At 43.3% G+C, this 72,089-nt stretch overlaps 4 protein-coding genes across 5 annotated transcripts; 1 reads left to right on the top strand and 3 right to left on the bottom strand.

Annotated features, from left to right (window-relative positions):
- Window positions 1-1,520: 1,520 nt before the first annotated feature.
- LOC311124285 (uncharacterized protein) lies at window positions 1,521-7,164 on the bottom strand. The gene is made up of 2 exons (XM_084198453.1): window positions 6,898-7,164; window positions 1,521-2,876 (listed from the first exon to the last, which is right to left on the bottom strand). Exons 1-2 carry the CDS (start codon window positions 7,055-7,057, stop codon window positions 2,023-2,025), a joined length of 1,014 nt encoding a protein of 337 aa, XP_084054579.1. The 5' UTR covers window positions 7,058-7,164; the 3' UTR covers window positions 1,521-2,022.
- Window positions 7,165-11,748: 4,584 nt separating this feature from the next.
- On the bottom strand, window positions 11,749-28,794 carry LOC311124288 (uncharacterized protein; the record flags this gene model as incomplete). Its single annotated transcript, XM_084198456.1, has 2 exons — window positions 11,749-12,713; window positions 28,620-28,794. The coding sequence occupies 2 exons, from the start codon at window positions 28,792-28,794 to the stop codon at window positions 11,944-11,946; spliced, it is 945 nt and encodes a 314-aa protein (XP_084054582.1). The 3' UTR covers window positions 11,749-11,943.
- Window positions 28,795-38,726: 9,932 nt separating this feature from the next.
- On the bottom strand, window positions 38,727-43,502 carry LOC311124286 (uncharacterized protein). 2 transcript variants are annotated; one of them, XM_084198454.1, is made up of 2 exons: window positions 42,752-43,502; window positions 38,727-39,442 (listed from the first exon to the last, which is right to left on the bottom strand). In XM_084198454.1, the coding sequence occupies exons 1-2, from the start codon at window positions 43,134-43,136 to the stop codon at window positions 38,859-38,861; spliced, it is 969 nt and encodes a 322-aa protein (XP_084054580.1). In that variant the 5' UTR covers window positions 43,137-43,502; the 3' UTR covers window positions 38,727-38,858. The 2 variants fall into 2 exon arrangements, 1 of the variants encoding a protein (XP_084054580.1); XR_014612745.1 differs by lacking the exon at window positions 42,752-43,502 and adding an exon at window positions 39,683-39,835 and having other exon boundaries at window positions 38,733-39,442.
- Window positions 43,503-49,990: 6,488 nt separating this feature from the next.
- Window positions 49,991-62,064, top strand: LOC311124282 (uncharacterized protein). The gene is made up of 2 exons (XM_084198451.1): window positions 49,991-50,609; window positions 61,282-62,064. Exons 1-2 carry the CDS (start codon window positions 50,210-50,212, stop codon window positions 62,049-62,051), a joined length of 1,170 nt encoding a protein of 389 aa, XP_084054577.1. The 5' UTR covers window positions 49,991-50,209; the 3' UTR covers window positions 62,052-62,064.
- Window positions 62,065-72,089: the final 10,025 nt, after the last annotated feature.

Below are 72,089 nucleotides of genomic sequence, written 5' to 3'. Positions count from 1 at the left end.
TAGCCTGATTTGACATTTAGTGGCTGGCAGATCAGACGTGAACACTGATAACTGCTGTTGCCGTGATATAATTGATTAGAAAAAAAATCCCTTCCTTTTCCCGTTTGGCAGTGCGTCGCCCATATCGCCCTATTGAACAAGCCGTCCCTGATCTGGATGATCCAGAGGAGGAATGGGAGAAGGTCATGTGGTCTGATGAGACAAAAATAGAGCTTTTTGGTCTAAACTCCACTCGCCGTGTTTGGAGGAAGAAGAAGGATGAGTACAACCCCAAGAACACCATCCCAACCGTGAAGCATGGAGGTGGAAACATCATTCTTTGGGGATGCTTTTCTGCAAAGGGGACAGGACGACTGCACCGTATTGAGGGGAGGATGGATGGGGCCATGTATCACGAGATCTTGGCCAACAACCTCCTTCCCTCAGTAAGAGCATTGAAGATGGGTCGTGGCTGGGTCTTCCAGCATGACAACGAACCGAAACACACAGCCAGGGCAACTAAGGAGTGGCTCCGTAAGAAGCATCTCAAGGTCCTGGAGGGGCCTAGCCAGTCTCCAGACCTGAACCCAATAGAAAATCTTTGGAGGGAGCTGAAAGTCCGTATTGCCCAGCGACAGCCCCGAAACCTGAAGGATCTGGAGAAGGTCTGTATGGAGGAGTGGGCCAAAATCCCTGCTGCAGTGTGTGCAAACCTGGTCAAGACCTACAAGAAACGTATGATTTCTGTAATTGCAAACAAAGGTTTCTGTACCAAATATTAAGTTCTGCTTTTCTGATGTATCAAATACTTATGTCGTGCAATAAAATGCAAATTAATTACTTAAAAATCATACAATGTGATTTTCTGGATGTTTGTATTAGATTCCGTCTCTCACAGTTGAAGTGTACCTATGATAAAAATTACAGACCTCTACATACTTTGTAAGTAGGAAAACCTGCAAAATCGGCAGTGTATCAAATACTTGTTATATATATGTTGTATAAATACTTGGAAGTAATTGTCCGTAGAGCTCCGAGACAGGATCGTGTCGAGGCACAGATCTGTCTATAGAAGGAGCTCAGCTGTTTATTAGGATCAGGATCAGATTGTACCATGAATTAAAATTAAGCTCCCTTCAGGGTGTTTAAGAAATAATAATATTAGTTGAAATGGTGTTTCTTTGTTGATGAGGATGGCGACCTGAGGATGACCCCTCTGCTCTTAAGAGGTAAAAGAAAGAACAATACATCCACTTTATTTGTCATTTTTCATGTTCAAGATCAGTTAGAAACTAACTTGTAATAAACATATATCTGACATGATCTGCCTAAGAGAGGAGATGATCAGGAGAGGATCTCAACAGGTTTCTTGGTTTTGTTTATTCCTTTCACCAAGAGGATACAGTTAGAGTTGGATCACTCATTACAGTTTCAGTTGGCATTCAAATGTGTGGTATTATTACAGTATTGTACTGTGTACTATGCGCGTCTATGTAAATGTTGCTGAGAACATGGCATAACATGCAGTCCATTACGCTAACAGACAGTTTGATCAGGCAGCGGCTAGAAAGCAAGACGGAGAAAGGATTGACCTTCAGAACATAACACACAACACAAAACCAATGACGTACGCACATTCAGTATGCAGGACAACAGAGAACATGTCAACGAACAACTTATCAATGTTATCAGAACAACGTCATCGCATTTTCATACACCTTTTAGCTTGACGACTAATACACCAATTAACTCAATGAAACAACAACAACTAAATTAATGGAGGTTCCAAGGTTAGAATCAAGAAATGCACATTCTATTAATCTATTTAAGGGGTCAAGACAGGAACAGGGTTGGTCTTCCCCTGGTCTACTTAATAATTTACATTAATAAAATATCAAATTAAATCTAAGGGATTATACTTGTATCACTTGCACACATTTTAAGCTTTTTATCAGAGATAATTTTTAAAAAGTAGAACTATTTCTAAGTATGCTTTCATACATATTGATTTCATGTAGCATAAACAAAAACACTAATTCTCAGTCAAAAACACAAGTCAGAACACAGCCTCTCTATTCTCTCATGTGATTTCAGGTCCTCTGACTGGGAAAATGTCTTTCCACAATGAGAGCAGTGGTATGTCTTCTCCTCCTGTGTATTTGTATGTATTCTTTCATGCTCTTTCAGGTTCTGTAACCGGGTAAATCTTATTTCACACAGGGAGCATTGGTAGGGCTTCTCTCCTGTGTGCATTCTCTCATGCTCTTTTAGGTTCCCTAACTGGGTAAAACTCTTTCCACACAAGGCACATTGGTAAGGCTTCTCTCCTGTGTGTATTCTCTCATGCTGTTTCAGGTTCATTAACCTACTAAAGCTCTTTCCACAGTGGGAACAGTGGTAAGGCCTTTCTCCTGTGTGTATTCTATTATGTATTTTCAGGTACCATAACTTGGTAAATCTCTTTCCACACTGGGAGCATTGGTAGGGCTTTTCTTGGTTGTGTGTCCTCTCATGCGTTTTCAGGCTCCCTAACCACCTAAAACTCTCTCCACAGTGGGAACAGTGGTAAGGCATCTCTCCTGTGTGTATTCTCGCATGCGTTGTCAGGGTGACTAACGACCTAAATCTCTTTTCACAATGGGAACAATGGTAAGGCTTCTCCCCTCTGTGTATTCTATCATGCTGTTTCAGGTCCTCTAAACGGGTAAACCTCTTTCCACACTGAGAGCAGTGGAAAGGCTTTTCTCCTCTGTGTGTCCTCTCGTGCACTTTTAGGTTCTGTAACTTGGTAAAACTCTTTGCACAGTGGGAACAGTGGTGTTGTCCTGCTGGTTTGGACATTTCTGGGTCTGGTTCCTTTGAAGGACTCTTCCCGCTGTCAGAGTCTGGTCTCTCTCCTGGCAAAGAAACACTGAGTATTTAGTTAAACAGAAAGACCTGAATGAAACTTCCACATGATAAAACTGTCTTCCTATTAGGTTCAATCTAGACTAGATCCCTCAGTAACCTAAAGCCATTTTTCACAACATTTCTCCATTCAAAATAACCGTGGTGAGTGTAATAGAGTATCACACTAGGTTGGGTTTGCACTTTCAGAACTCCACTAGGAGAAGCAAACACCTGTGCCCCTTAAAAGACCCTCGCTTGAAAAATGAGAATAAAGTGGCAATATTACTGTTTGTCCCTCTTGAGACGCCATAGCAACAACAACAACCAACAACAAACTTCCTCAAAAGAGGCCAAATTAATGTCAGATAAATCAAGAAATCTGTAATTAATTTTGACATTAGTTTTACTATATTTTCTGCTAAAAATTGGAGTAAACTAATGGACACAACACTTAGGCTTCTACTTCCAGCTTTCTACATACTATATACATTTCACGGACACAATGTCTTTTACAATAGTTATCTTTTGTTTGTTACTAGTCCCATCCTTCAGCTCCCATCTACCTCTGAAGCCCATCCTAACTGTGCTGTTTCACAAATGTTCTGAACCTATATTTACAGTGCCTTGCGAAAGTATTCACCCCCCTTGGCATTTTTCCTATTTTGTTGCCTTACAACCTGGAATTAAATTTTTATTTTTGGGGGGTTTGTATCATTTGATTTACACAACATGCCTACCACTTGGCACATCTAGCCACTGGGATTTTTGCCCCTTCTTCAAGGCAAAACTGCTCCAGCTCCTTCAAGTTGGATGGGTTCCGCTGGTGTACAGCAATCTTTAAGTCATACCACAGATTCTCAATTGGATTGAGGTCTGGGCTTCGACTAGGCCATTCCAAGACATTTAAATGTTTCCCCTTAAACATTTACATTTTATTTTTTTCAAACCACTTGAGTGTTGCTTTAGCAGTATGCTTAGGGTCATTGTCCTGCTGGAAGATGAACCTCCGTCCCAGTCTCAAATCTCTGGAAGACTGAAACAGGTTTCCCTCAAGAATTTCCCTGTATTTAGCGCCATCCATCATTCCTTCAATTCTGACCAGTTTCCCAGTCCCTGCCGATGAAAAACATCCCCACAGCATGATGCTGCCACCACCATGCTTCACTGTGGGGATGGTGTTCTCGGGGTGATGAGAGGTGTTGGGTTTTCGCCAGACATAGCGTTTTCCTTGATGTCCCAAAAGCTCAATTTTTGTCTCATCTGACCAGAGTACCTTCTTCCATATGTTTGGGGAGTCTCCCACATGCCTTTTGGCGAACACCAAACGTGTTTGCTTATTATTTTTCTTTAAGCAATGTATTTTTTCTGGACACTCTTCCGTAAAGCCCAGCTCTGTGGAGTGTACGGCTTAAAGTGGTCCTATGGACAGATACTCCAATCTCCGCAGTGGAGCTTTGCAGCTCCTTCAGGGTTATCTTTGGTCTCTTTGTTGCTTCTGATTAATGCCCTCCTTGCCTGGTCCGTGAGTTTTGGTGGGCGGCCCTCTCTTGGCAGGTTTGTTGTGTTGCCATATTCTTTCCATTTTTTGATAATGGATTTAATGGTGCTCCGTGGGATGTTCAAAGATTCTGATATTTTTTTATAACCAAACCCTGATCTGTACTTCTCCACAACTTTGTCCCTGACCTGTTTGGAGAGCTCCTTGGTCTTCATGGTGCCGCTTGCTTGGTGGTGCCCCTTGCTTAGCGGTGTTGCAGACTCTGAGGCCTTTCAGAACAGATGTACATATACTGAGATTATGTGACAGATCATGTGACACTTAAATAAAGTCCACCTGTGTGCAATCTAACTAATTATGTGACTTCTGAAGGTAATTGGTTGCACCAGATCTTATTTAGGGGTTTCATAGCAAAGAGGGTGAAAACATATGCACGGGGCCTCCAATTATTTTTATGGACTGGATCTTTATATTTACCACCTGTGTCCGGTTTCAGTAATAATGAAATCAGACCTTGTTGAGTATCTGATAATCTACCATTTACACAGGAGTGGTTAAAACATGCTAATAACGGTCCTCTGAGTATATAAAAAAAGGTTTGGTATACCTCGACTGGTATGCCATCCAGCCCTGGAGTCTTCCCGGACTCTACCATTTATATAGGAGTGGTTAAAACATGCTAATAACGGTCCAGGAGTTTTCCCGGACTTAAAGGCTTTAATTGCATCAAGAAGTTCCTCCTCTGTAATTTGGCCTTCATACAGTGGGGGAAAAAAGTATTTAGTCAGCCACCAATTGTTCAAGTTCTCCCACTTAAAAAGATGAGAGAGGCCTGTAATTTTCATCATAGGTACACGTCAACTATGACAGACAAAATGAGATTTTTTTTTCTCCAGAAAATCACATTGTAGGATTTTTTATGAATTTATTTGCAAATTATGGTGGAAAATAAGTATTTGGTCAATAACAAAAGTTTCTCAATACTTTGTTATATACCCTTTGTTGGCAATGACAGAGGTCAAACGTTTTCTGTAAGTCTTCACAAGGTTTTCACACACTGTTGCTGGTATTTTGGCCCATTCCTCCATGCAGATCTCCTCTAGAGCAGTGATGTTTTGGGGCTGTCGCTGTGCAACACGGACTTTCAACTCCCTCCAAAGATTTTCTATGGGGTTGAGATCTGGAGACTGGCTAGGCCACTCTAGGACCTTGAAATGCTTCTTACGAAACCACTCCTTCGTTGCCCGGGCGGTGTGTTTGGGATCATTGTCATGCTGAAAGACCCAGCCACGTTTAATCTTCAATGCCCTTGCTGATGGAAGGAGGTTTTCACTCAAAATCTCACGATACATGGCCCCATTCATTCTTTCCTTTACACGGATCAGTCGTCCTGGTCCCTTTGCAGAAAAACAGCCCCAAAGCATGATGTTTCCACCCCCATGCTTCACAGTAGGTATGGTGTTCTTTGGATGCAACTCAGCATTCTTTGTCCTCCAAACACGACGAGTTGAGTTTTTACCAAAAAGTTATATTTTGGTTTCATCTGACCATATGACATTCTCAATCCTATAGAAAATGTGTTATTGTGGGAAGCTTGTGGAAGGCTACCCGAAACGTTTGACCCAAGTTAAACAATTTAAAGGCAATGCTACCAAATACTAATTGAGTGTATGTAAACTTCTGACCCACTGGGAATGTGATGAAAGAAATAAAAGCTTAAATAAATCATTCTCTCTGACATTATTCTGACATTTCACAATCTTAAAATAAAGTGGTGATCCTAAGATAGGGAATTTTTACTAGGATGAAATGTCAGGAATTGTGAAAAACTGAGTTTAAATATATTTGGCTAAGGTGTATGTAAACTTCCGACTTCAACTGTATAAGTTATTTCTCCAAGATTCAATGGCCCAGAGCCATGTTTACTGAACTAAAATATAAACAGAACATGCAACAATTTCTACAGTTTCACTGAGTTCGTAGCCTACGCCATACCATAACCCCACTGTTCACAACGTTGACATCAGCAAACCGCTCGCTCACACGACGCCACGTGGTCTACGGTTGTGAGGCCAGTTGGACATACTGTCAAATTCTCTAAAATGACGTTGGAGGCGGATCATGGTAGAGAAATTAACATTCAGTTCTCTGGAAACAGCTCCGGTGGACATTTCTCCACTCAGCATGCCAATTGCACGCTCCCTCAAAACTTGAGACAGCTGTGGCATTGTGTTGTGTGACAAAACTGCACATTTTGGAGTGGGCTTTTATTGTCCCCAGCACAAGGTGCACCTGTGTAATAATCATGCTGTTTAATCAGCTTCTTGATATGCCACACCTGTCAGGTGGATGGATGTAAACTAATTTGTGCACAACATTTTAGAGAAATAAGCTTTTTGTGTGGAACTTTTATTTCAGCTCATGAAACATGGGACCATACAATTTACATTCATATTTTTGTTCAGGGTATCAAAACTATACATTATTTCAACAAGTGCAGTTTGTGACCCTGTTTTTAAGACAGTACTCACTGGTGTTAATCAGATCTTCAGTCTCCTCCTCCTCTCCCAAAACGTCTTCCTCCTCCTCTTTTCTTAACATAGCCTCCTCTTCCTCTCCAAAAGGTTCTTTCTCTATAACATCATCTTCTTCATCTTTCAGTGTTATGGCCTCCTCTTCCTCCTTTTTCATTCTGAAAGCTTCTACCTCCTCTTCCTCCACTGTGACAGCCTCTATCCCCTCTTCCTCTTTCACTCTGAAAGGTTCTTCCTCTTCTTTCACTGTAACATTCTCCTCCTCTTCTTTCAATGTGATACTGATAGCCTCCTCTTCATCCACTGTGATGGACTCTATCCCCTCTTCCTCTTTCACTCTGAAAGGTTCTTCCTCTTCTTTCACTGTAACATACACCTCTTCTTCTTTCACGACAATGTTCAGCCCCAGAGCTTCTTTTTCCGTCCAACAGACCTCCTCTTCTTTAGCAGGGGGGTAGTTGCTTAGTGAGCTCATGGTTGGGGATGTTAGCTAGCTAGTTAGTTAGCATTAACGACTAGCCTGGTTCTAAGCTAATTTAGCAAGCCATCTAGCTACTAACCTGATTAACAACGTAAATATTAAATTAATTAAATGGGGCAACTAGCTATACGAAATTAGTATGTTTAAAACACAGGGACAAAAATACAACGAACCAGTCTAAAGAGCTTGAATGTTTCGTCTATATTGGCTAGCAAGCTACCGAGGCGACTGACTGGATGTTGTTGAAAACGTCCCGTCTCGTCCACTAGATTATACGTCACGCTGGCAGCAAAGCCTGAAAGACGCACATCTCCATCACCTGACTGGAGTGGGGAAGCGTGTCTTGATTGATTAGTGCACATTTGTAATGAGTATACATTTAAAACATATTTTCCATCTACTACACATCTGGATTTAAAAGGAAATGAAGGGAAATGATTACATAATATTCCGGTGTAACCTAAAACATTATCCCAGTTTGATATGCTGCTTGTGTATTCATTACCCATATTAGCAAAAAAGATCAAACGTAATGTTACGTAGGTCACAGAGAAACAATCACATGGCTAGCTAGTTGGCTACAGCAGGTTTATCCATTTCACAATAGCCTGTAATGACTAGTTAACAAAATACGTTTTTTTGGGTGGATTCTTGGGTTTTCTTGTTGTGTTCTCATTTGTTGTGAGAGCAAAAGAAGAGTATCTTGTCTTGTTGTCTTCCCTTGCTAGCAAGTTGGCTAAGCACTGCAAGCTAGCTAGCCTTTTAGCTCCCTCTTGTTGATGAATGTTTATATGTCATGTTGTGAGCTAAACACTTAGCTGTTTGGATTTATTCCCAATAAAGAGAACCATAATGAGTCACTTCATCCTTGTGTTGTTTCATATATTTTGGGGGAGGCTAGACCCCCAACACACTTAACTAACCTTTCTGGATGTGGTAACTAGTGACAACCTTGTTGTTGTCGAAGAAGCGTCATGTCCACCAGATTATACGTCACACTGGCAGAGTCGCCTGAAAGACCGGAGGAAAATATGTATTTAAAAAAAAAAAAGTTGTATATTATATTGAGGCGTACAAAGAGTTTTAAATTCATTTTGTATTAAATATATATATATATATATAAACTCAGCAAAAAAAGAAACGTCCCTTTTTCAGGACCCTGTCTTTCAAAAATAATTCGTAAAAATCCAAAATAACTTCACAGATCTTCATTGTAAAGTGTTTAAACACGGTTTCCCATGCTTGTTCAATGAACCATAAACAATTAATGAACATGCACCTGTGGAACGGTCGTTAAGACTTACAGATGGTAGGCAATTAAGGTCACAGTTATGAAAACTTAGGACACCAAAGAGGCCTTTCTACTGACTCTGAAAAACACCAAAAGAAAGATTCCTAGGGTCCCTGCTCATCTGCGTGAAAGTGCCTTAGGCATGCTGCAAGGAGGCAGGAGGACTGAAGATGTGGCCAGGGCAATAAATTGCAATGTCCGTACTGTGTGACGCCTAAGACAGCGCTACAGGGAGACAGGACGGACAGCTGATCGTCCTCGCGTGTAACAACACCTGCACAGGATCGGTACATCCGAACATCACACCTGCGGGACAGGTACAGGATGGCAACAACAACTGCCCGAGTTACACCAGGAACGCACAATCCCTCTATCAGTGGTGTGTCACAGCATCATCGGACTGAGCTTGTTGTCATTGCAGGCAATCTCAACGCTGTGCGTTACAGGGAAGACATCCTCCTCCCTCATGTGGTACCCTTCCTGCAGGCTCATCCTGACATGACCCTCCAGCATGACAATGCCACCAGCCATACTGCTCGTTCTGTGCGTGATTTCCTGCAAGACAGGAATGTCAGTGTTCTGCCATGGCCAGCGAAGAGCCCGGATCTCAATACCATTGAGCACATCTGGGACCTCAGAGGGTGAGGGCTAGGGCCATTCCCCCCAGAAATGTCAGGGAACTTGCAGGTGCCTTGGTGGAAGAGTGGGGTAACATCTCACAGCAAGAACTGGCAAATCTGGTGCAGTCCATGAGGAGGAGATGCACTGCAGTACTTAATGCAGCTGGTGGCCACACCAGATACTGACTGTTACTTTTGATTTTGAACCCCCCCTTTGTTCAAGGACCCATTATTCAATTTCTGTTAGTCACATGTCTGTGGAACTTGTTCAGTTTATGTCTCAGTTGTTGAATCTTGTTATATTCATACAAGTATTTACACATGTTAAGTTTGCTGAAAATAAACACAGTTGACAGTGAGAGGACGTTTCTTTTTTTGCTGAGATTATATATATATATATACAGTACCCGTCAAAAGCCTGGACACACCTACTCATTCAAGGGTTTTTCTTTATTTTTACTATTTTCTACATTGTAAAATAATAGTGAAGACATCAAAATTATGAAATAACCCATATGGATTCATGTATTAACCAAAAAAGTGTTGAACAAATCAAAATGTATTTTATATTTGAGATTCTTCAAATAGCCACCTTTGCCTTGATGACAGCTTTGCACACGCTTGGCATTCTCTCAACCAGCTTCATCTGGAATGCTTTTCCAACCGTCTTGAAGGAGTTCCAACATATTCTGAGCACTTGTTGGCTGCTTTTCCTTCACTCTGCGGTCTGACTCATCCCAAACCATCTCAATTGGGTTGAGGTCGGGGGATTGTGGACACAAGGTCATCTGATGCAGCACTCCATCACTCTCCTTCTTGGTCAAATAGCCCTTACACAGCCTGGAGGTGTGTTGGGTCATTGTCCTGTTGACATTTTTTTTGAAGTCCCACTAAGCCCAAACCAGATGGGATGGCGTATCAATGCAGAATGCTGTGGTAGCCATGCTGGTTAAGTGTGCCTTGAATTCTAAATAAATCACAGACAGTGTCACCAGCAAAGCACCCCCACACCATAACACCTCCTCCTCCATGCTTTACGGTGGGAACCACATGCGGAGATCATCCGTTTACCCACATCGTGTCTCACAAAGACACAGCATTTGGAACCAGAAATCTAAAATTTGGACTCATCAGACCAAAGGACACATTTCCACCGGTCTAATGTCCATTTCTCATGTTTCTTGTCCCAAGCAGGTCTCTTCTTCTTATTGATGTCCTTTAGTAATGGTTTCTTTGCAGCAATTCGGCCTGATTCACACAGTCTCCTCTGAACAATTGATGTTGAGATGTGTGTTACTTGAACTCTGTGAAACATTCATTAGGGCCCCATGTAGCTCAGTTGGTAGAGCATGGCGCTTGCAACGCCAGGGTTGTGGGTTCGATTCCCACGGGGCCAGTATGAAAAAAAGAACATGTATGCACTCACTAACTGTAAGTCACTCTGGATAAGAGCGTCTGCTAAATGACTAAAATGTAAATGTATCTTTGGGCTGCAATTTCTGAGGCTGATAACTCTAATGAACTTATCCTCTGCAGCAGAGGTAACTCTGGGTCTTCCATTCCTGTGGCGGTCCTCATGAGAGCCAGTTTCATCATTGCGCTTGATGGTTTTTACGACTGCACTTGAAGAAACTTTCAAAGTTCTTGAGATCTTGAGTAATGATAGACTGTCGTTTCTCTTTGCTTATTTGACTTGGTCTTTTACCAAATAGGGCCATCTTCTGTATACGAACCCTACCTTGTCACAACACAAATGATTGGCTCAAACGCATTAAGAAGGAAAGAATTTCCACAAATTAACTTTTCAGGTGACTACCTCATGAAGCTGGTTGAATGCCAAGAGTGTGCAAAGCTGTCATCAAGGCAAAGGGTGTTTATTCGAAGAATCTCAAATATAAAATATATTTTGATTTTCTTAATGCTTTTTTGGTTACTACATGATTCCATATATGTTATTTCATAGTTTTGATGTCTTCACTATTATTCTACAATATAAAAAATAGTCAAAATAAAGAAAAACCCTTGAATGATTAGGTGTGTCCAAACATTTACTGGTACTATATATATATATATATATAATTTTACATTTTAGTCATTTAGCAGACGCTCTTATCCAGAGCGACTTACATGAGCAATTAGGGTTACGTGCCTTGCTCAAGGGCACATCGACAGATTTTTCACCTAGTCGGCTCGGGGATTAGAACCAGCGACCTTTCGGTTACTGGCACAACGCTCTTAACCACTAAGCTACCTGCCGCCCATATATATAATGTATATACACACACACACAATATCCAAATCCTATATACAATCAAATTCAATCAAATTAATTTAGAAAAAGCCAAATAATTTTTTCAAATTCAAGAGGTTTCAAGGATAAATTTAAGAGATGCAAAATTCCATTCATCTATATAATCATTTACATTTAGCAATTAAATTACATTTTCAATATCCAATTAATATAAGGAACAACATCAGATTGCATTAAAGTTCATAATCAAAACTAAATCCACATTTTAAAATATTTAATCTGATTTTAAACATGATCAGGGTCTCCAGATGAAAAAAAACTAAAAACAGGCCTATTCTTTTGTATGAATTCATGAAACAATATGATTTAATGTGGCATAAACAAAAACACTAATTCTCGGTCAAAAACATAAGTCAGAACACAGCCTCTCTATTCTCTCATGTGATTTCAGGTCCTCTGACTGGGAAAATGTCTTTCCACAATGAGAGCAGTGGTATGTCTTCTCCTCCTGTGTATGTATCCTTTCATGCTTATTCAGATGTCTTAACCGGTTAAAACTCTTATCACACAGGGAGCATTGGTAGGTCTTATCCCCTCCTGTGTGTGTCCTCTCATGCCTAGTCAGGCCCCCTAACTTGGTAAAACTCTTTCCACACAAGGAGCATTGGTAGGGCTTTTCTTGTGTGTGTGTCCTCTCATGCTGTTTTAGGTTCCCTAACTGGGTAAAACTCTTTCCACAATGGGAACATTGGAATGGCTTTTCTCCTGTGTGTATTTTCTCATGTCTTTTCAGTTTATTTAACCAGCTAAAACTCTTTCCACAGTGGGAGCAGATCTTCCTCCCTCCAGAGTGTGTCATCTCATGCTCCTTCAGGCTCCTTAACCAGCGAAAACTAATTCCACAGTGGGAGCAGTGGTAAGGCTTCCCTCCTGTGTGTATTCTCTTATGTTTTTTCAGGCTCCCTAACTGACTAAAACTCTTTCCACACTGGGAACACTGGAAAGGCTTTTCTCCTGTGTGCAACGTCTCATGCTGTTTTAGGTTCCAGAACCGGGTAAAACTCTTTCCACAGTGGGAGCAGTGATCTCTTCTCTCTGGTTTGGACGTCTCTGGGTCTGGTTCTCCTGAAGGACTCTTCCCGCTGTCAGAGTGAGAGTCTGGTCTCTCTCCTGCCAAAGACAAACAGATTATTTAGTTAAACAGAAAGCTGAATGAAACCTCCACATGATACTAGGTCTTCCTATGAGGTCTAACCGGGAATAGATCCCTCAATAAAAGAGCAGAGCGTGTTAGCCAGCAGCATCCCACCCTGCATCCCACTGCTGGCTTGCCTCTGAAACTAAGGAGGGTAGGTCCTGGTCAGTCCCTAAATCACAGTGTCTGTAGTGCCAAGTCATCACAGAGTGGCTGTAATGCTTGGAGGCCAGTGTTTCCCAAACTCAGGACCCCAAAGGATGCACGTTTAGGTTTTTCCCTAGCACTACACAGCTGATTGGGTATGGTAACTCCTACTCCTATAGGTTAGCCATCCCTGTGATTGGGTATGGTAACTCCTACTCCTATAGGTTAGCCATCCCTGTGATTGGGTATGGTAACTACTACTCCTATAGGTTAGCCATCCCTGTGATTGGGTATGGTAACTCCTCCTCCTATAGGTTAGCCATCCCTGTGATTGGGTATGGTAACTCCTACTCCTATAAGTTAGCCATCCCTGTGATTGGGTATGGTAACTCCTACTCCTATAGGTTAGCCATCCCTGTGATTGGGTATGGTAACTCCTATAGGTTAGCCATCCCTGTGATTAGGTATGGTAACTCCTATAGGTTAGCCATCCCTGTGATTGGGTATGGTAACTCCTACTCCTATAGGTTAGCCATCCCTGTGATTGGGTATGGTAACTCCTACTCCTATAGGTTAGCCATCCCTGTGATTGGGTATGGTAACTCCTCCTCCTATAGGTTAGCCATCCCTGTGATTGGGTATGGTAAGTCCTACTCCTATAGGTTAGCCATCCCTGTGATTGGGTATGGTAACTCCTACTCCTATAGGTTAGCCATCCCTGTGATTGGGTATGGTAACTCCTCCTCCTATAGGTTAGCCATCCCTGTGATTGGGTATGGTAACTCCTCCTCCTATAGGTTAGCCATCCCTGTGATTGGGTATGGTAACTCCTAGTCCTATAGGTTAGCCATCCCTGTGATTGGGTATGGTAACTCCTAGTCCTATAGGTTAGCCATCCCTGTGATTAGGTATGGTAACTCCTCCTCCTATAGGTTAGCCATCCCTGTGATTGGGTATGGTAACTCCTACTCCTATAGGTTAGCCATCCCTGTGATTGGGTATGGTAACTCCTACTCCTATAGGTTAGCCATCCCTGTGATTGGGTATGGTAACTCCTCCTCCTATAGGTTAGCCATCCCTGTGATTGGGTATGGTAACTCCTACTCCTATAGGTTAGCCATCCCTGTGATTGGGTATGGTAACTCCTACTCCTATAGGTTAGCCATCCCTGTGATTGGGTATGGTAACTCCTCCTCCTATAGGTTAGCCATCCCTGTGATTGGGTATGGTAACTCCTCCTCCTATAGGTTAGCCATCCCTGTGATTGGGTATGGTAACTCCTACTCCTATAGGTTAGCCATCCCTGTGATTGGGTATGGTAACTCCTATAGGTTAGCCATCCCTGTGATTGGGTATGGTAACTCCTCCTCCTATAGGTTAGCCATCCCTGTGATTGGGTATGGTAACTCCTACTCCTATAGGTTAGCCATCCCTGTGATTGGGTATGGTAACTCCTATAGGTTAGCCATCCCTGTGATTGGGTATGGTAACTCCTCCTCCTATAGGTTAGCCATCCCTGTGATTGGGTATGGTAACTCCTACTCCTATTGGTTAGCCATCCCTGTGATTGGGTATGGTAACTCCTCCTCCTATAGGTTAGCCATCCCTGTGATTGGGTATGGTAACTCCTACTCCTATAGGTTAGCCATCCCTGTGATTGGGTATGGTAACTCCTCCTCCTATAGGTTAGCCATCCCTGTGATTGGGTATGGTAACTCCTACTCCTATAGGTTAGCCATCCCTGTGATTGGGTATGGTAACTCCTATAGGTTAGCCATCCCTGTGATTGGGTATGGTAACTCCTCCTCCTATAGGTTAGCCATCCCTGTGATTGGGTATGGTAACTCCTCCTCCTATAGGTTAGCCATCCCTGTGATTGGGTATGGTAACTCCTCCTCCTATTGGTTAGCCATCCCTGTGATTGGGTATGGTAACGCCTCCTCCTATAGGTTAGCCATCCCTGTGATTGGGTATGGTAACTCCTACTCCTATAGGTTAGCCATCCCTGTGATTGGGTATGGTAACTCCTACTCCTATAGGTTAGCCATCCCTGTGATTGGGTATGGTAACTCCTACTCCTATAGGTTAGCCATCCCTGTGATTGGGTATGGTAACTCCTACTCCTATTGGTTAGCCATCCCTGTGATTGGGTATGGTAACTACTACTCCTATTGGTTAGCCATCCCTGTGATTGGGTATGGTAACTCCTCCTCCTATAGGTTAGCCATCCCTGTGATTGGGTATGGTAACTCCTACTCCTATAGGTTAGCCATCCCTGTGATTGGGTATGGTAACTCCTACTCCTATTGGTTAGCCATCCCTGTGATTGGGTATGGTAACTACTACTCCTATTGGTTAGCCATCCCTGTGATTGGGTATGGTAACTCCTACTCCTATAGGTTAGCCATCCCTGTGATTGGGTATGGTAACTACTACTCCTATAGGTTAGCCATCCCTGTGATTGGGTATGGTAACTCCTCCTCCTATAGGTTAGCCATCCCTGTGATTGGGTATGGTAACTCCTACTCCTATAGGTTAGCCATCCCTGTGATTGGGTATGGTAACTCCTACTCCTATAGGTTAGCCATCCCTGTGATTGGGTATGGTAACTCCTACTCCTATAGGTTAGCCATCCCTGTGATTGGGTATGGTAACTCCTCCTCCTATAGGTTAGCCATCCCTGTGATTGGGTATGGTAACTACTACTCCTATAGGTTAGCCATCCCTGTGATTGGGTATGGTAACTCCTCCTCCTATAGGTTAGCCATCCCTGTGATTGGGTATGGTAACTCCTACTCCTATAGGTTAGCCATCCCTGTGATTGGGTATGGTAACTCCTCCTCCTATAGGTTAGCCATCCTTGTGATTGGGTATGGTAACTCCTACTCCTATAGGTTAGCCATCCCTGTGATTGGGTATGGTAACTCCTACTCCTATAGGTTAGCCATCCCTGTGATTGGGTATGGTAACTCCTACTCCTATAGGTTAGCCATCCCTGTGATTGGGTATGGTAACTCCTACTCCTATAGGTTAGCCATCCCTGTGATTGGGTATGGTAACTCCTCCTCCTATAGGTTACCCATCCCTGTGATTGGGTATGATAACTCCTCCTCCTATAGGTTACCCATCCCTGTGATTGGGTATGGTAACTCCTACTCCTATAGGTTAGCCATCCCTGTGATTGGGTATGGTAACTCCTACTCCTATAGGTTAGCCATCCCTGTGATTGGGTATGGTAACTCCTACTCCTATAGGTTAGCCATCCCTGTGATTGGGTATGGTAACTCCTACTCCTATAGGTTAGCCATCCCTGTGATTGGGTATGGTAACTCCTACTCCTATAGGTTAGCCATCCCTGTGATTGGGTATGGTAACTCCTACTCCTATAGGTTAGCCATCCCTGTGATTGGGTATGGTAACTCCTACTCCTATAGGTTAGCCATCCCTGTGATTGGGTATGGTAACTCCTACTCCTATAGGTTAGCCATCCCTGTGATTGGGTATGGTAACTCCTACCCCTATAGGTTAGCCGTCCCTGTGATTGGGTATGGTAACTCCTACTCCTATAGGTTAGCCGTTCCTGTGATTGGGTATGGTAACTCCTACTCCTATAGGTTAGCCGTCCCTGTGATTGGGTATGGTAACTCCTACTCCTATAGGTTAGCCATCCCTGTGATTGGGTATGGTAACTCCTACTCCTATAGGTTAGCCATCCCTGTGATTGGGTATGGTAACTCCTAAATGTTAGCCATCCCTGTGATTAGGTATGGTAACTCCTATAGGTTAGCCATCCCTATGATTGGGTATGGTAACTCCTACTCCTATAGGTTAGCCATCCCTGTGATTGGGTATGGTAAATCCTACTCCTATAGGTTAGCCATCCCTGTGATTGGGTATGGTAACTCCTACTCCTATAGGTTAGCCATCCCTGTGATTGGGTTTGGTAACTCCTACTCCTATAGGTTAGCCATCCCTGTGATTGGGTATGGTAACTCCTACTCCTATAGGTTAGCCATCCCTGTGATTGGGTATGGTAACTCCTACTCCTATAGGTTAGCCATCCCTGTGATTGGGTATGGTAACTCCTACTCCTATAGGTTAGCCATCCCTGTGATTGGGTATGGTAACTCCTACTCCTATAGGTTAGCCATCCCTGTGATTGGGTATGGTAACTCCTACAGGTTAGCCATCCCTGTGATTGGGTATGGTAACTCCTACTCCTATAAGTTAGCCATCCCTGTGATTGGGTATGGTAACTCCTACAGGTTAGCCATCCCTGTGATTGGGTATGGTAACTCCTACTCCTATAGGTTAGCCATCCCTGTGATTGGGTATGGTAACTCCTACTCCTATAGGTTAGCCATCCCTGTGATTGGGTATGGTAACTCATACTCCTATAGGTTAGCCATCCCTGTGATTGGGTATGGTAACTCCTACTCCTATAGGTTAGCCATCCCTGTGATTGGGTATGGTAACTCCTACTCCTATAGGTTAGCCATCCCTGTGATTGGGTATGGTAACTCCTACAGGTTAGCCATCCCTGTGATTGGGTATGGTAACTCCTACTCCTATAGGTTAGCCATTCCTGTGATTGGGTATGGTAACTCCTACAGGTTAGCCATCCCTGTGATTGGGTATGGTAACTCCTACTCCTATAGGTTAGCCATCCCTGTGATTGGGTATGGTAACTCCTACTCCTATAGGTTAGCCATCCCTGTGATTGGTTATGGTAACTCCTACTCCTATAGGTTAGCCATCCCTGTGATTGGGTATGGTAACTCCTACAGGTTAGCCATCCCTGTGATTGGGTATGGTAACTCCTACTCCTATAGGTTAGCCATCCCTGTGATTGGGTATGGTAACTCCTACAGGTTAGCCATCCCTGTGATTGGGTATGGTAACTCCTACTCCTATAGGTTAGCCATCCCTGTGATTGGGTATGGTAACTCCTACTCCTATAGGTTAGCCATCCCTGTGATTGGGTATGGTAACTCATACTCCTATAGGTTAGCCATCCCTGTGATTGGTTATGGTAACTCCTACTCCTATAGGTTAGCCATCCCTGTGATTGGGTATGGTAACTCCTATAGGTTAGCCATCCCTGTAATTGGGTATGGTAACTCCTACTCCTATAGGTTAGCCATCCCTGTGATTGGGTATGGTAACTCCTACTCCTATAGGTTAGCCATCCCTGTGATTGGGTATGGTAACTCCTACTCCTATAGGTTAGCCATCCCTGTGATTGGGTATGGTAACTCCTACTCCTATAGGTTAGCCGTCCCTGTGATTGGGTATGGTAACTCCTACTCCTATAGGTTAGCCATCCCTGTGATTGGGTATGGTAACTCCTACTCCTATAGGTTAGCCATCCCTGTGATTGGGTATGGTAACTCCTACTCCTATAGGTTAGCCGTCCCTGTGATTGGGTATGGTAACTCCTACTCCTATAGGTTAGCCATCCCTGTGATTGGGTATGGTAACTCCTACTCCTATAGGTTAGCCATCCCTGTGATTGGGTATGGTAACTCCTCCTCCTATAGGTTAGCCATCCCTGTGATTGGGTATGGTAACTCCTACTCCTATAGGTTAGCCATCCCTGTGATTGGGTATGGTAACTCCTACTCCTATAGGTTAGCCATCCCTGTGATTGGGTATGGTAACTCCTATAGGTTAGCCATCCCTGTGATTGGGTATGGTAACTCCTACTCCTATAGGTTAGCCATCCCTGTGATTGGGTATGGTAACTCCTACTCCTATAGGTTAGCCATCCCTGTGATTGGGTATGGTAACTCCTACTCCTATAGGTTAGCCATCCCTGTGATTGGGTATGGTAACTCCTATAGGTTAGCCATCCCTGTGATAGGGTATGGTAACTCCTACTCCTATAGGTTAGCCATCCCTGTGATTAGGTATGGTAACTCCTATAGGTTAGCCATCCCTGTGATTGGGTATGGTAACTCCTATAGGTTAGCCTTCCCTGTGATTGGGTATGGTAACTCCTACTCCTATAGGTTAGCCATCCCTGTGATTGGGTATGGTAACTCCTACTCCTATAGGTTAGCCATCCCTGTGATTGGGTATGGTAACTCCTACTCCTATAGGTTAGCCATCCCTGTGATTGGGTATGGTAACTCCTACTCCTATAGGTTAGCCATCCCTGTGATTGGGTATGGTAACTCCTACTCCTATAGGTTAGCCTTCCCTGTGATTGGGTATGGTAACTCCTATAGGTTAGCCATCCCTGTGATTGGGTATGGTAACTCCTACTCCTATAGGTTAGCCATCCCTGTGATTGGGTATGGTAACTCCTACTCCTATAGGTTAGCCATCCCTGTGATTGGGTATGGTAACTCCTACTCCTATAGGTTAGCCATCCCTGTGATTGGGTATGGTAACTCCTACTCCTATAGGTTAGCCATCCCTGTGATTGGGTATGGTAACTCCTACTCCTATAGGTTAGCCTTCCCTGTGATTGGGTATGGTAACTCCTACTCCTATAGGTTAGCCATCCCTGTGATTGGGTATGGTAACTCCTACTCCTATAGGTTAGCCATCCCTGTGATTGGGTATGGTAACTCCTATAGGTTAGCCATCCCTGTGATTGGGTATGGTAACTCCTACTCCTATAGGTTAGCCATCCCTGTGATTGGGTATGGTAACTCCTACTCCTATAGGTTAGCCGTCCCTGTGATTGGGTATGGTAACTCCTACTCCTATAGGTTAGCCATCCCTGTGATTGGGTATGGTAACTCCTACTCCTATAGGTTAGCCATCCCTGTGATTGGGTATGGTAACTCCTACTCCTATAGGTTAGCCGTCCCTGTGATTGGGTATGGTAACTCCTACTCCTATAGGTTAGCCATCCCTGTGATTGGGTATGGTAACTCCTACTCCTATAGGTTAGCCATCCCTGTGATTGGGTATGGTAACTCCTCCTCCTATAGGTTAGCCATCCCTGTGATTGGGTATGGTAACTCCTACTCCTATAGGTTAGCCATCCCTGTGATTGGGTATGGTAACTCCTACTCCTATAGGTTAGCCATCCCTGTGATTGGGTATGGTAACTCCTACTCCTATAGGTTAGCCATCCCTGTGATTGGGTATGGTAACTCCTACTCCTACAGGTTAGCCATCCCTGTGATTGGGTATGGTAACTCCTACAGGTTAGCCATCCCTGTGATTGGGTATGGTAACTCCTACTCCTATAGGTTAGCCATTCCTGTGATTGGGTATGGTAACTCCTACAGGTTAGCCATCCCTGTGATTGGGTATGGTAACTCCTACTCCTATAGGTTAGCCATCCCTGTGATTGGGTATGGTAACTCCTACTCCTATAGGTTAGCCATCCCTGTGATTGGTTATGGTAACTCCTACTCCTATAGGTTAGCCATCCCTGTGATTGGGTATGGTAACTCCTACAGGTTAGCCATCCCTGTGATTGGGTATGGTAACTCCTACTCCTATAGGTTAGCCATCCCTGTGATTGGGTATGGTAACTCCTACAGGTTAGCCATCCCTGTGATTGGGTATGGTAACTCCTACTCCTATAGGTTAGCCATCCCTGTGATTGGGTATGGTAACTCCTACTCCTATAGGTTAGCCATCCCTGTGATTGGGTATGGTAACTCATACTCCTATAGGTTAGCCATCCCTGTGATTGGTTATGGTAACTCCTACTCCTATAGGTTAGCCATCCCTGTGATTGGGTATGGTAACTCCTATAGGTTAGCCATCCCTGTAATTGGGTATGGTAACTCCTACTCCTATAGGTTAGCCATCCCTGTGATTGGGTATGGTAACTCCTACTCCTATAGGTTAGCCATCCCTGTGATTGGGTATGGTAACTCCTACTCCTATAGGTTAGCCATCCCTGTGATTGGGTATGGTAACTCCTACTCCTATAGGTTAGCCGTCCCTGTGATTGGGTATGGTAACTCCTACTCCTATAGGTTAGCCATCCCTGTGATTGGGTATGGTAACTCCTACTCCTATAGGTTAGCCATCCCTGTGATTGGGTATGGTAACTCCTACTCCTATAGGTTAGCCGTCCCTGTGATTGGGTATGGTAACTCCTACTCCTATAGGTTAGCCATCCCTGTGATTGGGTATGGTAACTCCTACTCCTATAGGTTAGCCATCCCTGTGATTGGGTATGGTAACTCCTCCTCCTATAGGTTAGCCATCCCTGTGATTGGGTATGGTAACTCCTACTCCTATAGGTTAGCCATCCCTGTGATTGGGTATGGTAACTCCTACTCCTATAGGTTAGCCATCCCTGTGATTGGGTATGGTAACTCCTATAGGTTAGCCATCCCTGTGATTGGGTATGGTAACTCCTACTCCTATAGGTTAGCCATCCCTGTGATTGGGTATGGTAACTCCTACTCCTATAGGTTAGCCATCCCTGTGATTGGGTATGGTAACTCCTACTCCTATAGGTTAGCCATCCCTGTGATTGGGTATGGTAACTCCTATAGGTTAGCCATCCCTGTGATAGGGTATGGTAACTCCTACTCCTATAGGTTAGCCATCCCTGTGATTAGGTATGGTAACTCCTATAGGTTAGCCATCCCTGTGATTGGGTATGGTAACTCCTATAGGTTAGCCTTCCCTGTGATTGGGTATGGTAACTCCTACTCCTATAGGTTAGCCATCCCTGTGATTGGGTATGGTAACTCCTACTCCTATAGGTTAGCCATCCCTGTGATTGGGTATGGTAACTCCTACTCCTATAGGTTAGCCATCCCTGTGATTGGGTATGGTAACTCCTACTCCTATAGGTTAGCCATCCCTGTGATTGGGTATGGTAACTCCTACTCCTATAGGTTAGCCTTCCCTGTGATTGGGTATGGTAACTCCTATAGGTTAGCCATCCCTGTGATTGGGTATGGTAACTCCTACTCCTATAGGTTAGCCATCCCTGTGATTGGGTATGGTAACTCCTACTCCTATAGGTTAGCCATCCCTGTGATTGGGTATGGTAACTCCTACTCCTATAGGTTAGCCATCCCTGTGATTGGGTATGGTAACTCCTACTCCTATAGGTTAGCCATCCCTGTGATTGGGTATGGTAACTCCTACTCCTATAGGTTAGCCTTCCCTGTGATTGGGTATGGTAACTCCTACTCCTATAGGTTAGCCATCCCTGTGATTGGGTATGGTAACTCCTACTCCTATAGGTTAGCCATCCCTGTGATTGGGTATGGTAACTCCTATAGGTTAGCCATCCCTGTGATTGGGTATGGTAACTCCTACTCCTATAGGTTAGCCATCCCTGTGATTGGGTATGGTAACTCCTCCTCCTATAGGTTAGCCATCCCTGTGATTGGGTATGGTAACTCCTACTCCTATAGGTTAGCCATCCCTGTGATTGGGTATGGTAACTCCTACTCCTATAGGTTAGCCATCCCTGTGATTGGGTATGGTAACTCCTACTCCTATAGGTTAGCCATCCCTGTGATTGGGTATGGTAACTCCTATAGGTTAGCCATCCCTGTGATTGGGTATGGTAACTCCTACTCCTATAGGTTAGCCATCCCTGTGATTGGGTATGGTAACTCCTCCTCCTATAGGTTAGCCATCCCTGTGATTGGGTATGGTAACTCCTACTCCTATAGGTTAGCCATCCCTGTGATTGGGTATGGTAACTCCTACTCCTATAGGTTAGCCATCCCTGTGATTGGGTATGGTAACTCCTACTCCTATAGGTTAGCCATCCCTGTGATTGGGTATGGTAACTCCTACTCCTACAGGTTAGCCATCCCTGTGATTGGGTATGGTAACTCCTACAGGTTAGCCATCCCTGTGATTGGGTATGGTAACTCCTACTCCTATAGGTTAGCCATTCCTGTGATTGGGTATGGTAACTCCTACAGGTTAGCCATCCCTGTGATTGGGTATGGTAACTCCTACTCCTATAGGTTAGCCATCCCTGTGATTGGGTATGGTAACTCCTACTCCTATAGGTTAGCCATCCCTGTGATTGGTTATGGTAACTCCTACTCCTATAGGTTAGCCATCCCTGTGATTGGGTATGGTAACTCCTACAGGTTAGCCATCCCTGTGATTGGGTATGGTAACTCCTACTCCTATAGGTTAGCCATCCCTGTGATTGGGTATGGTAACTCCTACAGGTTAGCCATCCCTGTGATTGGGTATGGTAACTCCTACTCCTATAGGTTAGCCATCCCTGTGATTGGGTATGGTAACTCCTACTCCTATAGGTTAGCCATCCCTGTGATTGGGTATGGTAACTCATACTCCTATAGGTTAGCCATCCCTGTGATTGGTTATGGTAACTCCTACTCCTATAGGTTAGCCATCCCTGTGATTGGGTATGGTAACTCCTATAGGTTAGCCATCCCTGTAATTGGGTATGGTAACTCCTACTCCTATAGGTTAGCCATCCCTGTGATTGGGTATGGTAACTCCTACTCCTATAGGTTAGCCATCCCTGTGATTGGGTATGGTAACTCCTACTCCTATAGGTTAGCCATCCCTGTGATTGGGTATGGTAACTCCTACTCCTATAGGTTAGCCGTCCCTGTGATTGGGTATGGTAACTCCTACTCCTATAGGTTAGCCATCCCTGTGATTGGGTATGGTAACTCCTACTCCTATAGGTTAGCCATCCCTGTGATTGGGTATGGTAACTCCTACTCCTATAGGTTAGCCGTCCCTGTGATTGGGTATGGTAACTCCTACTCCTATAGGTTAGCCATCCCTGTGATTGGGTATGGTAACTCCTACTCCTATAGGTTAGCCATCCCTGTGATTGGGTATGGTAACTCCTCCTCCTATAGGTTAGCCATCCCTGTGATTGGGTATGGTAACTCCTACTCCTATAGGTTAGCCATCCCTGTGATTGGGTATGGTAACTCCTACTCCTATAGGTTAGCCATCCCTGTGATTGGGTATGGTAACTCCTATAGGTTAGCCATCCCTGTGATTGGGTATGGTAACTCCTACTCCTATAGGTTAGCCATCCCTGTGATTGGGTATGGTAACTCCTACTCCTATAGGTTAGCCATCCCTGTGATTGGGTATGGTAACTCCTACTCCTATAGGTTAGCCATCCCTGTGATTGGGTATGGTAACTCCTATAGGTTAGCCATCCCTGTGATAGGGTATGGTAACTCCTACTCCTATAGGTTAGCCATCCCTGTGATTAGGTATGGTAACTCCTATAGGTTAGCCATCCCTGTGATTGGGTATGGTAACTCCTATAGGTTAGCCTTCCCTGTGATTGGGTATGGTAACTCCTACTCCTATAGGTTAGCCATCCCTGTGATTGGGTATGGTAACTCCTACTCCTATAGGTTAGCCATCCCTGTGATTGGGTATGGTAACTCCTACTCCTATAGGTTAGCCATCCCTGTGATTGGGTATGGTAACTCCTACTCCTATAGGTTAGCCATCCCTGTGATTGGGTATGGTAACTCCTACTCCTATAGGTTAGCCTTCCCTGTGATTGGGTATGGTAACTCCTATAGGTTAGCCATCCCTGTGATTGGGTATGGTAACTCCTACTCCTATAGGTTAGCCATCCCTGTGATTGGGTATGGTAACTCCTACTCCTATAGGTTAGCCATCCCTGTGATTGGGTATGGTAACTCCTACTCCTATAGGTTAGCCATCCCTGTGATTGGGTATGGTAACTCCTACTCCTATAGGTTAGCCATCCCTGTGATTGGGTATGGTAACTCCTACTCCTATAGGTTAGCCTTCCCTGTGATTGGGTATGGTAACTCCTACTCCTATAGGTTAGCCATCCCTGTGATTGGGTATGGTAACTCCTACTCCTATAGGTTAGCCATCCCTGTGATTGGGTATGGTAACTCCTATAGGTTAGCCATCCCTGTGATTGGGTATGGTAACTCCTACTCCTATAGGTTAGCCATCCCTGTGATTGGGTATGGTAACTCCTACTCCTATAGGTTAGCCGTCCCTGTGATTGGGTATGGTAACTCCTACTCCTATAGGTTAGCCATCCCTGTGATTGGGTATGGTAACTCCTACTCCTATAGGTTAGCCATCCCTGTGATTGGGTATGGTAACTCCTATAGGTTAGCCATCCCTGTGATAGGGTATGGTAACTCCTACTCCTATAGGTTAGCCATCCCTGTGATTAGGTATGGTAACTCCTATAGGTTAGCCATCCCTGTGATTGGGTATGGTAACTCCTATAGGTTAGCCTTCCCTGTGATTGGGTATGGTAACTCCTACTCCTATAGGTTAGCCATCCCTGTGATTGGGTATGGTAACTCCTACTCCTATAGGTTAGCCATCCCTGTGATTGGGTATGGTAACTCCTACTCCTATAGGTTAGCCATCCCTGTGATTGGGTATGGTAACTCCTACTCCTATAGGTTAGCCATCCCTGTGATTGGGTATGGTAACTCCTACTCCTATAGGTTAGCCTTCCCTGTGATTGGGTATGGTAACTCCTATAGGTTAGCCATCCCTGTGATTGGGTATGGTAACTCCTACTCCTATAGGTTAGCCATCCCTGTGATTGGGTATGGTAACTCCTACTCCTATAGGTTAGCCATCCCTGTGATTGGGTATGGTAACTCCTACTCCTATAGGTTAGCCATCCCTGTGATTGGGTATGGTAACTCCTACTCCTATAGGTTAGCCATCCCTGTGATTGGGTATGGTAACTCCTACTCCTATAGGTTAGCCTTCCCTGTGATTGGGTATGGTATCTCCTACTCCTATAGGTTAGCCATCCCTGTGATTGGGTATGGTAACTCCTACTCCTATAGGTTAGCCATCCCTGTGATTGGGTATGGTAACTCCTATAGGTTAGCCATCCCTGTGATTGGGTATGGTAACTCCTACTCCTATAGGTTAGCCATCCCTGTGATTGGGTATGGTAACTCCTACTCCTATAGGTTAGCCATCCCTGTGATTGGGTATGGTAACTCCTACTCCTATAGGTTAGCCATCCCTGTGATTGGGTATGGTAACTCCTATAGGTTAGCCATCCCTGTGATTGGGTATGGTAACTCCTACTCCTATAGGTTAGCCATCCCTGTGATTGGGTATGGTAACTCCTACTCCTATAGGTTAGTAAAGTTGTTGTTTTTTGCAATAGGGCTTTATAATATTAATAAAATGCAGTGTTTTGACCTACGTGAGGTCGAAGAGGGCCATCCCACTTTCTGATAAAGCAGTGATGAAATGAAGAGCACTATGATAAACTGCATCCAACGGCTTTAATGAAGTGGAAGCCGTATTCATGTAGATCAGGGGTTCCCCAACTGGCGGCCCGCTGGCCGAATTAATGTGGCTCTATACTCCAGCATTTTATATTTGAAAACAGAACAGATTGTCACCTTTAATTTGAGGGTATTTTCATACCTATATGTTTTACCATTTAGAAATGAAATCACTTCATGTATCTAGTCCCCCATTCGAAGGCGTCATAAAAATTTGGACAAATTCACCTTATACAATGAGGGAAAAAAGTATTTGATCCCCTGACGATTTTGTACGTTTGCCCACTCACAAATAAATTATCAGTCTATAATTTTAATGGTAGGTTTATTTGAACAGTGAGAGACAGGATAACAACAAAAAAATCCAGAAAAACACATGTCAAAAATTTTATAAATTGATTTGCATTTTAATGAGGGAAATAAGTATTTGACCCCTCTGCAAAACATGACTTAGTACTTGGTGGCAAAACCAAGACGTTTCTTGTAGTTGGCCACCAGGTTTGCACACATCTCAGGAGGGATTTTGTCCCACTCCTCTTTGCAGATCTTCTCCAAGTCATTAAGGTTTCGAGGCTGACGTTTGGCAACTCGAACCTTCAGCTTCCTCCACAGATTTTCTATGGGATTAAGGTCTGGAGACTGGCTAGGCCACTCCAGGTCCTTAACGTGCTTCTTCTTGAGCCACTCCTTTGTTGCCTTAGCCGTGTGTTTTGGGTCATTGTCATGCTGGAATACCCATCCACGACCCATTTTCAATGCCCTGGCTGAGGGAAGGAGGTTCTCACCCAAGATTTGACGGTACATGGCACCGTCCATCGTCCCTTTGATGCGGTGAAGTTGTCCTGTCCCCTTAGCAGAAAAACACCCCCAAAGCATAATGTTTCCACCTCCATGTTTGATGGTGAGGATGGTGTTCTTGGGGTCATAGGCAGCATTCCTCCTCCTCCAAACACAGTGAGTTGAGTTGATGCCAAAGAGCTCGATTTTGGTCTCATCTGACCACAACACTTTCACCCAGTTCTCCTCTGAATCATTCAGATGTTTATTGGCAAACTTTAGACGGGCATGTATATGTGCTTTCTTGAGCAGGGGGACCTTGCGGGTGCTGCAGGATTTCAGTCCTTCACGGCGTAGTGTGTTACCAATTGTTTTCTTGGTGACTATGGTCCCAGCTACCTTGAGATCATTGACAAGATCCTCCTGTGTAGTTCTGGGCTGATTCCTCACCGTTCTCATGATCATTGCAACTCCACGAGGTGAGATCTTGCATGGAGCCCCAGGCCGAGGGAGATTGACAGTTATTTTGTGTTTCTTTCTTCGAATAATCGCACCAACTGTTGTCACCTTCTCACCAAGCTGCTTGGCGATGGTCTTGTAGCCCATTCCAGCCTTGTGTAGGTCTACAACCTTGTCCCTGACATCCTTGGAGAGCTCTTTGGTCTTGGTCATGGTGGAGAGTTTGGAATCTGATTGATTGATTGCTTCTGTGGACAGGTGTCTTTTATACAGGTAACAAGCTGAGATTAGGAGCACTCCCTTTAAGAGTGTGCTCCTAATCTCAGCTCGTTACCTGTATAAAAGACACCTGGGAGCCAGAAATCTTTCTGATTGAAAGGGGGTCAAATACTTATTTCCCTCATTAAAATGCAAATCAATTTATAACATTTTTGACATGTGTTTTTCTGGATTTTTTTGTTGTTATTCTGTCTCTCGCTGTTCAAATAAACCTACCATTAAAATTATAGACTGATCATTTCTTTGTCAGTGGGCAAACATACAAAATCAGCAGGGGATCAAATACTTTTTCCCCCTCACTGTATGTGTATTAAAGTATTTGGTCCCACATTCCTAGAACGCAATGACTACATCAAGCTTCAAGACTCTACAAACTTGTTGGATAAATGTGCAGTTTGTTTTGGTTGTGTTTCAGATGATGTTGTACCCAATAGAAATGACTGGTAAATAATGTATTGTGTCACACGAGTCTCACAAGAATATAATATGTTTCTGAACGCTTCTATATTAACGTGGATGCTACCATGGTTACAGATAATCATGAATGAATCATGAATAATAATGAGTGAGAAAGTTAGAGGCATACCCCTAAAGAATGTTAACCTCCCCTGTTATTGGTAATTCAACGTTTTAGCATCACTGTCCTACTAAATAGATAGGGGAGTGTAGAATCGTTTTAGCTCACTGTCCTAATAAATAGATAGGGGAGTGTAGCTGAGGCTTTGAAGAAACGTAATCACTCAAATTCAAAGACAGAGCTATGGATGCAAGGACCAACCATGAATGAGATCAAAATGATCGTTTTAAACCCCGTTTTGAGTCGATCCAGTGTCTGTTTACATTTGCATTGTTTAAACGCAATCGAGTACAACAAGCTTATATTCTGGGTTCTGGTGAGGTGGTGTACATTTCAGTGCAACGCCCCTTTGGCTTTAAAACCACAAATGAGTTCAACAACTGCAGAGTTTTTGCCCGGGTTTTTAAGACAGTACTCACTGGTGTTAATCAGATCTTCAGTCTCCTCTTCATCTCCCAAAACGTCTTCCTCCCTCTCTTTTATTGAGATAGCCTCCTCTTCCTCTTTCACTCTAAAAGGTTCTTTCTCTTCTTTCACTATAACACCCTCCTCTTCTTCTTTCAATGTTATGGCCTCCTCTTCCTCATTTTTCATTCTGAAAGCTTCTATCTCCTCTTCCTCCACTGTGACAGCCTCTATCCCCTCTTCCTCTTTCACTCCAAACGCTTCTTTCTCTTCTTTCACTGTAACATTCTCCTCCTCTTCGTTCAATGTGATACTGATAGCCTCCTCTTCCTCCTCTTCCTCCTCTTTCACTCTGAAAGCTCCTTCCTCTCTTTTCACTGTAATATCCTCCTCTTCTTCTTCTTTGATGACAATGTTCAGCCCCAGAGCTTCTTTCTCCGTCCAGCAGACCTCCTCTTCTTTAGCAGGAGGAGAGTAGCTTAGTGAACTCATGGTCGGGGATGTTAGCTAGCATTAGCGATTAGCTTAGTGCTAGGTTCAGTATAATCAACACATTTGTCAATTTAACAAGCAAGTTACGTCTAAGTTAACTAGTAGATACGTAAACAGGAATTGTGTTAAAAACACCGCGATCAATATACACAAAAATGTTCTAAAGAGCTTCGATGTTCTCGGTTGTATGTTGGCTACCAAGCTCCGGAGGCGGTTGAATGAGTCAGTATCCGTGTTGTTGAAGCGGCATCCCGTGACGTCTGGTCCACTAGATATGACGTCACGCAAGAAGCACCATCTGAAGACGCATATCGCCATCTGCTGACTGGAATGGGTAACGCAGTTTAGACAAATATTCACTACATATTTTTTATTAATTTAGAGATTAGCAAATATGTTTTGTCTGACATCTTACAGCCAATACTTTACTCTATGCAGACCTATAGCTAAATATGAATATGTACATTATGAATATATACTGTTAGAATAGTCCCGTGTAGCTCAGTCGGTAAAGCATGGCGCTTGCAACGCCAGGGTTGTTGGTTCGATACCCACGGGGGACCAGTACGAAAATGTATGCACTCACTACTGTAAATCGATCTGCGTCTGCTGAATTACTAGAATTGTAATAAATTCAGTCTGTTTAGTTTTAGTTTTTTAAATCTAGATGTGACCTAGCTAAGGATTTAACTCTAATCTTGACAATATAATGTCCGTTTCAAGCTACCGAGCCGGCTGACAAGCATCTGCTGTTGAAGAAGCATCCTGTCTTCTACTAGATTACACGTCTCGCCTGAAAGAAGCACATCGCCTTCTGCTGACTGGTGTAATGGTCCTCTGTAGCTCAGCTGGTAGAGCACGGCGCTTGTAACGCCAAGGTAGTGGGTTCGATCCCCGGGACCACCCATACACAAAAAAAAAATGTATGCACGCATGACTGTAAGTCGCTTTGGATAAAAGCGTCTGCTAAATGGCATATTATATTATTTAATGCAGTTCAGGTAAACGTTTATTTTATTTTCAGACGTTTTTTATTTTCTTAATTTATTTTATCAGATACTAATATTATATTGACATGTACAAAGAGAAGCAGGTGTTGATTGATTAGACTTAATGAAAGTTTAAAACATAACTATACTACTTCACATCTGCAATATTTCGTCATGGAGTCAAACAAACAGATCGTTGCTTATTGATTTATTAAGAAAAGCTGCGAAATGGACAGTTGAAAATAAAGAGAAGGGAGGGCCACAAAAAAGGTAATGTTTGGTAAAGGTTTTCTGAAGTGGTAAAAGAGGATGATAGCGGGATGATTGCTATGTTATGTGTGATGATTGTGAGGCACTATACAAATTTGCTCCCGTTGGAAACAACGCCAATGATACACCTGGGGTTAGTTATCAGTCCAGCTGCATTCATAACCAAGTGGGAATTTACCACATAGGACTGGGAAAAATCCACGTGAACGGTCCTCCAACTGGTAATTACGAGCACAGTATTATTGGTTGCCACGCTCAGTCAACCTCGTCAACCTGAAAGGGGTGGGGCTAGCTCTTTAAACGCCCCCACCTGCAGTCTTTGGGCACGTTCCTCTGTTCAGACGTTGCTGAGGCCTGATAGATCTTCCAATGCCTGGAAAGGTATTTGCGGTATCAGCTAAGCATATGTTAAAGCAATGGGCTCGTTCGAGCAGATTACTTTTGTCAAGTCACCGCCTTTTCAAAGTGTGATGCATTATGGGGATAGAAACTGTCCGACATTGTGGGAGGTTCTATTGTCAACCAATCATCAGGGTGTTTCTGTTTGACCCACAGGAACAGGACCAAAAACTTAAACAGGAACCAGCTTTGCAAAAACAGTGGATAGTTACAAATGAATGTGATATTTGAGGCTCTCCTTCACTAATTGATTGTACAATGTAGACACATCTATTTACAGTTTCTGAGTGTGTGATATGGAAGGGTGGAGACATGTTTATTTTAACATTATTTTGACATACTACTTGAGTAAAAGTCTAAATATGAATTCAGAAAGTATCCCTTTCCCATATCTTGTTATGGTGACGGCTCGGCACTACAGCCACATGTTGTTATGGTGACGGCTCGGCACTACAGCCACATGTTGTTATGGTGACGGCTCGGCACTACAGCCACATGTTGTCTCCCGAGTGGCGCAGTGGTCTAAGGCACCGCATTGCAGTGCTAGCTGTGCCACTAGAGATCCTGGTTCGAATCCAGGCTCTGTCGTAGCCGGCCGCGACCGGGAGACCCATGGGGCGGCGCACAATTGGCCCAGCGTCGTCCAGGGTAGGGGAGGGAATGGCCGGCAGGGGATGTAGCTCAGTTGGTAGAGCATGGCGTTTGCAACGCCAGGGTTGTGGGTTCGATAAAATAATGTATGTGCTAACTGTAAGTCGCTCTGGATAAGAGCGTCTGCTAAATGACTAAAATGTAAAATGTAAAAATTTTGTTATGGTGACGGCTCGGCACTACAGCCACATGTTGTTATGGTGACGGCTCGGCACTACAGCCACATGTTGTTATGGTGACGGCTCGGCACTACAGCCACATGTTGTTATGGTGACGGCTCGGCACTACAGCCACATGTTGTTATGGTGATGTCTTGTGGGGTATGCATGGGTGTCTGAGCTGTGTGCCAGTAGTTCAAACAGACAGCTCGGTGCATTCAACATGTCAATACCTCCACTTTGAGCCAGGAGAGATTGGCATGTATATTATTAATGTTAGCTCTCTGTGTACATCCAAGGGCCAGCCGTGATGCCCTGTTCTGAGCCAATTGCAATTTTCCTAACCCTCTTTGTGGTACCTGACCACACGACTGAACAGTAGTCCAGGTGCGACAAAACTAGGGCCTGTAGGACCTGCCTTGTTGATAGTGTTGTTAAGAAGGCAGAGGAGCGCTTTATTATGGACAGACTTCTCCCCATCTTAGCTACTGTTGTAGCAACATGTTTTGACCTTGACAGTTTCCAATCCAGGGTTACTCCAAGCAGTTTAGTCACCTCAACTTGCTCAATTTCCACATTATTCATTACAATATTTAATTGAGGTTTAGGGTTTAGTGAATGATTTGTCCCAAATACTCTGCTGCCAATGACTGGAACGAACTGCAAAAAATCTCTGAAGCTGGAGACTCTTATCTCCCTCACTAACTTTAAGCGTCAGTTGTCAGAGCAGCTTACCGATCACTGCACCTGTACACAGCCATTCTGAAATTAGCCCACCCAACTACCTCATCCCCATATTGTTATTTATTTTGCTCATTTGCACTCCAGTATCTCTATTTGCACATAATATTTTGCACATCTATCATTCCAGTGTTAATTACGAAATTGTAACTATTTTTGCACTATGGCCTATTTATTTATTGCCTTACCTCCATAACTTGCTACATTTGCACACACTGTATATATATTTTCTGTTGTATTTTTGACTTTATGTTTTGCTTTACCCCATATGTAACTCTGTGTTGTTGTTTTTATCGCACTGCTTTGCTTTATCTTGGCCAGGTCGCAGTTGTAAATGAGAACTTGTTCTCAACTGGCTTACCTGGTTAAATAAAGGTGAAATAAAATTTAAAAAATAAAAATACAATGCTTTCAGTTTTTGAACTATTTGGTATTTGGTATTGTATTAGGATCCCCATTAGCTGTTGCAAAAGCAGCAGCTACTCTTCCTGGGGTCCACACAAAACATTAAACATGACATAATACAGAACATTAATAGACAAGAACAGCTCAAGGACAGAACTATATACATTTTTTAAAAAGGCACACGTAGCCTACACATCAATACATACAAACTATCTAGGTCAAATAGGGGAGAGGCGTTGTGCCGTGAGGTGTTGCTTTATCTGTTTTTTGAAACCAGGTTTGCTGTTTATTTGAGCAATATGAGATGGAACGGAGTTCCAAGCAATAATGGCTCTATATAATACTGTACGCTTTCTTGAATTTGTTTTGGATTTGGGGACTGTGAAAAGACCCCTGGTGGCATGTCTGGTGGGGTAAGTGTGTGTGTCAGAGCTGTGTGTAAGTTGACTATGCAAATAATTTGGGATTTTCAACTCATTAATGTTTCTTATAAAAAGAAGAAGTGATGCAGTCAGTCTCTCCTCAACTCTTAGCCAAGAGAGACTGGCATGCATAGTATTTATATCAGCCCTCTGATTACAATGAAGAGCAAGACGTACCGCTCTTCTGGGCCAGCTGCAGCTGAACTTGGTCTTTCCTTGCAGCACTGGACCACATGACTGGACAATAATCAAGATTAGACAAAACTAGAGCCTGCAGAACTTGCTTTTTGGAGTGTGGTGTCAAAAAAGCAGAGCATCTTTTTATTACGGACAGACCTCTCCCCATCTTTACAACCACTGAATCTATATGTTTTGACCATAATAGTTTACAATCTAAGGTAACGCCAAGTAATTTAGTCTCCTCAACATGTTCAAAGGCCACACCATTCATTAACAGATTCAGCTGAGGTCTAGAACTTAGGAAATGATTTGCACCAAATACAATAATCTTAGTTTTAGAAATGTTCAGGACCAATTTATTACTGGCCACCCATTCCAAAACAGACTGCAACTCTTTGTTAAGGGTTTCAGTGACTTCATTAGCTGTGTTTGCTGATGCGTATATGGTTGAATCATCAGCATACATGGACACACATGCTTTGTTTAATGCCAGTGGCAGGTCATTGGTAAAAATAGAAAAGAGTAGAGGGCCTAGAGAGCTGCCCTGTGGTACACCACACTTTACATGTTTGAGATTAGAGAAGCTTCCATTAAAGAAAACCCTTTGAGTTCTATTAGATAGCTCTGAATCCATGATATGGCAGAGGTTGAAAAGCCATAAAACATACACTACCGTTCAAAAGATTGGGGTCACTTAGACATTTCCTTCTTTTTGAATGAAAAGCAAATTTTTTGTCCATTAAAATAACATAAAATTGATCAGAAATACAGTGTAGACATGGGTTAATGTTGTAAATGGCTATTGTAACTGGAAACGGCTGATTTTTAATGGAATAACTACATACAGTGGGGAAAGAAAGTATTTAGTCAGCCACCAATTGTGCAAGTTCTCCCACTTTAAAAGATTAGAGAGGCCTGTAATTTTCATCATAGGTACACGTCAACTATGACAGACATTGAGAGAAAAAAATCCAGAAAATCACATTGTAGGATTTTTTATGAATTTATTTGCAAATTATGGTGGAAAATAAGTATTTGGTCACCTACAAACAAGCAAGATTTCTGGCTCTCACAGACCTGTAACTTCTTCTTTAAGAGGCTCCTCTGTCCTCCACTCGTTACCTGTATTAATGGCACCTGTTTGAACTTGTTATCAGTATAAAAGACACCTGTCAACAACCTCAAACAGTCACACTCCAAACTCCACTATGGCCAAGACCAAAGAGCTGTCAAAGGAAACCAGAAACAAAATTGTAGACCTGCACCAGGCTGGGGAGACTGAATCTGCAATAGGTAAGCAGCTTGGTTTGAAGAAATCAACTGTGGGAGCAATTATTAGGAAATGGAAGACATACAAGACCACTGATAATCTCCCTCGATCTGGGGCTCCACGCAAGATCTCACCCCGTGGGGTCAAAATGATCACAAGAACGGTGAGCAAAAATCCCAGAGCCACACGGGGGGACCTAGTGAATGACCTGCAGAGAGCTGGGACCAAAGTAACAAAGCCTACCATCAGTAACACACTACGCCGCCAGGGACTCAAATCCTGCAGTGCCAGACGTGTCCCCCTGCTTAAGCCAGTACATGTCCAGGCCCGTCTGAAGTTTGCTAGAGTGCATTTGGATGATCCAGAAGAGGATTGGGAGAATGTCATATGGTCAGATGAAACCAAAATAGAACTTTTTGGTAAAAACTCAACTCGTCGTGTTTGGAGGACAAAGAATGCTGAGTTGCATCCAAAGAACACCATACCTACTGTGAAGCATGGGGGTGGAAACATCATGCTTTGGGGCTGTTTTTCTGCAAAGGGACCAGGACGACTGATCCGTGTAAAGGAAAGAATGAATGGGGCCATGTATCATGAGATTTTGAGTGAAAACCTCCTTCCATCAGCAAGGGCATTGAAGATGAAACGTGGCTGGGTCTTTCAGCATGACAATGATCCCAAACACACTGCCCGGGCAACGAAGGAGTGGCTTCGTAAGAAGCATTTCAAGGTCCTGGAGTGGCCTAGCCAGTCTCCAGATCTCAACCCCATAGAAAATCTTTGGAGGGAGTTGAAAGTCCGTGTTGCCCAGCGACAGCCCCAAAACATCACTGCTCTAGAGGAGATCTGCATGGAGGAATGGGCCAAAATACCAGCAACAGTGTGTGAAAACCTTGTGAAGACTTACAGAAAACGTTTGACCTGTGTCATTGCCAACAAAGGGTATATAACAAAGTATTGAGAAACTTTTGTTATTGACCAAATACTTATTTTCCATCATAATTTGCAAATAAATTCATAAAAAATCCTACAATGTGATTTTCTGGAAAAGAAATGCTCATTTTGTCCGTCATAGTTGACGTGTACCTATGATGAAAATTACAGGCCTCTCTCATCTTTTTAAGTGGGAGAACTTGCACAATTGGTGGCTGACTAAATACTTTTTTTCCCCACTGTAGGTGTACAGAGGCCCATTGTCAGCAACCATCAGTCCTGTGTTCCAATAGCACGTTGTGTTTGCTAATCCAAGTTTATCATTTTAAAAGGCTAATTGATCATTAGAAAACCCTTTTGCAATTATGTTAGCACAGCTGATAACTGTTGTGCTGATTAAAGAAGCAATAAAACTGGCCTTCTTGAGACTAGTTGAGTATCTGGAGCGTCAGCAATTGTGGGTTCGATTACAGGCTTAAAATGGCCAGAAACAAAGAACTTTCTTCTGAAACTCGTCAGTCTTTTCTTATTCTGAGAAATGAAGGCTATTCCATGCGAGAAATTGCCAAGAAACTGAAGATCTCGTACAACGCTGTGTACTACTCCCTTCACAGAACAGCGCAAACTGGCTCTAACCAGAATAGAAAGAGGAGTGGGAGGCCCCGGTGCTCTTATCCAGAGCGACTTATAGTTAGTGCATACTTTTTTTTTCATACTGGCCCTCCGTGGGAATCAAACCCACAAACCTGGCGTTGCAAGCACCGTGCTCTACCAACTGAGCTACAGGGGACCTTTAACACATTACTGTACTTAACATGGATTATTATCATAACAAATGCACTGATGCAGTCAAATTATATATAGCCTGTCAAGATATGTTGCATGAATTCACAATGGAAATACAATGAAATCGAAATTTCTACAAATGATTACTCTCACAATGTCAGACATTCTGAAACACATAATTTATTTCCCCATTCTACGCTTGACAAGAAGTTCCCTTATTCCACCACTTGGCGCTGTGCTATGCATGGTCATGGCTGGGCCTAAATTTACCCACTCTCTCAAGCAAAATGTTCATGTAGATAAATCTCACGCTTTGCGTGTAAATTATCCCACGCACAGGTTTGTATAAATGAGGCCCCAGATCTGAATCACATCCATAACAGCAGTTGGTGGTTTGTATAAATGAGGCCCCAGATCTGAATCACATCCATAACAGCAGTTGGTGGTTTGTATAAATGAGGCCCCAGATCTGAATCACATCCATAACAGCAGTTGGTGGTTTGTATAAATGAGGCCCCAGATCTGAATCACACCCATAACAGCAGTTGGTGGTTTGTATAAATGAGGCCCCAGATCTGAATCACATCCATAACAGCAGTTGGTGGTTTGTATAAATGAGGCCCCAGATCTGAATCACATCCATAACAGCAGTTGGTGGTTTGTATAAATGAGGCCCCAGATCTGAATCACATCCATAACAGCAGTTGGTGGTTTGTATAAATGAGGCCCCAGATCTGAATCACATCCATAACAGCAGTTGGTGGTTTGTATAAATGAGGCCCCAGATCTGAATCACATCCATAACAGCAGTTGGTGGTTTGTATAAATGAGGCCCCAGATCTGAATCACATCCATAACCTATTGTGAGATCTGAAAACAGCAGTTGGTGGAGGGAGACTTAATAGACTAGAGTCCTGTCCAGGGGAAGTACTGGTACATCAAGCTGCCTCACACTACAGAAACAGGAGATGGGCTCCTGTTACTATGAGCTGTTCTGGATCAGACAAGCCAAGGCTCCTGTTACTATGAGCTGTTCTGGATCAGACAAGCCAAGGCTCCTGTTACTATGAGCTGTTCTGGATCAGACAAGCCAAGGCTCCTGTTACTACGAGCTGTTCTGGATCAGACAAGCCAAGGCTCCTGTTCCTATGAGCTGTTCTGGATCAGACAAGCCAAGGCTCCTGTTACTATGAGCTGTTCTGGATCAGACAAGCCAAGGCTCCTGTTACTATGAGCTGTTCTGGATCAGACAAGCCAAGGCTCCTGCTACTATGAGCTGTTCTGGATCAGACAAGCCAAGGCTCCTGTTACTATGAGCTGTTCTGGATCAGACAAGCCAAGGCTCCTGTTACTATGAGCTGTTCTGGATCAGACAAGCCAAGGCTCCTGTTACTATGAGCTGTTCTGGATCAGACAAGCCAAGGCTCCTGTTACTATGAGCTGTTCTGGATCAGACAAGCCAAGGCTCCTGTTACTATGAGCTGTTCTGGACCAGACAAGCCAAGGCTCCTGTTACTATGAGCTGTTCTGGATCAGACAAGCCAAGGCTCCTGTTACTATGAGCTGTTCTGGATCAGACAAGCCAAGGCTCCTGTTACTATGAGCTGTTCTGGATCAGACAAGCCAAGGCTCCTGTTACTATGAGCTGTTCTGGATCAGACAAGCCAAGGCTCCTGTTACTATGAGCTGTTCTGGATCAGACAAGCCAAGGCTCCTGTTACTATGAGCTGTTCTGGATCAGACAAGCCAAGGCTCCTGTTACTATGAGCTGTTCTGGATCAGACAAGCCAAGGCTCCTGTTACTATGAGCTGTTCTGGATCAGACAAGCCAAGGCTCCTGCTACTATGAGCTGTTCTGGATCAGACAAGCCAAGGCTCCTGTTACTATGAGCTGTTCTGGATCAGACAAGCCAAGGCTCCTGTTACTATGAGCTGTTCTGGATCAGACAAGCCAAGGCTCCTGTTATTATGAGCTGTTCTGGATCAGACAAGCCAAGGCTCCTGTTACTATGAGCTGTTCTGGATCAGACAAGCCAAGGCTCCTGTTACTATGAGCTGTTCTGGATCAGACAAGCCAAGGCTCCTGTTACTATGAGCTGTTCTGGATCAGACAAGCCAAGGCTCCTGTTACTATGAGCTGTTCTGGATCAGACAAGCCAAGGCTCCTGTTACTATGAGCTGTTCTGGATCAGACAAGCCAAGGCTCCTGCAAGGCTACTTCCTTATATAATTATTTACATTTTGCAAGATCCAAATAATATAATGAACATCATCAGAGGGTTTATATTTGTATCAAATCAATCAGAGCTAATAATCAAAACGAAATACATAATATAAAAATATGATCATGTCTCAAGATGAAAAAACATCCACAAAAGTAAACCTTCTTTTATTTTTATGATTTCATATAAACAATATGATTTCATGTGTCGTTAACAAACATACAAATTCTCAGTCAAAAACTTAAGTCAGAACACAGCCTCTCTATTCTCTCATGTGATTTCAGGTCCTCTGACTGGGAAAATGTCTTTCCACAATTAGAGCAGTGGAATGTCTTCTACTCCTGTGTATGTATCTTCTGATGTGATTTCAGGTTCCCTAACTGAGTAAAACTCTTACCACAGTGGGAGCAGTGGTAGGGCTTTTCTCCTGTGTGTATTCTGTCGTGCTTTTTCAGATCTTCTAAATTCCTAAAACTCTTTTCACAGTGGGAACAGCGGTAGGGCTTTTCTCCTGTGTGTATTCTCTCATGTGACTTCAGGCTCCCTAACCAGGCAAATGTAATTCCACAGTGGGAGCAGTGGTAAGGCTTCTCTCCAGAGTGTATTCTCTTATGTGTTTTCAGGTTTCCTAACTGACTAAAACTCTTTCCACACTGAGAACAGTGGAAAGGCTTTTCTCCTGTGTGTGTCCTCTCATGCTCTTTTAGGTTTCGTAACTTAGTAAAACTCTTTCCACACTGGGAACAGTGGAAAGGCTTTTCTTCTGTGTGTTTCCTTTCATGCTCTTTTAGCTTCCATAACCACTTAAAACCCATATTACACTGGGAGCAGTGGTGTCGTTTCGCTGGTTTGGGCGTCTCTGGGTCTGGTTCCCCTGAAGGACTCTTCCCGCTGTCAGGGTGAGAGTCTGGTCTCTCTCCTGCCAAAGACAAACAGATTATTTGGTTAAACAGAGACCTGAATGAAACCTCCACATAATAAAACTGTCTTCCTGTGAGGTTTAATCCAGCCTAGATCCCTCAATAACCTGAGGTCAGTTTTCACAACATTACATCATTAAAAAATAAACTTGATGAGATTTTAAAAACAAACGCTGTAGAGCTCCAAATCTTATCTTGCTCTCATGGGTGTCATGTTTTAGGCTGATAAATGTACTAACATGTTAATACAATTGGTACTACAAAGATGGTTGGAGGTCCACACATCAGAGAACGTTGTCTTGAATGGGAATATCTGTTGTTTTAAATGATACTGTCAATCCTCCAACAGGAAACCTGTTGAAATCATAGAAATAAACAGAATAGAGATGAGACCATTTAAGTTGACATTCAACGGTTTTGGGATGGACCGGCTGCCATCTTTGTGGTAGTAATTAGAAGTTAAAAATTTTCAATTTCATTACAATTTTCAATGATGTACCAGCCCAATTGGTCTGAAGCAGTGGTGTAATGTACTTAAGTAAAAAATAATTTTAAGTACTACCTAAATAGTTTTCCTTGACACCCAAAAGTACTCATTACATTTCGAATGCTCAGCAGGACATTAAAATGGTCCAATTCACACACTTATCAAGAGAACATCCCTGGTCATCCCTACTGCCTCTGATCTGACTCATACTTTGTTTGTAAATGATGTCTGAGTGTTGGAGCGTGCCCCTGGCTATCCGTAAAATAATAAAACAAGAACATTGTGCCGTCTGGTTTGCTTAATATAAGGAATGTTAAATTATTTTTGATTACTTTTGATACTTAAGTATATTTAGAACGAAATACTTTTAGACTTTTACTCAAGTAGTATTTTACTGGGTATCTTTACTTTTACTCAAGTATGACAATTGGGTACTTTTTCCACCACTGGTCTGAAGGGACATTCCAATTCCATTCTGGTCTGAAGGGACATTCCAATTCCATTCTAGTCTGAAGGGACATTCCAATTCCATTCTAGTCTGAAGGGACATTCCAATTCCATTCTAGTCTGAAGGGACATTCCAATTCCATTCTAGTCTGAAGGGACATTCCAATTCCATTCTATGAATTATATTTATATGATTGAAATGAAATAAACCCACCCTGTATTCAAGAGCATGTTGTGTCTCAACCGATGGCGGGCAGAACCCAAAAAACCCTCAGATGACGTATAGTAGAGTCTAAGCTACAACATGTGAATATTAACACAAATCTGAGTTTAAACGTTTTTAGATCATTGACGTTAAAGATTTAAAATGTAATAATTCGTATACATATATATATATATATATTTTATAAAACAGTTTGCCAACCCTGTTTGTAAGCTTTTAAATGATATCAGACTCAACCGTTTATGTTTTCCAGTGATGAAGACATGGATGACTCATGGTATGGTTGGGTGTGTTTCCAGTGATGAAGACATGGATGACTCATGGTATGGTTGGGTGTGTTTCCAGTGATGAAGACATGGATGATTCATGGTATGGTTGGGTGTGTTTCCAGTGATGAAGACATGGATGACTCATGGTATGGTTGGGTGTGTTTCCAGTGATGAAGACATGGATGACTCATGGTATGGTTGGGTGTGTTTCCAGTGATGAAGACATGGATGATTCATGGTATGGTTGGGTGTGTTTCCAGTGATGAAGACATGGATGACTCATGGTATGGTTGGGTGTGTTTCCAGTGATGAAGACATGGATGACTCATGGTATGGTGGGGTGTGTTTCCAGTGATGAAGACATGGATGAATCATGGTATGGTTGGGTGTGTTTCCAGTGATGAAGACATGGATGATTCATGGTATGGTTGGGTGTGTTTCCAGTGATGAAGACATGGATGACTCATGGTATGGTTGGGTGTGTTTCCAGTGATGAAGACATGGATGACTCATGGTACGGTTGGGTGTGTTTCCAGTGATGAAGACATGGATGACTCATGGTACGGTTGGGTGTGTTTCCAGTGATGAAGACATGGATGACTCATGGTATGGTTGGGTGTGTTTCCAGTGATGAAGACATGGATGATTCATGGTATGGTGGGGTGTGTTTCCAGTGATGAAGACATGGATGACTCATGGTATGGTGGGGTGTGTTTCCAGTGATGAAGACATGGATGACTCATGGTACGGTTGGGTGTGTTTCCAGTGATGAAGACATGGATGAATCATGGTATGGTTGGGTGTGTTTCCAGTGATGAAGACATGGATGATTCATGGTATGGTTGGGTGTGTTTCCAGTGATGAAGACATGGATGACTCATGGTATGGTTGGGTGTGTTTCCAGTGATGAAGACATGGATGACTCATGGTATGGTTGGGTGTGCAAAATTGTCAACTTTGAACACCTCTATCTCCTGAATGTTTTTGCCGTTTCAGGTCCAAAAAGTAACTTTTCTGACCACTTCTTCCATGGGCAAACATGTTCGGAGAGTTGTTTTAAATCAAAAGGGATGTTGTTAAAAAGTGATTGAATTCCAATGGATTTACCCTCCATCTAATAACAGGGCTATGCTACTACCAGAACGTATTAGACTGAGCCCTCATTAAAGTCCTCCATTTCCATTTATAAAACGGGTCATATCATTAAAAGACCCTGGAAATGTGATTTGTTTGAAGAGTATATTATATTATATATATATTATTATTATATATATTATTATATATGCTATATTGTTACAAATGATGTCTAAAAAAAATAAGCTAAATCAAAATGGCTACTTTTGAGATATTAATATTTTTAATGTTGAATAAATGGTGACTTTTTTTTCTTAGAATCTAGACACTATAAACGAGTGTAATGGCAGCAAGATGTTGCCTGTATCATGTCCGTTCCACAGACCATAGGTCTTACAGGAGGCACGCACAGGTCTAAAAAGGGCCTAAAATGGCCACTTTCATCATGATTTTCTCAAACATGGTTTGAACATCGTTCCTCCAATGACGTTTCTATGTGAGAATTGCCAAAACCATATATTCTGAGACAAATATTTTCGGCCCACGCTGGCGTGGAATCGCGCTCCAGTGTGGTACAATGGAATTGGAGCATCGATACGGACAACTCCATTCTGTGAGACATTAAAGTTGTGAATTTTGCGTGCAAATCCATTGTTAACGTTTTGTTGGTGAGTCGCTCTTTGGTGGTATAAACATTTTACAGTGTAGTTTTATCAATTCCTACATTAAATAACATATTCAAGCATAGACATTCAGTAGAATGCCGTTTTAAGACTAGTTTGTGCTCCTGTTTTAAGACAGTACTTACTGGTGTTAATCAGATCTTCAGTCTCCTCTTCATCCTCCTCCTCCTCCTCCTCATCTTTCAATGTGACAGTAATCTCTCCCTCCTTCTTCACTCCAAAACCTGCATCCTCCTCTATCTCCTCCTCTTCTTCCTCCTCTTCTTTCACTGTAACATCCTCTTCCTCTTTCACTCTGAACGCGTCTTCCTCCTCTTTCACTCTGAACGCGTCTTCCTCTTCTTTAACTGTAACGTCTTTCTCTTCTTCTTTCACGGTAACAGCCTCACCCTCTACTTGTTTTTGTATTGTAACATCCTCCTCTTCCTCCTCCTCTTTCACTAGAGCTTCTTTCTCCGTCCAGCAGACCTCCTCTTCTTTAGCAGGAGGAGAGTAGCTTAGTGAGCTCATGGTCGGGGATGTTAGCTATCTAGCTAGCGTTAGCCTAGTGCTAGGCTAATTTTTTTTTTTTTTGCAGACTTACATGAGCAATTAGGGTTAAGTGCCTTGCTCAAGGGCACATCAACAGATTTTTTCACCTAGTCGGCTCGGGGATTAGAACCAGCGAACTTTCGGTTACTGGCACACCGCTCTTAACCACTAAGATACCTGCCGCCCTATTTATCAAGCCAGCTACCTATCAACGTAAATATGAAATTAAATGGGGAAACTAGCTATCTATAAGACACACGTATTTTTAAAACAGATGCAACTATACACGGACTATTTTGTCTACAAAGGTACGGAGGTGTCTGACTAGCTGTTGTTGTTGAAGAAGCGTCCCGTCCACTAGATTATACGTCACACTGGCAGCATCGCTTGAAAGACGCACATCGCCATCTGCTGACTGGAGTGGGTAACGCAGTTGAGATTATTTTGCTGTACCACTTTATTTTTTTTAATTTTTTTTCACCTTTATTTAACCAGGTAAGCCAGTTGAGAACAGGTTCTCATTTACAACTGCGACCTGGCCAAGATAAAGCAAAGTAGTGCAATAAAAACAACACAGAGTTACATATGGGGTAAAAAAAAACATAAAGTCAGAAATACAACAGAAAATATATATACAGTGTGTGCAAATGTAGCAAGTTATGGAGGTAAGGCAATAAATAGGCTATAGTGCAGAATAATTACAATAGTATTAACACTGGAATGCTAGATGTGCAAGAGATTATGTGCAAATAGAGATACTGGGGTGCAAAAGAGCAAATTAAATAACAATATAGGGATGAGGTAGTTGGGTGGGCTAATTTCAGATGGGCTGTGTACAGGTGCAGTGATCGGTAAGGTGCTCTGACAACTGATGCTTAAAGTTATTGAGGGAGATAATAGTCTCCAGCTTCAGAGATTTTTGCAATTCGTTCCATTTGACCCCGTAAAACCACTATGGCTGACCCCGTAAAACAACACATTTCACTGCACCTATCTGGTGTATGTGACAATATATGTATATCTCTTTTTGTATATTATATTGATACGTCCAAAGGAACGCATGTGTTGATTGATTAGTGCAGATTTGTAATGAGTATGAATTTAAAGCATATCATCAGACTGCATACAAAGAGGCACTGAACACTGCACACAAGTTATACGATACCAATCTCATTGCAAATGGTGAGGGGAAACCCAGAATTATATGTTTTGTTATAAAGAAATGAGTTCAACCCCCCAGATAACTCCTCCTTTACCCACTCCATTGAGCAATGAAACTGTTTTAATGAATTTTTCAAATCCAAAAATCCAAAATCAAGTGCATCTACTGCACTGTACAATCTACCCTTTGCTTCATACTGAGCCTCCCAGCTGCAGTTCCACCAAATTCTCATTGCCAACCCCAACATCTGTCTGAGGTCAACTACCTGCCCCTCTGCTTCATACTGAGCCTCCCTGCTGCCGTTCCACCAAATTCTCATTGCCAACCCCAACATCTGTCTGAGGTCAACTACCTGCCCCTCTGCTTCATACTGAGCCTCCCTGCTGCCGTTCCACCAAATTCTCATTGCCAACCCCAACATCTGTCTGAGGTCAACTACCTGCCCCTTGGACCCGATTCCCACAGTACTCATGAATCCAGCCTCACTCTTCTCAGTCCAACTACGACCACAATCATCAATAACTCTCTTCATTCAGACACTGTGCCTAATTCCCTGAAGACTGCCTCCATCATACCAACCAGGGTTAGGCTCAAATCATAACTTTGGAATTCCATGAGTTGAAGTTAGAATTAAATTGGTCACAGGATGTAGAATTTGAATTTGAGTGACAGGAAGTAGGATTCGATTCAGTGCAATCAAAGAAATTCCACTCAGTCATAGAACATGAAAGTTTAATTAAATTTGACACACTTCCTGATACCAAAGAATAAATCACTTTTCTCTGCAAACAATCATACCGACCTTCAGAAAACCTGGACCCCAACACCCTGAGCTGTGGTTGCAGGTTCCCCTGCCTCATCTGAAGCCTCTTCTTTTAGGCTGCTGCTATAGGACACCAAGTGGAGACTGTCACTATCTGGAGAATATGATCTGCTATAGACCACCAAGTGGAGACTGGTACTATCTGGAGAATATGATCTGCTATAGACCACCAAGTGTAGACTGTCACTATCTGGAGAATATGATCTGCTATAGGACACCAAGTGTAGACTGGTACTATCTGGAGAATATGATCTGCTATAGACCACCAAGTGGAGACTGTCACTATCTGGAGAATATGATCTGCTATAGACCACCAAGTGGAGACTGGTACTATCTGGAGAATATGATCTGCTATAGGACACCAAGTGTAGACTGCCACTATCTGGAGAATATGATCTGCTATAGGACACCAAGTATAGACTGTCACTATCTGGAGAATATGATCTGCTATAGACCACCAAGTGGAGACTGTTACTATCTGGAGAATATGATCTGCTATAGGACACCAAGTGGAGACTGGTACTATCTGGAGAATATGATCTGCTATAGGACACCAAGTGGAGACTGGTACTATCTGGAGAATATGATCTGCTATAGACCACCAAGTGGAGACTGCTACTATCTGGAGAATATGATCTGCTGTAGGACACCAAGTGTAGATTGGTACTATCTGGAGAATATGATCTGCTGTAGGACACCAAGTGGAGACTGTCACTATCTGGAGAATATGATCTGCTGTAGACCACCAAGTGTAGACTGCCACTATCTGGAGAATATGATCTGCTATAGACCACCAAGTGGAGACTGTCACTATCTGGAGAATATGATCTGCTATAGACCACCAAGTGGAGACTGGGACTATCTGGAGAATATGATCTGCTATAGACCACCAAGTGGAGACTGCTACTATCTGGAGAATATGATCTGCTGTAGGACACCAAGTGGAGACTGGTACTATCTGGAGAATATGATCTGCTATAGACCACCAAGTGGAGACTGCTACTATCTGGAGAATATGATCTGCTGTAGGACACCAAGTGGAGACTGGTACTATCTGGAGAATATGATCTGCTGTAGGACACCAAGTGGAGACTGGTACTATCTGGAGAATATGATCTGCTATAGACCACCAAGTGGAGACTGTCACTATATGGAGAATATGATCTGCTGTAGGACACCAAGGGTCGACTGTTACTATCTGGAGAATATGATCTGCTATAGACCACCAAGTGTAGACTGTCACTATCTGGAGAATATGATCTGCTATAGGACACCAAGTGTAGACTGTCACTATCTGGAGAATATGATCTGCTATAGGACACCAAGTGTAGACTGTCACTATCTGGATAATATGATCTGCTATAGACCACCAAGTGGAGACTGGCACTATCTGGAGAATACTGTCACTATTTGGAGAATATGATCTGCTGTAGGACACCAAGTGGAGACTGGCACTATCTGGAGAATATGAGTGTGATGTAAACAAGTTCTCTGATGCTAACAGAGAAATGTATTTTCTGGGTGACCCTGAACATTGACTGGTTAGAAACTAGTTGTCCTCTCAAGAGGAAGCTTCTAACTGTGACTAATGCCTGTAATATGAACCAGGTTACCACTCAACCAACTAGAGTGTATATCAATAGTTTTGGATCTGTGACATCCATTTGTATTGATCGTATATATTCACTAATACTGCAGAGCTCTGCTCCAAAGCAATATCAGTTCCCATTGGCTGTACTGACCATAACAATATCAGTTCCCATTGGCTGGTAGTGGCCATAACAATATCAGTTCCCATTGGCTGTAGAGACCATTACAATATCAGTTCCCATTGGCTGTAGTGACCATAACAATATCAGTTCCCATTGGCTGTAGAGACCATAACAATATCAGTTCCCATTGGCTGGTAGTGACCATTACATTATCAGTTCCCATTGGCTGTAGAGACCATAACAATATCAGTTCCCATTGGCTGTAGAGACCATAACAATATCAGTTCCCATTGGCTGTAGAGACCATAACAATATCAGTTCCCATTGGCTGTAGAGACCATAACAATATCAGTTCCCATTGGCTGTAGTGACCATAACAATATCAGTTCCCATTGGCTGTAGAGACCATAACAATATCAGTTCCCATTGGCTGTAGTGACCATAACAATATCAGTTCCCATTGGCTGTAGTGACCATAACAATATCAGTTCCCATTGGCTGTAGAGACCATAACAATATCAGTTCCCATTGGCTGTACTGACCATAACATTATCAGTTCCCATTGGCTGTAGAGACCATTACAATATCAGTTCCCATTGGCTGTAGAGACCATAACATCATCAGTTCCCATTGGCTATAGTGACCATAACATTATCAGTTCCCATTGGCTGTAGAGACCATAACAATATCAGTTCCCATTGGCTGTAGTGACCATAACATTATCAGTTCCCATTGGCTGTAGTGACCATAACATTATCAGTTCCCATTGGCTGTAGTGACCATAACATTATCAGTTCCCATTGGCTGTAGTGACCATAACATTGTGGCAATAACAAGGAAAGCCAAAGTACCAAAGGCAGGGGCCTAAAGTTACTAAATGTTACTAAATGTTTTCTCAGGACTCATTTGTTGAAGATGTGAAACATGTTATGTTTGGTCTGATGTGTATAAAGGAGGAGGATCAAGATGCAGCACATGGGGAGTATTTGTTAAATTATTCAGGCCTGAAACTAAACTGTGAAAGCTGTTAGAACTCCCTGGATTGATGATGAATTTATATAAATTGTTTGATTCACAGAAATGATGCAAAAGAGTTGGTCAAGTTAGTTTGGGAGACGTGGAAAACCTATTGTTATCCACCAATAATGATAAGCCACCAGGTATAGACAACCTAAATGGGAAACTATTGAGAATGGTAGCAGACTGTATTGCCACCCCTATTTGCCATGTCTTTAACCAAAGCCTAAAGGAGGGTGTGTGTCCACAGGCGTGGAAGGAAGCTAAAGTAATTCCACTACCTAAAAATAGTAAAGCACCCTTTGCTGGCTCTAACAGCCCAATCAGTTTGTTAATTACAAATCAACATGAAGTTAAGGCCACCAAATGTAGAGAAGACACGATGAGGAATAAAGTTCCACATAGAAGTGGGTCTTGTTAGGAATTGTTTTATCCAATTGGCGCAGTGGTCTAAGGCTCTGCATCACAGTGCTAGCTGTGCCACTAGAGATCCTGGTTCGAATCCAGGCTCTGTCGTAGCCTGCCGCGACCGGGAGACCCCATGGGGCGGCGCGCAATTGGCCCAGCGTTGTCCAGGGTAGGGAAGGGAATGGCCGGCAGGGATGTAGCTCAGTTGATAGAGCATGGCGTTTGCAATGCCAGGGTTGTGGGTTCGATTCCCACAGGGGGTATAAAAAAATATTAATGCATGCACTAACTAACTGTAAGTCACTCTGGATAAGAGCGTCTAGCAAAATGTAAAAAATAAAATAAAAATAAAGTATTATTTAAGGTAGTAAAGTCCAGATAGGATGTTGTGGTGAAGGTAACCTAGAGTGGTCTTGTGATGTTTGTTTGTGTTTCTGCTGGCCAGAGGGGGCAGGCGCTCCGTGTTTAAACGAATGGGGGAAAGAGTTGTGAATTGTTTTGCTCTCAAGGAAAGGGCGCCATTGAACGGCGTGATTACTGGGGTAGCGGTAAATGTGAAAGCTGACCAACTGAAGGGGAAGATTACCGGTGTTTGTGATGCTCGTCGTTTGGTGCGACGCAGACAGGGTGGCGAGACGGGAGAAACAGATGAGTCATCGTCTGTTCTTTTGAGATTTGATGTTGAGTCTTTGCCCCGACAAAGTGATGTTAGGATATATAAGTTATCCTGTACGAGCTTTTGTGCCGAATACATTACGTTGTTACAGGTGTCAAGCTTATGGGCATGTGGCAGCAGTGTGTAGGAGGGAGGTTCCAAGGTGTGAGAAGTGTGCAGAAGGGCATGAGACAAAGGAATGTGTAGCATTGGGGAAAGTAGTGGTATGTGTTAATTGTAGGGGAAAGTAGTGGTGTGTGTTAATTGTAGGGGAAAGTAGTGGTGTGTGTTAATTGTAGGGGAAAGTAGTGGTGTGTGTTAATTGTAGGGGTGCCCATGGGGCTGGGGATCCGAAATGTCCGGTGCGAGAGAAGTTGAGGTTTCCAGGATTAGAGTAGTGAAGAAGTTGCTGAGGCTGTGAAGAAAGTAGAGGAAGATGGGTCAAGGGGGAGGAATGGTGAGAGGAGGAGATCTGTACCAGTACAGAGGGATAGGACAACCAGTGATATATGTTTCAGTAAGATTGGATTTTTGGCATTAATAGCAATGGTTATTAACTGTACTGCAGGGGTGGAACGTAAGTCGCAGATAATAGAGGTTGTGGTGGCAGCTGCAGAGAGCTATTTGGGTGTGCGAGACTTGACATCAGAAGAGGTACAGGGTGTGTTAAGTGGTGATGTCACATCATTTCAGGCTGTTGGCCTGAAGTAGGACTAAATATATTTAAATAGCGGAGTATGGTATTTATTATATATTGTTTTGTTTTGTGAGTGTGGTGTTAGATAGTAATGTATTTGTTTATTATTTTTTTCAAGCAAATTATAAGGGAGTTGTACTCCAGTCTAGTAGATGGCGGTAATGCAACATTTATTGGATGCCAACCGCCGTTAAACCTCATCGAAGAAGAAGAAGAAGAAGAAGAAGAAGAAGAAGAAGAAGAAGAAGAAGAAGAAGAAGGACGTTGTTATTTGTCTTTCAGGCTTTGCTGCCAGCGTGACGTATAATCTAGTGGACGAGACGGGACGTTTTCAACAACATCCAGTCAGCCGCCTCGGTAGCTTGCTAGCCAATATAGACGAAACATTCAAGCTCTTTAGACTGGTTCGTTGTATTTTTGTCCCTGTGTTTTAAACATACTTCTTTCGTATAGCTAGTTGCCCCATTGAATATTTACGTTGTTAATCAGGTTAGTAGCTAGCTGGCTTGCTAATTTAGCTTAGAACCAGGCAAGTCGTTAACGCTAACTAGCAATCTAGCTAGCTAACATCCCCGACCATGAGCTCACTAAGCAACTACCCCCCTGCTAAAGAAGAGGAGGTCTGCTGGACGGAGAAAGAAGCTCTGGGGCTGAACATTGTCGTGAAAGAAGAACAGGAGGATGTTTCAGTAAAAGGAGCGGAAGAACCTTTCAGAGTGAAAGAGGAAGAGGGGATAGAGGCCATCACAGTGGAGGAAGAGGAGGCTATCAGTATCACATTGAAAGAAGAGGAGGAGAATGGTACAGTGAAAGAAGAGGAAGAACCTTTCAGAGTGAAAGAGGAAGAGGGGATAGAGGCTGTCACAGTGGAGGAAGAGGAGGTAGAAGCTTTCAGAATGAAAAAGGAGGAAGAGGAGGCTGTTATGGTGAAAGAACCTTTTGGAGAGGAAGAGGAGACTGAAGATCTGATTAACACCAGTGAGTACTGTTTTAAAAGCAGGGTCACAAACTGCACTTGTTGAATTAATGTATTGTTTTGATACACGTTTTGAGAGTGTGCAATTGGCGTGCTGACTGGAGAAATGTCCACCAGAGCTGTTGCCAGATTAATGAATGTTAATTTCTCTACCCTGAGCCACCTCCAGCGTCGCTTTAGAGAATTTGACAGTACGTCCAACAGGCCTCACAAACGTAGACCACGTGGCGTCGTGTGAGCGAGCGGTTTGCTGATGTGAACAGACCCCATGGTTATGGTATGGGCATGCGTAGGCTACGGACAACGAACACAATTGTAGAAATGGGGCACTCTGTCGTTTTAGAGAATTTGACAGTACATCCAACTGGCCTCAAAACCTTAGACCACATATACAATTGCATTTTATCTATGGCAATTTGAAACGCACAAAAATACCGTGACAAGATCCTGAGGCCCATTTTTTAAAAGTATCTGTGACCAATAGATGCATATCTGTATTCCCAGTCATGTGAAATCCATAGATTAGGGCCTACTGAATTTATTTCAATTGACTGATTTGTTATATGAACTGTAACTCAGTAAAACTGTAGAAATTGTTGCATGTTGCTTTTATATTTTAGTTCAGTATACATGGCTCTGGGCCTAGCCATTGAATCTTGGAGAATATAACTTATATATGCCCACTGAGCTCAGTTCAACTCAGTTCAAGTCGTACCCCATCAGCACCCAACATATAAGATTGTTTTCCTCCAATGTTTGTAAACAATGTATTTGTAAATGAACGCTGTATATCTACAAAACATGGAGGTAGTTCCATTTTGTATTTGTATTTATTATGGATCCCCATTAGTTCCTGCCAAGGCAGCAGCTACTCTTCCTGGGGTTTATTATGGATCCCCATTAGTTCCTGCCAAGGCAGCAGCTACTCTTCCTGGGGTTTATTATGGATCCCCATTAGTTCCTGCCAAGGCAGCAGCTACTCTTCCTGGGGTTTATTATGGATCCCCATTAGTTCCTGCCAAGGCAGCAGCTACTCTTCCTGGGGTTTATTCCCCATTAGTTCCTGCCAAGGCAGAGCTACTCTTCCTGGGGTTTATTATGGATCTCCATTAGTTCCTGTCAATATGGCCAATATACCATGGCTAAGGGCTGTTCTTGGGCACAACGCAACTCCCATATATCACAGGGATGGCTAACCTATAGGAGTAGGAGTTACCATACCCAATCACAGGGATGGCTAACATGTAGGAGTTACCATACCCAATCACAGGGATGGCTAACCTATAGGAGTAGGAGTTACCATACCCAATCACAGGGATGGCTAACCTATAGGAGTAGGAGTTACCATACCCAATCACAGGGATGGCTAACCTATAGGAGTAGGAGTTACCATACCCAATCACAGGGATGGCTAACCTATAGGAGTTACCATACCTAATCACAGGGATGGCTAACCTATAGGAGTTACCATACCTAATCACAGGGATGGCTAACCTATAGGAGTTACCATACCCAATCACAGGGATAGCTAACCTATAGGAGTAGGAGTTACCATACCCAATCACAGGGATGGCTAACCTATAGGAGTAGGAGATACCATACCCAATCACAGGGATGGCTAACCTATAGGAGTAGGAGTTACCATACCCAATCACAGGGATGGCTAACCTATAGGAGTAGGAGTTACCATACCCAATCACAGGGATGGCTAACCTATAGGAGTAGGAGTTACCATACCCAATCACAGGGATGGCTAACCTATAGGAGTAGGAGTTACCATACCCAATCACAGGGATGGCTAACCTATAGGAGTTACCATACCTAATCACAGGGATGGCTAACCTATAGGAGTTACCATACCCAATCACAGGGACGGCTAACCTATAGGAGTAGGAGGTACCATACCCAATCACAGGGATGGCTAACCTATAGGAGTAGGAGTTACCATACCCAATCACAGGGATGGCTAACCTATAGGAATAGGAGTTACCATACCCAATCACAGGGATGGCTAACCTATAGGAGTAGGAGTTACCATACCCAATCACAGGGATGGCTAACCTATAGGAGTAGGAGTTACCATACCCAATCACAGGGATGGCTAACCTATAGGAGTAGGAGTTACCATACCCAATCACAGGGATGGCTAACCTATAGGAGTAGGAGTTACCATACCCAATCACAGGGATGGCTAACCTATAGGAGTAGGAGTTACCATACCTAATCACAGGGATGGCTAACCTATAGGAGTAGGAGTTAGCATACCCAATCACAGGGATGGCTAACCTGTAGGAGTTACCATACCCAATCACAGGGATGGCTAACCTATAGGAGTAGGAGTTACCATACCCAATCACAGGGATGGCTAACCTATAGGAGTAGGAGTTACCATACCCAATCACAGGGATGGCTAACCTATAGGAGTAGGAGTTACCATACCCAATCACAGGGATGGCTAACCTATAGGAGTAGGAGTTACCATACCCAATCACATGGATGGCTAACCTATAGGAGTTACCATACCTAATCACAGGGATGGCTAACCTATAGGAGTTACCATACCTAATCACAGGGATGGCTAACCTATAGGAGTTACCATACCCAATCACAGGGATGGCTAACCTATAGGAGTAGGAGTTACCATACCCAATCACAGGGATGGCTAACCTATAGGAGTAGGAGTTACCATACCCTATCACAGGGATGGCTAACCTATAGGAGTAGGAGTTACCATACCCAATCACAGGGATGGCTAACCTATAGGAGTAGGAGTTACCATACCCAATCACAGGGATGGCTAACCTATAGGAGTAGGATTTACCATACCCAATCACAGGGATGGCTAACCTATAGGAGTAGGAGTTACCATACCCAATCATAGGGATGGCTAACCTATAGGAGTTACCATACCTAATCACAGGGATGGCTAACCTATAGGAGTTACCATACCCAATCACAGGGATGGCTAACCTATAGGAGTAGGAGTTACCATACCCAATCACAGGGATGGCTAACCTATAGGAGTAGGAGTTACCATACCCAATCACAGGGATGGCTAACCTATAGGAGTAGGAGTTACCATACCCAATCACAGGGATGGCTAACCTATAGGAGTAGGAGTTACCATACCCAATCACAGGGACGGCTAACCTATAGGAGTAGGAGTTACCATACCCAATCACAGGGATGGCTAACCTATAGGAGTAGGAGTTACCATACCCAATCACAGGGACGGCTAACCTATAGGAGTAGGAGTTACCATACCCAATCACAGGGACGGCTAACCTATAGGAGTAGGAGTTACCATACCCAATCACAGGGATGGCTAACCTATAGGAGTAGGAGTTACCATACCCAATCACAGGGATGGCTAACCTATAGGAGTAGGAGTTACCATACCCAATCACAGGGATGGCTAACCTATAGGAGTATGAGTTACCATACCCAATCACAGGGATGGCTAACCTATAGGAGTAGGAGTTACCATACCCAATCACAGGGATGGCTAACCTATAGGACTAGGAGTTACCATACCCAATCACAGGGATGGCTAACCTATAGGAGTAGGAGTTACCATACCTAATCACAGGGATGGCTAACCTTTAGGAGTTACCATACCAAATCACAGGGATGGCTAACCTATAGGAGTAGGAGTTACCATACCCAATCACAGGGATGGCTAACCTATAGGAGTAGGAGTTACCATACCCAATCACAGGGATGGCTAACCTATAGGAGTAGGAGTTACCATACCCAATCACAGGGATGGCTAACCTATAGGAGTAGGAGTTACCATACCCAATCACAGGGATGGCTAACCTATAGGAGTTACCATACCTAATCACAGGGATGGCTAACCTATAGGAGTTACCATACCCAATCACAGGGATGGCTAACCTATAGGAGTAGGAGTTACCATACCCAATCACAGGGATGGCTAACCTATAGGAGTAGGAGTTACCATACCCAATCACAAGGATGGCTAACCTATAGGAGGAGGAGTTACCATACCCAATCACAGGGATGGCTAACCTATAGGAGTAGGAGTTACCATACCCAATCACAGGGATGGCTAACCTATAGGAGGAGGAGTTACCATACCCAATCACAGGGATGGCTAACCTATAGGAGTAGTAGTTACCATACCCAATCACAGGGATGGCTAACCTATAGGAGGAGGAGTTACCATACCCAATCACAGGGATGGCTAACCTATAGGAGTAGTAGTTACCATACCCAATCACAGGGATGGCTTACCAATAGGAGTAGGAGTTACCATACCCAATCACAGGGATGGCTAACCTATAGGAGGAGGAGTTACCATACCTAATCACAGGGATGGCTAACCTATAGGAGTAGGAGTTACCATACCCAATCACATGGATGGCTAACCTATAGGAGTTACCATACCTAATCACAGGGATGGCTAACCTATAGGAGTTACCATACCTAATCACAGGGATGGCTAACCTATAGGAGTTACCATACCCAATCACAGGGATGGCTAACCTATAGGAGTAGGAGTTACCATACCCAATCACAGGGATGGCTAACCTATAGGAGTAGGAGTTACCATACCCTATCACAGGGATGGCTAACCTATAGGAGTAGGAGTTACCATACCCAATCACAGGGATGGCTAACCTATAGGAGTAGGAGTTACCATACCCAATCACAGGGATGGCTAACCTATAGGAGTAGGAGTTACCATACCCAATCACAGGGATTGCTAACCTATAGGAGTAGGAGTTACCATACCCAATCACAGGGATGGCTAACCTATAGGAGTAGGATTTACCATACCCAATCACAGGGATGGCTAACCTATAGGAGTAGGAGTTACCATACCCAATCACAGGGATGGCTAACCTATAGGAGTTACCATACCTAATCACAGGGATGGCTAACCTATAGGAGTTACCATACCCAATCACAGGGATGGCTAACCTATAGGAGTAGGAGTTACCATACCCAATCACAGGGATGGCTAACCTATAGGAGTAGGAGTTACCATACCCAATCACAGGGATGGCTAACCTATAGGAGTAGGAGTTACCATACCCAATCACAGGGATGGCTAACCTATAGGAGTAGGAGTTACCATACCCAATCACAGGGACGGCTAACCTATAGGAGTAGGAGTTACCATACCCAATCACAGGGACGGCTAACCTATAGGAGTAGGAGTTACCATACCCAATCACAGGGACGGCTAACCTATAGGAGTAGGAGTTACCATACCCAATCACAGGGATGGCTAACCTATAGGAGTAGGAGTTACCATACCCAATCACAGGGATGGCTAACCTATAGGAGTAGGAGTTACCATACCCAATCACAGGGATGGCTAACCTATAGGAGTAGGAGTTACCATACCCAATCACAGGGATGGCTAACCTATAGGACTAGGAGTTACCATACCCAATCACAGGGATGGCTAACCTATAGGAGTAGGAGTTACCATACCTAATCACAGGGATGGCTAACCTTTAGGAGTTACCATACCCAATCACAGGGATGGCTAACCTATAGGAGTAGGAGTTACCATACCCAATCACAGGGATGGCTAACCTATAGGAGTAGGAGTTACCATACCCAATCACAGGGATGGCTAACCTATAGGAGTAGGAGTTACCATACCCAATCACAGGGATGGCTAACCTATAGGAGTAGGAGTTACCATACCCAATCACAGGGATGGCTAACCTATAGGAGTAGGAGTTACCATACCCAATCACAGGGATGGCTAACCTATAGGAGTAGGAGTTACCATACCCAATCACAGGGATGGCTAACCTATAGGAGTTACCATACCTAATCACAGGGATGGCTAACCTATAGGAGTTACCATACCCAATCACAGGGATGGCTAACCTATAGGAGTAGGAGTTACCATACCCAATCACAGGGATGGCTAACCTATAGGAGTAGGAGTTACCATACCCAATCACAAGGATGGCTAACCTATAGGAGGAGGAGTTACCATACCCAATCACAGGGATGGCTAACCTATAGGAGTAGGAGTTACCATACCCAATCACAGGGATGGCTAACCTATAGGAGTAGGAGTTACCATACCCAATCACAGGGATGGCTAACCTATAGGAGGAGGAGTTACCATACCCAATCACAGGGATGGCTAACCTATAGGAGTAGGAGTTACCATACCCAATCACAGGGATGGCTAACCTATAGGAGGAGGAGTTACCATACCCAATCACAGGGATGGCTAACCTATAGGAGGAGGAGTTACCATACCCAATCACAGGGATGGCTTACCTATAGGAGGAGGAGTTACCATACCCAATCACAGGGATGGCTAACCTATAGGAGTAGGAGTTACCATACCCAATCACAGGGATGGCTAACCTATAGGAGGAGGAGTTACCATACCCAATCACAGGGATGGCTAACCTATAGGAGTAGGAGTTACCATACCCTATCACAGGGATGGCTAACCTATAGGAGTAGGAGTTACCATACCCAATCACAGGGATGGCTAACCTATAGGAGTAGGATTTACCATACCCAATCACAGGGATGGCTAACCTATAGGAGTAGGAGTTACCATACCCAATCATAGGGATGGCTAACCTATAGGAGTTACCATACCTAATCACAGGGATGGCTAACCTATAGGAGTTACCATACCCAATCACAGGGATGGCTAACCTATAGGAGTAGGAGTTACCATACCCAATCACAGGGATGGCTAACCTACAGGAGTAGGAGTTACCATACCCAATCACAGGGATGGCTAACCTATAGGAGTAGGAGTTACCATACCCAATCACAGGGATGGCTAACCTATAGGAGTAGGAGTTACCATACCCAATCATAGGGATGGCTAACCTATAGGAGTTACCATACCTAATCACAGGGATGGCTAACCTATAGGAGTTACCATACCCAATCACAGGGATGGCTAACCTGTAGGAGTTACCATACCCAATCACAGGGATGGCTAACCTATAGGAGTAGGAGTTACCATACCCAATCACAGGGATGGCTAACCTATAGGAGTAGGAGTTACCATACCCAATCACAGGGATGGCTAACCTATAGGAGTAGGAGTTACCATACCCAATCACAGGGACGGCTAACCTATAGGAGTAGGAGTTACCATACCCAATCACAGGGATGGCTAACCTATAGGAGTAGGAGTTACCATACCCAATCACAGGGACGGCTAACCTATAGGAGTAGGAGTTACCATACCCAATCACAGGGACGGCTAACCTATAGGAGTAGGAGTTACCATACCCAATCACAGGGATGGCTAACCTATAGGAGTAGGAGTTACCATACCCAATCACAGGGATGGCTAACCTATAGGAGTAGGAGTTACCATACCCAATCACAGGGATGGCTAACCTATAGGAGTATGAGTTACCATACCCAATCACAGGGATGGCTAACCTATAGGAGTAGGAGTTACCATACCCAATCACAGGGATGGCTAACCTATAGGACTAGGAGTTACCATACCCAATCACAGGGATGGCTAACCTATAGGAGTAGGAGTTACCATACCTAATCACAGGGATGGCTAACCTTTAGGAGTTACCATACCAAATCACAGGGATGGCTAACCTATAGGAGTAGGAGTTACCATACCCAATCACAGGGATGGCTAACCTATAGGAGTAGGAGTTACCATACCCAATCACAGGGATGGCTAACCTATAGGAGTAGGAGTTACCATACCCAATCACAGGGATGGCTAACCTATAGGAGTAGGAGTTACCATACCCAATCACAGGGATGGCTAACCTATAGGAGTTACCATACCTAATCACAGGGATGGCTAACCTATAGGAGTTACCATACCCAATCACAGGGATGGCTAACCTATAGGAGTAGGAGTTACCATACCCAATCACAGGGATGGCTAACCTATAGGAGTAGGAGTTACCATACCCAATCACAAGGATGGCTAACCTATAGGAGGAGGAGTTACCATACCCAATCACAGGGATGGCTAACCTATAGGAGTAGGAGTTACCATACCCAATCACAGGGATGGCTAACCTATAGGAGGAGGAGTTACCATACCCAATCACAGGGATGGCTAACCTATAGGAGTAGTAGTTACCATACCCAATCACAGGGATGGCTAACCTATAGGAGGAGGAGTTACCATACCCAATCACAGGGATGGCTAACCTATAGGAGTAGTAGTTACCATACCCAATCACAGGGATGGCTTACCAATAGGAGTAGGAGTTACCATACCCAATCACAGGGATGGCTAACCTATAGGAGGAGGAGTTACCATACCTAATCACAGGGATGGCTAACCTATAGGAGTAGGAGTTACCATACCCAATCACATGGATGGCTAACCTATAGGAGTTACCATACCTAATCACAGGGATGGCTAACCTATAGGAGTTACCATACCTAATCACAGGGATGGCTAACCTATAGGAGTTACCATACCCAATCACAGGGATGGCTAACCTATAGGAGTAGGAGTTACCATACCCAATCACAGGGATGGCTAACCTATAGGAGTAGGAGTTACCATACCCTATCACAGGGATGGCTAACCTATAGGAGTAGGAGTTACCATACCCAATCACAGGGATGGCTAACCTATAGGAGTAGGAGTTACCATACCCAATCACAGGGATGGCTAACCTATAGGAGTAGGAGTTACCATACCCAATCACAGGGATTGCTAACCTATAGGAGTAGGAGTTACCATACCCAATCACAGGGATGGCTAACCTATAGGAGTAGGATTTACCATACCCAATCACAGGGATGGCTAACCTATAGGAGTAGGAGTTACCATACCCAATCACAGGGATGGCTAACCTATAGGAGTTACCATACCTAATCACAGGGATGGCTAACCTATAGGAGTTACCATACCCAATCACAGGGATGGCTAACCTATAGGAGTAGGAGTTACCATACCCAATCACAGGGATGGCTAACCTATAGGAGTAGGAGTTACCATACCCAATCACAGGGATGGCTAACCTATAGGAGTAGGAGTTACCATACCCAATCACAGGGATGGCTAACCTATAGGAGTAGGAGTTACCATACCCAATCACAGGGACGGCTAACCTATAGGAGTAGGAGTTACCATACCCAATCACAGGGACGGCTAACCTATAGGAGTAGGAGTTACCATACCCAATCACAGGGACGGCTAACCTATAGGAGTAGGAGTTACCATACCCAATCACAGGGATGGCTAACCTATAGGAGTAGGAGTTACCATACCCAATCACAGGGATGGCTAACCTATAGGAGTAGGAGTTACCATACCCAATCACAGGGATGGCTAACCTATAGGAGTAGGAGTTACCATACCCAATCACAGGGATGGCTAACCTATAGGACTAGGAGTTACCATACCCAATCACAGGGATGGCTAACCTATAGGAGTAGGAGTTACCATACCTAATCACAGGGATGGCTAACCTTTAGGAGTTACCATACCCAATCACAGGGATGGCTAACCTATAGGAGTAGGAGTTACCATACCCAATCACAGGGATGGCTAACCTATAGGAGTAGGAGTTACCATACCCAATCACAGGGATGGCTAACCTATAGGAGTAGGAGTTACCATACCCAATCACAGGGATGGCTAACCTATAGGAGTAGGAGTTACCATACCCAATCACAGGGATGGCTAACCTATAGGAGTAGGAGTTACCATACCCAATCACAGGGATGGCTAACCTATAGGAGTAGGAGTTACCATACCCAATCACAGGGATGGCTAACCTATAGGAGTTACCATACCTAATCACAGGGATGGCTAACCTATAGGAGTTACCATACCCAATCACAGGGATGGCTAACCTATAGGAGTAGGAGTTACCATACCCAATCACAGGGATGGCTAACCTATAGGAGTAGGAGTTACCATACCCAATCACAAGGATGGCTAACCTATAGGAGGAGGAGTTACCATACCCAATCACAGGGATGGCTAACCTATAGGAGTAGGAGTTACCATACCCAATCACAGGGATGGCTAACCTATAGGAGTAGGAGTTACCATACCCAATCACAGGGATGGCTAACCTATAGGAGGAGGAGTTACCATACCCAATCACAGGGATGGCTAACCTATAGGAGTAGGAGTTACCATACCCAATCACAGGGATGGCTAACCTATAGGAGGAGGAGTTACCATACCCAATCACAGGGATGGCTAACCTATAGGAGGAGGAGTTACCATACCCAATCACAGGGATGGCTTACCTATAGGAGGAGGAGTTACCATACCCAATCACAGGGATGGCTAACCTATAGGAGTAGGAGTTACCATACCCAATCACAGGGATGGCTAACCTATAGGAGGAGGAGTTACCATACCCAATCAGCTGTGTAGTGCTAGGGAAAAACCTAAACGTGCATCCTTTGGGGTCCTGAGTTTGGGAAACACTGGCCTCCAAGCATTACAGCCACTCTGTGATGACTTGGCACTACAGACACTGTGATTTAGGGACTGACCAGGACCTACCCTCCTTAGTTTCAGAGGCAAGCCAGCAGTGGGATGCAGGGTGGGATGCTGCTGGCTAACACGCTCTGCTCTTTTATTGAGGGATCTATTCCCGGTTAGACCTCATAGGAAGACCTAGTATCATGTGGAGGTTTCATTCAGCTTTCTGTTTAACTAAATAATCTGTTTGTCTTTGGCAGGAGAGAGACCAGACTCTCACTCTGACAGCGGGAAGAGTCCTTCAGGAGAACCAGACCCAGAGACGTCCAAACCAGAGAGAAGAGATCACTGCTCCCACTGTGGAAAGAGTTTTACCCGGTTCTGGAACCTAAAACAGCATGAGACGTTGCACACAGGAGAAAAGCCTTTCCAGTGTTCCCAGTGTGGAAAGAGTTTTAGTCAGTTAGGGAGCCTGAAAAAACATAAGAGAATACACACAGGAGGGAAGCCTTACCACTGCTCCCACTGTGGAATTAGTTTTCGCTGGTTAAGGAGCCTGAAGGAGCATGAGATGACATACTCTGGAGGGAGGAAGATCTGCTCCCACTGTGGAAAGAGTTTTAGCTGGTTAAATAAACTGAAAAGACATGAGAAAATACACACAGGAGAAAAGCCATTCCAATGTTCCCATTGTGGAAAGAGTTTTACCCAGTTAGGGAACCTAAAACAGCATGAGAGGACACACACACAAGAAAAGCCCTACCAATGCTCCTTGTGTGGAAAGAGTTTTACCAAGTTAGGGGGCCTGACTAGGCATGAGAGGACACACACAGGAGGGGATAAGACCTACCAATGCTCCCTGTGTGATAAGAGTTTTAACCGGTTAAGACATCTGAATAAGCATGAAAGGATACATACACAGGAGGAGAAGACATACCACTGCTCTCATTGTGGAAAGACATTTTCCCAGTCAGAGGACCTGAAATCACATGAGAGAATAGAGAGGCTGTGTTCTGACTTATGTTTTTGACTGAGAATTTGTGTTGTTGTTTATGCCACATTAAATCATATTGTTTCATGAATTCATACAAAAGAATAGGCCTGTTTTTAGTTTTTTTTTCATCTGGAGACCCTGATCATGTTTAAAATCAGATTAAATATTTTAAAATGTGGATTTAGTTTTGATTATGAACTTTAATGCAATCTGATGTTGTTCCTTATATTAATTGGATATTGAAAATGTAATTTAATTGCTAAATGTAAATGATTATATAGATGAATGGAATTTTGCATCTCTTAAATTTATCCTTGAAACCTCTTGAATTTGAAAAAATTATTTGGCTTTTTCTAAATTAATTTGATTGAATTTGATTGTATATAGGATTTGGATATTGTGTGTGTGTGTATATACATTATATATATGGGCGGCAGGTAGCTTAGTGGTTAAGAGCGTTGTGCCAGTAACCGAAAGGTCGCTGGTTCTAATCCCCGAGCCGACTAGGTGAAAAATCTGTCGATGTGCCCTTGAGCAAGGCACGTAACCCTAATTGCTCATGTAAGTCGCTCTGGATAAGAGCGTCTGCTAAATGACTAAAATGTAAAATTATATATATATATATATATAGTACCAGTAAATGTTTGGACACACCTAATCATTCAAGGGTTTTTCTTTATTTTGACTATTTTTTATATTGTAGAATAATAGTGAAGACATCAAAACTATGAAATAACATATATGGAATCATGTAGTAACCAAAAAAGCATTAAGAAAATCAAAATATATTTTATATTTGAGATTCTTCGAATAAACACCCTTTGCCTTGATGACAGCTTTGCACACTCTTGGCATTCAACCAGCTTCATGAGGTAGTCACCTGAAAAGTTAATTTGTGGAAATTCTTTCCTTCTTAATGCGTTTGAGCCAATCATTTGTGTTGTGACAAGGTAGGGTTCGTATACAGAAGATGGCCCTATTTGGTAAAAGACCAAGTCAAATAAGCAAAGAGAAACGACAGTCTATCATTACTCAAGATCTCAAGAACTTTGAAAGTTTCTTCAAGTGCAGTCGTAAAAACCATCAAGCGCAATGATGAAACTGGCTCTCATGAGGACCGCCACAGGAATGGAAGACCCAGAGTTACCTCTGCTGCAGAGGATAAGTTCATTAGAGTTATCAGCCTCAGAAATTGCAGCCCAAATGTACATTTACATTTTAGTCATTTAGCAGACGCTCTTATCCAGAGTGACTTACAGTTAAATCAAATCAAATCAAATCAAATCAAATTGTATTGGTCACATGCGCCGAATACAACAGGTGCAGACATTACAGTGAAATGCTTACTTACAGCCCTTAACCAACAGTGCATTTATTTTAAACAAAAAAGTAGGAATAAAACAACAACAAAAAAGTGTTGAGAAAAAAAGAGCAGAAGTAAAAAATAAAGTGACAGTAGGGAGGCTATATATACAATAGAATAAAGTGACAGTAGGGAGGCTATATATACAGGGGGGTACCGTTGCATAGTCAATGTGCGGGGGCACCGGCTAGTTGAGGTAGTTGAGGTAATATGTACATGTGGGTAGAGTTAAAGTGACTATGCATAAATACTTAACAGAGTAGCAGCAGCGTAAAAAGGATGGGGTGGGGGGGCAGTGCAAATAGTCCGGGTAGCCATGATTAGCTGTTCAGGAGTCTTATGGCTTGGGGGTAGAAGCTGTTGAGAAGTCTTTTGGACCTAGACTTGGCACTCCGGTACCGCTTGCCGTGCGGTAGCAGAGAGAACAGTCTATGACTAGGGTGACTGGAGTCTTTGACAATTAGTGAGTGCATACATGTTGCACAGTTAGTGAGTGCATACATGTTCTTTTTTTCATACTGGCCCCGTGGGAATCGAACCCACAACCCTGGCGTTGCAAGCGCCATGCTCTACCAACTGAGCTACATGGGGCCCTAATGAATGTTTCACAGAGTTCAAGTAACACACATCTCAACATCAATTGTTCAGAGGAGACTGTGTGAATCAGGCCGAATTGCTGCAAAGAAACCATTACTAAAGGACATCAATAAGAAGAAGAGACCTGCTTGGGACAAGAAACATGAGAAATGGACATTAGACCGGTGGAAATGTGTCCTTTGGTCTGATGAGTCCAAATTTTAGATTTCTGGTTCCAAATGCTGTGTCTTTGTGAGACACGATGTGGGTAAACGGATGATCTCCGCATGTGGTTCCCACCGTAAAGCATGGAGGAGGAGGTGTTATGGTGTGGGGGTGCTTTGCTGGTGACACTGTCTGTGATTTATTTAGAATTCAAGGCACACTTAACCAGCATGGCTACCACAGCATTCTGCATTGATACGCCATCCCATCTGGTTTGGGCTTAGTGGGACTTCAAAAAAAATGTCAACAGGACAATGACCCAACACACCTCCAGGCTGTGTAAGGGCTATTTGACCAAGAAGGAGAGTGATGGAGTGCTGCATCAGATGACCTTGTGTCCACAATCCCCCGACCTCAACCCAATTGAGATGGTTTGGGATGAGTCAGACCGCAGAGTGAAGGAAAAGCAGCCAACAAGTGCTCAGAATATGTTGGAACTCCTTCAAGACGGTTGGAAAAGCATTCCAGATGAAGCTGGTTGAGAGAATGCCAAGCGTGTGCAAAGCTGTCATCAAGGCAAAGGTGGCTATTTGAAGAATCTCAAATATAAAATACATTTTGATTTGTTCAACACTTTTTTGGTTAATACATGAATCCATATGGGTTATTTCATAATTTTGATGTCTTCACTATTATTTTACAATGTAGAAAATAGTAAAAATAAAGAAAAACCCTTGAATGAGTAGGTGTGTCCAGGCTTTTGACGGGTACTGTATATATATATATATAATCTCAGCAAAAAAAGAAACGTCCTCTCACTGTCAACTGTGTTTATTTTCAGCAAACTTAACATGTGTAAATACTTGTATGAATATAACAAGATTCAACAACTGAGACATAAACTGAACAAGTTCCACAGACATGTGACTAACAGAAATTGAATAATGGGTCCTTGAACAAAGGGGGGGTTCAAAATCAAAAGTAACAGTCAGTATCTGGTGTGGCCACCAGCTGCATTAAGTACTGCAGTGCATCTCCTCCTCATGGACTGCACCAGATTTGCCAGTTCTTGCTGTGAGATGTTACCCCACTCTTCCACCAAGGCACCTGCAAGTTCCCTGACATTTCTGGGGGGAATGGCCCTAGCCCTCACCCTCTGAGGTCCCAGATGTGCTCAATGGTATTGAGATCCGGGCTCTTCGCTGGCCATGGCAGAACACTGACATTCCTGTCTTGCAGGAAATCACGCACAGAACGAGCAGTATGGCTGGTGGCATTGTCATGCTGGAGGGTCATGTCAGGATGAGCCTGCAGGAAGGGTACCACATGAGGGAGGAGGATGTCTTCCCTGTAACGCACAGCGTTGAGATTGCCTGCAATGACAACAAGCTCAGTCCGATGATGCTGTGACACACCACTGATAGAGGGATTGTGCGTTCCTGGTGTAACTCGGGCAGTTGTTGTTGCCATCCTGTACCTGTCCCGCAGGTGTGATGTTCGGATGTACCGATCCTGTGCAGGTGTTGTTACACGCGAGGACGATCAGCTGTCCGTCCTGTCTCCCTGTAGCGCTGTCTTAGGCGTCACACAGTACGGACATTGCAATTTATTGCCCTGGCCACATCTGCAGTCCTCATGCCTCCTTGCAGCATGCCTAAGGCACTTTCACGCAGATGAGCAGGGACCCTAGGAATCTTTCTTTTGGTGTTTTTCAGAGTCAGTAGAAAGGCTTCTTTTGTGTCCTAAGTTTTCATAACTGTGACCTTAATTGCCTACCATCTGTAAGTCTTAACGACCGTTCCACAGGTGCATGTTCATTAATTATTTATGGTTCATTGAACAAGCATGGGAAACAGTGTTTAAACCCTTTACAATGAAGATCTGTGAAGTTATTTGGATTTTTACGAATTATTTTTGAAAGACAGGGTCCTGAAAAAGGGACGTTTCTTTTTTTGCTGAGTTTATATATATATATATATATATATATATATTGTAGCGACCCGCACAGACAGCGGTGTGTTATGTGTTAGGCTAGTAGATGGTTGTGTTGTACCAGTACCCAGTGTTCGCGGGGTCCGACATGTCAATCAACCTGCTATCTGCCAATCACGGGAATGCCTGGAATGTTCTGATGCCGGTCATCCTGGCGGTTGGCGGAGTGGCGTGGAGGGGGGTTGGGCAGGAGCATTGGAAGTTAAGACCAGGTTTAGCTTTTGTTCTCTCTCTTTTACGTCTGGGCTTCACGAGAGAAGGTCACGATTGGCTTGTGGGTTATCTTGCATTTATTTGGCGTGGGCTACGGCCAAACAGTAGCCTGTGTAAAGTTGGTTTAATAAACCGTCCATTCGTAAACTCAATCCTCTGTCTGGACAGTTGTTCTTTTATGATCTAGTCATTACAGTATGAAGAGGTAACTCCATGGACCATTTATTCGATTTATTGAAAGCTAGTTAATGTTACAGTTTGAATAGCCTAGCCAGCTACTGGAAATGTCAATGTGTGTTTCATTATCTGGTGGTCTCTCTGTCAATGAATTGAATTTCACTGTAACATCCTCCTCCTCTTTCACTCTGAACGCGTCTTCCTCTTCTTTCACTGTAACGTCTTTCTCTTCTTCTTTCACGGTAACAGCTTCACCCTCTACTTGTTTTTGTATTGTAACATCCTCCTCTTCCTCCTCCTCTTTCACTAGAGCTTCTTTCTCCGTCCAGCAGACCTCCTCTTCTTTAGCAGGAGGAGAGTAGCTTAGTGAGCTCATGGTCGGGGATGTCAGCTAGCTAGGCTAGTGCTAACTTAACCAGCCAGCTAGCTGACCAATAACAACAACACCGTAAATATGAAATTAAATGGGATAACTAACTAGACGACAGAAGTGGGTTTAAAACACAGTGGCTAATATACACGAAAGCGTCTAAAGAGCTTTATTGGTTGGGCTATTTTGTCTAGCAAGCTACCGAGGTGTCTGACTAACTGTTGCTGCTGTTGAAAGAAGCGTCCCGTCCACTAGATTATACGTCACACTAGCAGCATAGCCTTAAAGTCCCACATCGCCATCTGCTGACTGGAGTGGGTAACGAAGTTGAGTAAAATGTAGATTTTATTTTCAGACAAAAAGTTAAAGGGTAGGAAGCATGAGTTTTTACTCACCAATGTAACAACACAGTGTGGTTAAAGACTTAGGAACTTAGTTGTAGTCACGATCTGGTTACCTATAAGAACAAACAGTTATGTTTTTGCGTTATTACTGTATTTATTAACTTATTTCCGGATATCTTCTAAACTACCCATAGTGCACTATTTCTCAACGTCATCTACTCTGTGCTACCGAGTTCATATGCTAGCTCAAACGGACTAATCTCAGCCACACCTCATGCTCTTCTCAGACTGTGTGGCCAAAGACTTTTATAACTAACCCAAGATAGACCAGAGCCTGTCGTTTCCAATGGGAGCAAATTAATCATAGTGGGCAGAACAAGCAAGGAGGTGGGCAGAGCCAAGCAGGAGCAAGAGAGCTCCTATTGGCGCGTTCTAGAATCTATTTGCATATTTCCTTTAGGGAACGCCTACTTTGTGAAGATTTCCCATGTGCAATAACTCAATTCGCCCTTGCACTCCTTCTAAACAACGCAATTTTTTTACAACTTTGGCAAAGGGTAAAGTCTACAAAACGTAGTCCATTCTGTTTGTTACAGATTCTAGTGATGGCAACAGAAAACTGTATTGAGATCAAATGTTTCATTAGATAAAAATAAAAAAATAGCAGAATATTTGCCAAAATCCATCTCGCTCCATCTTCTCCCACTGCCGGCCACTGGGCTTCCTCTCAACACCATATTTGGTATTGAGTTGAAACGCCAACCGGATGTTTCACATTTATACATCAGGTGAAATATCTGGCCCATTGCTCTATCTGTGGTCTGGTTGTGTTATTAGGTGGTGGGCAGAAGCTGAAAAGAGTGAAGTTAATCGATCCCAGTCGAGGGAGGACCTGATTTTTTTGTATATGACAGTAAAATATTGTTATGATGACTATAACATTTGTTGGCACCTTCAATTCTTGCACATTTTCGCATAAAAAGTATATTTCAACACTCTGTCTGCTCAGGTAACATTGATGAACTCCTAAACTAAGAACCAATCAGAGGTCCCGTACATAACCCTCGTGATCAAGGCAGCCAATGGCCTGCTTCTATCTACGATGTAACTACAGCCTCTTGTGAAAACTGCTGTCTGATGGAGAGAAACAGATATATCTTGCTCCCGAAGACTGAAATAAGGTAAATATAATGTTTCCAGTGCACTTGAAATATTCAGCATGCAATAAGAATTGTCTTGATAGTATGAAGAGGTACAGTGGAAAATAAGTATTTGGTCAATAACAAAAGTTTCTCAGTACTTTGTTATATACCCTTTGTTGGCAATGACACAGGTCAAACGTTTTCTGTAAGTCTTCACAAGGTTTTCACACACTTGCTGGTATTTTGGCCCATTCCTCCATGCAGATCTCCTCTAGAGCAGTGATGTTTTGGGGCTCCGCTGGGCAACACAGACTTTCAACTCCCTCCAAAGATTTTCTATGGGGTTGAGATCTGGAGACTGGCTAGGCCACTCCAGGACCTTGAAATGCTTCTTACGAAGCCACTCCTTCGTTGCCCGGGTGGTGTGTTTGGGATCATTGTCATGCTGAAAGACCCATCCACGTTTCATCTTCAATGCCCTTGCTGATGGAAGGAGGTTTTCACTCAAAATCTCACGCTACATTCATTCTTTCCTTTACACGGATCAGTCGTCCTGGTCATTCATCCTACTATCAACTGGCCAGCTGCATCTATCATTCATCCTTCTTCGCTATCAACTGGCCAGCTGTATCTATCATTCATCCTTCTTCGCTATCAACTGGCCAGCTGCATCTATCATTCATCCTACTTTACTATCAACTGGCCAGCTGTATGTATCATTCATCCTACTTTACTATCAACTGGCCAGCTGTATCATTCATCCTACTTTACTATCAACTGGTCAGCTGTATCTATCATTCATCCTACTTTACTATCAACTGGCTAGCTGTATCATTCATCCTACTTTATTATCAACTGGCTAGCTGTATCTATCATTCATACTACTTTACTATCAACTGGCCAGCTGTATCTATCATTCAACCTACTTTACTATCAACTGGCCAGCTGCATCATTCATCCTACTTTACTATCAACTGGCCAGCTGTATCTATCATTCATCCTACTTTACTATCAACTGGCTAGCTGTATCTATCATTCATCCTACTTTACTATCAACTGGCTAGCTGTATCTATCAATTATCCTACTTTATTATTAACTGGCTAGCTGCATAATTCATCATACTTTACTATCAACTGGCTAGCTGTATCTATCATTCATTCTACTTTACTATCACTTTACTATCAACTGGCCAGCTGCATCATTCATCCTACTTTACTATGAACTGGCCAGCTGTATCTATAATTCATCCTACTTTACTATCAACTGGCCAGCTGTATCATTCAACCTACTTTACTATCAACTGGCCAGCTGCATCATTCATCCTACTTTACTATCAACTGGCCAGCTGTATCTATCATTCATCCTACTTTACTATCAACTGGCTAGCTGTATCTATCATTCATCCTACTTTACTATCAACTGGCAAGCTTCATCATTTATCCTACTTTACTATCAACTGGCTAGCTGTATCTATCAATTATCCTACTTTACTATCAACTGGCCAGCTGTATCTATCATTCATTCTACTTTACTATCAACTGGCCAGCTGTATCTATCATTCATCCTACTTTACTATCAACTGGCCAGCTGCATCATTCATTCTACTTTACTATCAACTGGCCAGCTGCATCTATCATTCATCCTACTTTACTATCAACTGGCCAGCTGCATCATTCATTCTACTTTACTATCAACTGGCCAGCTGCATCAATCATTCTACTTTACCATCAACTGGCCAGCTGTATCTATCATTCATTCTACTTTACTATCAACTGGCCAGCTGCATCATTAATTCTACTTTACTATCAACTGGCCAGCTGCATCATTCATCCTACTTTACTATCAACTGGCCAGCTGCATCATTCATCCTACTTTACTATCAACTGGCCAGCTGCATCATTCATTCTACTTTACTATCAACTGGCCAGCTGCATCATTCATCCTACTTTACTATCAACTGGCCAGCTGCATCATTCATCCTACTTTACTATCAACTGGCCAGCTGCATCAAGGGTCTTTAGATGCCAGGGGAAAAAAATATCTAATATCAGAGAGCTCTTACCCAACTCTGTCGAAACCCAAGGGGCCTCCAGAGTTATCCAAGCCTGAGACTGGGTTTGGTCATTTGTAAGTCTAAATGGAATTAATGATGATAGACACATTGCAGTTTCTGAATGACATCAACAGAGCCAAGCTCAAATTCAAGGTACAGTACAGAAGCTTACACAAGGATATGGGTGCATCTCAATAGTCTGAACACAAGGTTATGGGTGCATCTCAATAGTCTGAACCCAAGGTTATGGATGCATCTCAATAGTCTGAACCCAAGGATATGGATGCATCTCAATAGTCTGAACCCAAGGTTATGGATGCATCTCAATAGTCTGAACCCAAGGTTATGGGTGCATCTCAATAGTCTGAACCCAAGGATATGGATGCATCTCAATAGTCTGAACACAAGGATATGGATGCATCTCAATAGTCTGAACCCAAGGTTATGGGTGCATCTCAATAGTCTGAACCCAAGGTTATGGGTGCATCTCAATAGTCTGAAGTGACTCACTGTCACTGTTTTCTGTTCTCTGCTCATACTGATCTGAAAGAACCGGACGGGTGAAAACAGAAACCATAACGCTTTCACCTGTCTGGTGTTGAGATCAATGACAATGAAAGAAAGGGAGATAGAGGAAGCCACTGTAGACTATTGAGATGCCCCCCTACAGTAGACTAACTTGTTATGAGTCCTGTGTAGGACACAGGGAAGGGTGTGTTCAGTGATACTCTCCCTCAGGATGAGGAGACCAAGGAGCTGCTGTCACTGATGACTCCACTGTCTGGTGAAGAAACAGAGCCGCTTGTTGACAGATTGGATCTTCCTCAAGAGGTCAAAGGGCAGGCTGCACCATCCCAGGCTGCTTCAGTGACCCAGAAATCAGGAGTTGACCTCTTGGATAGGTAAGAGATAGCAGGAACATAATCAAACCAGACTCAGAGCTGGATAGGTAAGAGATAGCAGTATCAGACTCAAACCAGACTCAGAGCTGGATAAGTAAGAGATAGCAGGAACATAATCAAACCAGACTCAGAGCTGGATAGGTAAGAGATAGCAGGAACATAATCAAACCAGACTCAGAGCTGGATAGGTAAGAGATAGCAGGAACATAATCAAACCAGACTCAGAGCTGGATAGGTAAGAGATAGCAGGAACATAATCAAACCAGACTCAGCGCTGGATAGGTAAGAGATAGCAGGAACATAATCAAACCAGACTCAGAGCTGGATAGGTAAGAGATAGCAGGAACATAATCAAACCAGACTCAGAGCTGGATAGGTAAGAGATAGCAGGAACATAATCAAACCAGACTCAGAGCTGGATAGGTAAGAGATAGCAGGAACATAATCAAACCAGAGTCAGAGCTGGATAGGTAAGAGATAGCAGGAACATAATCAAACCAGACTCAGAGCTGGATAGGTAAGAGATAGCAGGAACATAATCAAACCAGACTCAGCGCTGGATAGGTAAGAGATAGCAGGAACATAATCAAACCAGACTCAGCGCTGGATAGGTAAGAGATAGCAGGAACATAATCAAACCAGACTCAGAGCTGGATAGGTAAGAGATAGCAGGAACATAATCAAACCAGACTCAGAGCTGGATAGGTAAGAGATAGAAGGAACATAATCAAACCAGACTCAGAGCTGGATAGGTAAGAGATAGCAGGAACATAATC

Source organism: Coregonus lavaretus (genome assembly GCF_964263955.1).
Source record: "Coregonus lavaretus genome assembly, contig: HAP1_SCAFFOLD_69, whole genome shotgun sequence".
Classification (NCBI taxonomy): Eukaryota; Metazoa; Chordata; class Actinopteri; order Salmoniformes; family Salmonidae; genus Coregonus; species Coregonus lavaretus.
The sequence above is the reverse complement of the archived record's forward strand: the minus strand, read 5'-3'. Positions and strand labels throughout refer to the sequence as shown.

What these genes read in the sequence shown, in the direction of transcription:
- LOC311124285 (XM_084198453.1), bottom strand. Translation starts at nt 7,057, where the DNA reads ATGAAAAAGGAGGAAGAGGAGGCCATAACACTGAAAGATGAAGAAGAT. An exon ending in TGAAGATCTGATTAACACCA is followed by an intron (nt 2,877 to 6,897) that starts GTGAGTACTGTC and finishes TTTCTTTGCCAG; the next exon opens with GAGAGAGACCAGACTCTGAC.
- LOC311124286 (XM_084198454.1), bottom strand. Translation starts at nt 43,136, where the DNA reads ATGAGCTCACTAAGCTACTCTCCTCCTGCTAAAGAAGAGGAGGTCTGC. An exon ending in TGAAGATCTGATTAACACCA is followed by an intron (nt 39,443 to 42,751) that starts GTAAGTACTGTC and finishes TGTCTTTGGCAG; the next exon opens with GAGAGAGACCAGACTCTCAC.
- LOC311124282 (XM_084198451.1), top strand. Translation starts at nt 50,210, where the DNA reads ATGAGCTCACTAAGCAACTACCCCCCTGCTAAAGAAGAGGAGGTCTGC. An exon ending in TGAAGATCTGATTAACACCA is followed by an intron (nt 50,610 to 61,281) that starts GTGAGTACTGTT and finishes TGTCTTTGGCAG; the next exon opens with GAGAGAGACCAGACTCTCAC.